The sequence below is a fragment of the Haliotis cracherodii genome, unplaced genomic scaffold (genome assembly GCF_022045235.1).
Source record: "Haliotis cracherodii isolate W230 unplaced genomic scaffold, xgHalCrac1.p SCAF_3, whole genome shotgun sequence".
NCBI classification, from domain to species: domain Eukaryota; kingdom Metazoa; phylum Mollusca; class Gastropoda; order Lepetellida; family Haliotidae; genus Haliotis; species Haliotis cracherodii.
This window is the reverse complement of record NW_027266286.1, coordinates 1,919,506-1,980,453: the sequence shown is the minus strand read 5'-3', so window position 1 is coordinate 1,980,453 and position 60,948 is coordinate 1,919,506. Positions and strand designations below refer to the sequence as shown.

At 40.1% G+C, this 60,948-nt stretch overlaps 2 protein-coding genes across 2 annotated transcripts in view; both read right to left on the bottom strand.

The window, feature by feature from the left end:
- Positions 1–2,705: 2,705 nt before the first annotated feature.
- LOC139474122 (gamma-aminobutyric acid type B receptor subunit 1-like) lies at positions 2,706–18,784 on the bottom strand. The gene is made up of 11 exons (XM_071256998.1): positions 18,725–18,784; positions 17,747–18,095; positions 16,935–17,096; positions 16,021–16,110; positions 13,713–13,769; positions 13,429–13,579; positions 12,689–12,800; positions 6,751–6,873; positions 4,981–5,124; positions 4,230–4,418; positions 2,706–2,921 (listed from the first exon to the last, which is right to left on the bottom strand). Exons 1-11 carry the CDS (start codon positions 18,782–18,784, stop codon positions 2,706–2,708), a joined length of 1,653 nt encoding a protein of 550 aa, XP_071113099.1.
- A 32,035-nt stretch (positions 18,785–50,819) lies between these two features.
- The window catches only part of LOC139474120 (uncharacterized), a 36,986-nt gene continuing 26,857 nt past the window's right edge, over positions 50,820–60,948 (bottom strand). The window contains exons 6-13 of the mRNA XM_071256994.1: positions 60,716–60,759; positions 58,541–58,577; positions 56,534–56,574; positions 55,913–56,178; positions 55,416–55,478; positions 55,179–55,297; positions 54,795–54,931; positions 50,820–52,951 (exon numbers count right to left, since the gene is read on the bottom strand). Coding sequence (XP_071113095.1) covers positions 52,697–52,951; positions 54,795–54,931; positions 55,179–55,297; positions 55,416–55,478; positions 55,913–56,178; positions 56,534–56,574; positions 58,541–58,577; positions 60,716–60,759 — 962 coding nt within the window. The 3' untranslated portion in view covers positions 50,820–52,696. The remainder of the gene's footprint in view (positions 52,952–54,794; positions 54,932–55,178; positions 55,298–55,415; positions 55,479–55,912; positions 56,179–56,533; positions 56,575–58,540; positions 58,578–60,715; positions 60,760–60,948) is intronic.

The window sequence follows — 60,948 nt, the reverse complement described above, 5'->3', positions numbered from 1 at the left end:
GTAGAAATGAACACATCTCTCTATATTAAAGTACATATTAACAGTTTGCATAGTGAGAATAATCATTAGAGTATTACATTCTGTACACTCATTAGATATTCTACTTCTGTATCCAATCCTTGTTGATCCTTTGTTCTCTCAATTCTGAATATAGCATTACCCTGCTGTATAACACATTTGGAGTAAGCGTTGTATGGATTTTCGAATATACATTCAGGTCAGTTCTCAATGACAATTCATATGTCCACACTTCTTATTTCATTGGAAACAATATTTCTCTACTTATACTTCACGGGGAATTCTTCTGTACAAGAGAAGTGAAATACCTAATTAAGTAAGTTACTGTTCTGAAAATACTAGAGTGACAGAGATGCCCAGAAAACAGTTTTACAAATTGAGAGTCATAGATTAGCAATTGTGGCATCAGTGGGAGAGCGTTTATCAAAATCTTGTACAACCCTGGCAAAGAAGTGCTAGGTGCTTTCAGCTTACTGAAGATCTTTCCCATGTGGAGAAGGTTGTAATGCACATTTCTGAGAGGGATATAGTCCCACAATGGGAGTCTTATAAGCGACTAAAAACATTGTCAGTTGCAAACTTGTGTGTCACGAGAACGAAGCCGTGTACCAAAAGAATCCAAAAGTGTTATATATGATGTTGATCGTGATGTTGACACCGAGGACATTCTTGATCAGCGTAACGATTAGAAACGTCTTAATGTCTTACGTATTACATTTGCCTCTCCACAGCTTCCAAAATGAGCCTGAATGTATATCAAGACATTCGTCGTTCGCCTGTATATCCCTCCTGTAATGAGGTGCTATTAGAGAAACTATACCACCCATCTAATAGTCTTAATGCAGTCGACCTTAAAGGATGTCATTGCATTTAATTGTACAACAATATCATATGGTTGTGATGACCAAATAAAAGAAGTTGGCAGTCTTTCTAACCAACGAACTGCCAAACTCAATGTATTGAATCAGCCATTGTCAGTATAAAGCCAAAATTTTACCATTGTTTTGAAAGATGTGTTGCCCTTCCTCCAGGAAACGTTGAGATTGCACAAAGTGAGAAAGAAGACACTATTAGAAATCAAACGACTCCAGCAACATTTGCTGATGGATGGGTCTGCAAACAGAAAGAGCCCACGGTATCGACTTGATATAGTTTAGTTAATATTGTATAGTATAGTTTGTTAATATTGCTTTGAAACGGTTGACCAACCAGAATTTACTCCACTAAATCAGTACATAGATCACATGTCCCTTGAGTTTTGAAGTTTGCAAACAAGGGAATTGATGCCTTGAATTTAAGTAACATTCTCAGACAGACATCAGTTTCCATAAATACGCCACACTATTCCAAATCTCATCAGCAAGTTTCATTCTCCCATACAAACACCATTCCATCCAAGTAGTGGATTTTTTTTTTCAGAGTGCGAACAAGACTTGAACGCAAAGTGAAGTTGTAAAATTCCACTACTTCCGGCTGCCGGCGACTAACTGGACTTGTGGTCAGGTTCGCTGACATGGTCACCATATCCCAACTGCGTACATCGATACTCATGATGTCAATCAATGGATTGTCTGGTCCAGATTATTTACAGAATGCCGTCATAGCTGTAATTTTGCTGATTGCGGCGTTAAACAGCAAGCAAACAAACTTCTGGCCGCCAAGACTCATTATACTGCTACTGTTGACAATTACAACCTTCATCAGTTACTTGTATTCAAATATGGATCAAAATACTATGAGCACCCTTATCACCAATTGGGATAAAACATTATTTTATTATGGACGCTGTGGAAGCACGTGTCAGAAAAATGTGAGAAAAAGAGAGTGTCCGTTCATTATTCTTTTCACCCGTTATATTATATTAATGTACATGACTTGTGAAACAGCTATCGATGTTTACGATGTTTAAAGTTTACTTTTTGAAATGCCTTCCTAAATCGAGAAAAGCATGTTCATTTTATCTGTTTCTTATTATTATTACTTAATGACTGGCTTTGTCCTTCATAGATGATGAATAAATCATATGATGAACAAATCATATACATAGTACTTATGTTTACATACAGAAGCGTTATCAGGGAATACCGGGTTATATTATATTTACAAATTCCTAACAATATTAAAGTAGACCCGTGAAGAGCCGGGGTAGAATAGATCTTCAGCAAACCATGCTTGTTGTGAAAGGCGACTATGCTTGTCATAGGAGGCGACTAACGGGAACGGTTGCTCAGGCTCGCTGACTTGGTTGATGCATGCCATCGTATCCCAATTGCGTGGATAGATGCTCATGATGTCAATTTACAGACCGCCGTCATATAGCTGGAATATTGCTGAGTGTTGCGTGAAATAACAAACAGACAAACAAACAAACAACAATATTAAAGTAATCTTGAATTTGAGAAATTATAAAGCTTCCTAACCCCACGATATAAATCCACATATGAAGATGTACATAGCATTCATAGTTTCGGAAAAAAACATGTTGAGGGATGTATGACTGTGGGAATGTGGGAGATAGAAACCAAACCTGTTTTAATGGAGTTCGAATATCGTCTTTGAATCAAATGATAATCAGTGATGAATGTTGTTTAGAGATTAAAACAAAGTCTCCTGAACAATGAGGTCTCTCCCCCGTGTACAATGCACTGTGCCAAAAATTGTAACGTCACACATGATCGTAACGGGCATCAAATATGCTGTTCGTGGGACTGCATTGCTTGGGTGGCTTCAGTTAATTCGGGATAAGTCCCCTGAATTGAGGGTATGAATTCGGATGAATCTTCATAGCTCCCATGATTGGTTGGTGTTCCGTCAAATGAATCCTGAGAGAGATCCTGCATGGTCTTCACAACCGATGGAGCTCTTTCCTTCTGAAGACGATTCTCATTCCTGTAGGCATTGATCTACAAGTACACATGGTGATCAGGATTTTAATAACATATGCGTTGTCGTAGAAACAGAAAAAAAACCCTTATAAATAATACGAAGGCTGGTCCAAAGATATACCCTTATGAACTGTCAACTATGGGCCATAACAAAGTAAACTAGTCAATGTAGTACATTGTGTGAGTAGTTCATTGCAAGTGTATTTGTATATTGGTGACAGCCGGATGAACTTGGTGAGGGTCCAAATGGACACAGAATGGAAAAGAACGAGTACCGAGCAGTCATCAAGTTTTTGACATTTAGAGAAAAGTACTGACCAAGATATTCATGACCGCATGTCACAAGTGTTAGGAGGATAAGTGCCCTAGCTATTCCACTGTTTTGTTTGGCAGCTTTGTTAAACAAAGGAGGGACAACAAACCTTGATGATGATCCTAGGTCTTGACGTCCCTAAACTTCCATCGATGACGATTCAATCAAGGCGATAGAAAAAACTTATGCTGTCAGATAAAACTTGAGACACAGGTCTAACCCATGGATCCATTGAAACTACTATTCATGAACATTTACAGATAGATAAGATATCTGCTCGTTGAATGCCAACGTTTCTAAATTCCGATCTTAAGGAAAACAGAACTGACATTGCCAGAGAAAAATTAAAAGATTATTTAGGAGGAGAATAAAAAAGAGAATAGTAAGGGGTGATGGAAAATTGGTCCACCAATATGCTGATTTGCTACATCGCCTGGGAGATTCTATCAAAGAAAAGTGGCAAGGAATGCTGACTGCTGGAGTTTTACTACTTCGTGACAATGCCTCTTCTCACACCTCTCGACTCGCAAAGGCTGCTGTGTGAAAATGTGGGTTCGAAGAGCTTCCTTACCCTCAATACTCGCCAGACCTGTCACCAAGTGATTTCAACCTATTTCCTAAACTGAAAGCTCAAAGATTCTGTGAATGGGTTTCACTATCGATATGAGAAGTGAATTGAAAAGCAGGGAGATTTGGTTGAAAAATACAATTAAAAACATTTGTTGGGTTTGTTTGTTAGGCTTAGAACTTTTTGACCAGCCGTCGTATGCACCATTTGGAGTTTGGATGTAGAGATTCCGACATGACTTGAAAAGATAAAAATACAAAATAATTGATCTTTCTGTCTATACGGGGCTTTAAATAAAAAATTGTCAATTGGTTATGATTCTTGAAAAATTCAACGTGTAATTATTGGTCATGTATTTACAACAACGTGCATTGCCATTTTATTACATCTCTCCTCTAGTGCCTACAAGAGTTTTGTATGTTATACCTAGATAGCTCACTGTTACCTTGGGGACAAAGATGAGCGTCTGGGTGACTGCGGTTGCGAGGATGGTGACAGTCGATTCCACTGAATAGTGTATGAGGACCTCCTTCCTGAGGGCGAGAAACGCGAAGACCCCCATCACCCCCAGGACTACGGTGTTGTAGATGCACATCCCGATGTAGCGAGAGTCGTTCAATACCTCCACGTGTACCTAAAATGCATTCGAGTTGCAAGTTAATTGACATAGTCGCTAGACATTTGACATGTGCTATGATACAAAGTGGCAATTGTTTAGAGTGAATCAGTGAGTATGGTTTTACGCCGTTTTTAGCAATATTCCAGCAATATCACGCCGGGGGACACCAGAAATGGGTTTCACACATTGTGCCCATGTGCGGAATCGAACCCGAGTCTTCAGCGTGACGAGCGAACGCTTTAATCACTAGGCTAGCTCACCGCCCCCAATTGTTTAGAAATGTACGTATGTACTATATCGACTTGTGAGAACATTTTAACGATTTTAGGAGACTGAAGGAGGATGCGACTGTATATGCGAAAGAGAGAGAGAGTCGAAGAGGAACGTGTAGTTCATCAGTAAGTATTTGTACAAAGTTGAAGAATACATGATTTATGAGTTGATGTTCCCAGAGCACGTAGCTCATGCGACCGCCTCCGAATAAGAATAGTTCACGTTAATGCTTTAAAAGTACATCTTGTTAAGTCATGTGACTGATACAAAATTTGGCTTGTCAACGTTTCAGCCTCTGCTCTACCTTCCTGGTTTCCCAGGCTAAGAAGACTCCATACAGCAGCAGTGTCCCCAGCACACCGAGGATGGGTCCAATGTAGAACTTGCTGTTCGGTGAGCTACACAGGTGTACCACGGGCTGGATTAGGACATCAGCATCTGTTACTGTCTGGAAATATTAGAATCAAGTGTTAAGATAGCGATTTTCGAAATGTGGGTGTGGGATTGATAATTGTATATCAAACTACGCTACACAATAAATGATTAAGCACTGTTGGAAATTGAATAGTTGCGTTTGTCTTTGGGTTACCTTTAATGTTAAAAAGGCATCTTCCACCATGTTGGTATTAGATTGTTTAGATGTATCAAATCAGCGGTGTGATGGATTAGTATAACTATATCTCACTTCAGGTGTCAGTGTCTGGTGGGTGATAATAACTATATCTCAGTATAGGTGTCCGCGTCGGGTTGGTGATAATAACTATATCTCACTTCACATGTCATTGTGTGATGGGTGATAATAACTATATCTCACGTCACGTGTCAGTGTCTGGTGGGTGATAATAGCTATCTCACTTCAGGTGTCAGTGTGTGATGGATGATTATAACTATATCTCACTTCAGGTGTCAGTGTTTGATGGGTGATAATAACTTTATCTCACTTCAGGTGTCAGTGTGTGATGGGTGATAATAACTATCAAGATCTCACTTCAGGTGTCAGTGTGTGATGGGTGATTATAACTACATCTCACTTCAGGTGTCAGTGTGTGATGGGTGATTATAACTACATCTCACTTCAGGTGTCAGTGTGTGATGGGTGATTATAACTACATCTCACTTCAGGTGTCAGTGTGTGATGGGTGATTATAACTACATCTCACTTCAGGTGTCAGTGTGTGATGGGTGATGGTGATAGAGTCCATGAGTATCCAGGCAAGCAGGATCCCAGAGTTCACCAGAACCAGTATCCCGACCAGCAGAAAAAGACTCCAGTCCTTGTAAACCTATAAATTGATTTATCAAAATATTTGAATGTCATCATGTCTCTGCTGTGATTGAGGATTCAAACTAATTACAGCTGCACGTACGTTTCATGGGGAAAAGATGTACGACATGCTCCCGTAGTTGTTCAGGTAAACATTTGACATGCCTTTGCATGTGTTTGTGAAGGGTTCCACCGGTAAGACAGTATATTCCTTTCTCGAACAGATGGTGTCATCGTATTTTATATTGATTTATAAACACATGCTCATGTTGTGGTCGCAATCGTAAAACTGACTTCCATTCATGGAAAGGGGTGTCTTGAACGTTGATGTCAGCCCATATATTTACCAGAAGTCAGGTTACCAGAAGCCTTAATAGCTCAAGCTGACAGAAATGACATTCTGGAAAGCTTGACAAAGGTAAAAGTGGCAGCTTACATCATCTTCATGACCATCGGAGACAGGCTCCAGGCTCGGTAAGCCCTTATAAATAAAAGTCAAATTGTCCAAAGTTTAAAGTGTCTTATGTACCTTAAGGAGCTATTAGTATATAATCATTCAATCCTTACAAGGAGTACGTTTATACGATGTAACACGAAAACTGGTACCACCAAAGATAGATTGGTCGATGTCGAAACAGGGCTCGAATAGGTCCTAGGGACTCATTGCTGGTCGTCAGAAGCGAGTACATTGGCTCGGTGGTCAGTCGCTGAGACTTGGATGATGTAGCTGGAATACCGACCCCGTGACATAGCTGGGTTAGTACGTACTGCGGCGTTACTGTTACTAACCTACGAAGCTGAATGGATTACCTTGTTAGTTGTGACCTTGAAGTTGGTGGTGAAGATGACGTACACCCTCCAGGTCTTGGCGAACAGGGCACCAAATGTCATCGAGAAACCAATCGTCAAGACAAAGATCCTAGCTTGGAATACCTGCAACAGCCAACCTGCCACTTGAAGTAAATTCTGGCAGCATTGTGTATGCAAGGCAGATGGAGCTGGATTTTAGAAGTACTAGCAGGATGAAACTGTGTACAGAATTTCAGAACTCAGGTTTGTCCTTGGAATTACTTTTTTAGCCAATAAAGCACGGGATTGCCTAAAACTCGGGCCAAGAAAAGTCGGGCCGGGCCGGACCAACGGGTAAGGCTAAAAATGGATTGCAGAATAATTAAACGAAACGTACATATCTCGGCCGATCTCAAATGTCCACAAACGTATTGCTTGTCTCATTTAATTGAGTTTGAATCAAAATGCATCTTTAACAATGTAATAAATTGATAATTATGACTACATACCGTGAGTCCTCTTATAAAAATCAGTGTCTTGAAAGTGTTTTTCTTTGATGAGAAGGTTTCTCACCGACTTTAGCGTGTAGGGGTGTGACGTCCTGGGCAGGAAACGACAGTGTTTTGACTACTCTTCTTTCATTAATTAACGTGTTGGGCATCCCTTATTAACCTTTACTAATTTATGTTAAACCAACACAGGATGTTTTCTGGAAGTGGATATTCGCGAATCTCATAGGGCTGACACGACACGTATTAATAACTGTCCTGACATTTCTAAAGTTACTGAACATTCTTTACACCTAAAGACTTGTATTATATCTACCTATATATCACTTTAGTGTCCCATATTGCAGTAGTTAAAGAAAAACACGGTGCTCAAAGGTAAGCCCATTTCCCTCTACATTCTCAACTTTCTTTATTAGAAGTGATTGGTCTGTGCTCGGTCCGACTTGGTCCGGGCTGTCATAATCAACTTTAAACACACAGATGTATCAAATGTTTTTACATCTATAGACTAGTATTATATCTACCTACATATCACTTTATAATGTCACAGAACACCGCATTTAAAGAAAACGGGTCCGTTAAAGTCAAGCACTTTTACTGAATTTTCTCAAGAACATCTGTCACATGTGTTTGCCCCGATTCGGCCCGGGCTGTCAAAATCAACTTAGACCTCATATATGTATCATGCCATGGATTCAGATCTATAGATTAGTATTATTTCTAACTGTATACCACTTCATAGTGTCTCATATATTTACAGAAAACAAGGTGCTCAAAGTGAAGCCCTTTTCCCTCTACATCCTCAACGTAGTCTCTATCAGAAGTGTTTGGCTTGTGTTGTGCAGACTTGGCCCTGGCTGTCAAAATTAACTTTGAACACACAGATGTATCATCAAATTTGTTTACATGTATAGACAAGTATTATATATACCTAAATACCACTTTATAGTGTCTCAGATCGCGGTATTTAACGAAAACAAGGAGCTCAAAGTGAAGCTTCTGTGTGATTAATTGTACGGTATACATGATAGACAGACAGACAATAATTTATTAGTGCCTCAGTTCTGTACATACATAAAACAGCTTTGTACAAATAAACATTGATAGAATGTACAGAACCATTCAATTGAAGTATGAGAGATTATTAACAGAATATCCCACTGATAAGTATATAAGGTTGAGAATTAATAGTGTTTTTTCAATACAGCTTAGACTGGTGAGTCGTCTGCTCGATGATAACCAGCCTGCTCATATTTTTACCCTGTTCCCCATTGTTGGAAAGTGTGTCGTCTGCTACCCCAGCTGGAGCCATCTGGTAACAATTAATCCAAAACTGTCAATATACAATACAGTATAATACATCAAGATGGCAGTTTCCATGTAACGATTAAGTATTTCCAAGCCACTTAAAGATGTGTACAATATCTAGATATATGTATCTTTAATTTACTTAAAATACTTAATCTGTACATGAAAACTGCCATCTTGATGTATTATTCTGTTTTGTATGTTGACAGCTGGTGACATGCAGAGCCGTGATTGCTACCAAGGGCGGCCACACGAGATACGGAGTTCGGCGCACCCTTGTGGCCTTATGTGACATGACAATGAACAGTTTTCAATGCCTTTGTACAACGACAACATGTGACTATCGGACTCCAAAATTTCATATTTATATATATGGTATTAAATACATCGACTTTATTAGGTACAATAAATTTACTACAAATCTACCTGTGCGTTTCTCTTTTCGAAGAGTGTATATCTCCTTTCGTTAAAGTTGACCGGTCTATATTTTGTAAGAATAAACTATTGCGCATTGAGCGATTATCTCCTCTAACTGTATGCGTAGTATAGAGCTTTAACACGCGTGACCTTGCAATGATGTGCATCGTATCTTATTCAAGCTGTATCCCTTACCCGAATAGCTCTGTTGCGCACTAGCTTTGCAATATATCGTATGTTATTCAGGCAGCCAGCGATAATGGTTCCAGGGAGGAATTCTGGTCTAGCATGTAACGCGCACTCAGTTTTTCTCCTTTCACACTGCTGCAACTTATTGTTCAACACGATTAAATACCAGGCTTCTATGAAGCATGACTTTGTTCAATAAACAACACATGTAAAACAACGGGTTTGATATCAGAAATTTGTAATAAGTTGTCTTCACAATCATATGTATGGTGCTTGCTGTGCAGATTTGAGCACAGTTTCAAGTAGTTCCCTGTATGTAAAGTATGATTCATACCGTTTCATACGGCGGTTTACGGTTCTGCATGGTTTATTATATTGACAGTTGTTTTAACTTCTTTGCTTCTGGATGCATTGGAAATGAACATGTTGGCCCGTAGTTTGCAATTATATTCCTGAAAAATAATTCGGTTGCATGATATATGCACGATGTTTGGTTTGAACATAGTAACATTCTTCTAAACATCCTCGTCACGCCGAAGACTTGGGTTCGATTCCTGACATTTCTGGTGTCCCCCGCCGTGATATTGCTGGAATATTGCTAAAAGCGGCGTAAAACCATACTCACTCACTCTAAACTTACTTCAAATTTAAACCGGAAGTAATCACAACATTAACCCAGTTAACCAAACGAAACCGTACACAAGAGTAGTGAGTGAGTGAGATTGGTTTAACGCCGCTTTGAATAGTATAATTCCAGTTATATCACGGCGTGTAAGGTTGATATGGAAGGAAAGCCCGAAGTGATGCAGGTCTTAGACGTTCACCATTTTGGTGAAACCCATGAGCACGGGTATAGTGCTGACAACACAATCGGGGCGAACCGGGATTCGAACACACTGTCATAGGTTTCTGGTGTGCCCAAGGGACACAACTCTGCATTGCGAATTGCAGAGCACAAGGCGACTTTGCCCAACCGTGCCCCCGTACACAACTGTAACAAACTATCATGCAACAAAGATGTTGAAGATGAGATATGTATTGCGTTACATTCCATGAAGAAACAGTTGCAATATTTCACTATCACAATTACAAAATATATGCACAATAATTGCAAAACACACAAGTACATTCAACATACAGAGAAGGCACATTAAAACAAATGTATTATATTGATGAGGAAACAATATGAGAATTGAGCCAAACACTTCTATGTTCAGAATGTAGAGGGAAAAGGGCTTCACTTTGAGCACCTTACTTTATAAAAAAGTATAAAGGTAGATATAATACTAATCTATAGATTTGATGATACATCTTTGTTTTAAAGTTGATTTTGACAGCCCGGGCCAAGTCGGACCGAACACTTCTGACAAAGATTTTCTTAAGAAAATACAGTAAAAGTGTTTGACTTTAACGGATCAGTTTTCTTTCAATGCGATGTACCGTGACATTATAAAGTGGTATATAGGTAGATATAATACTATTCGATAGATGTAAACACCTTTGTTGATGCATCTGTGCGTTTAAAGTTGATTTTGACAGCCCGGACCAAGTCGGACCCAACACAAGCCAAACAATTTTGATGGAGACTATGTTGAGAATGGAGAGGGAAAAGGGCTTCACTTTGAGCACTTTGTTTTCTTTACATACCGCGATCTGAGATATTAGAAAGTGGTATATAGGTAGATATAATACTAGTCTATAGATGTAAACACATTTGATGATACATCTGTGTGTTTAAAGTTGATTGTGACAGCCCGGGTCAAGTCGGACCGAACACCTGTGAGACTGTTGAGAGTATGGGGAGAAGAGGTCTACTTTAACCAACCTGTCTGCTTTAAACACGATAAACAGTGACATTATTAAGTGGTGTTTACTTAGATATAGTACTGTCCTATAAATGTAAACGCTATGCCGACAGATAGAATTTTGTATCACGATAGCTAGAAGTATTTGATACGTTTCAAATCCTATTTCGTTTAACGATTGCCCGTTTGCATGTTACCTAGCTCCACTTTCTGGTTTTCAAGCGATGTACTCCGAATCACTTAATTATGTTACACGTTCTTAGTTGGTGATTGTTCATTAATAACGTGTGTATGTTGCATCAGTAATATGTAGGTATGGTCGCCGATAATGGAGTAATTAGCCAATACCACTTTGGCCCGTCTTGGCCCGGCCCGGCCCGACTTTTAGGCAATCCCATAAAGCACGTAACTTTTTTGTGAAGGAAATAAACTATGACAGCTATTTATTTAGGACTTGTAAAAAAATGGCGAATAAATCTACTGAACTCTGAGGTATGCATGGTTTATACGGCAATTTTCTAAATTGCATTATGGACAAGAATGCATTATTATGACATGATAGGCTAATGTGGTCTTTTGGATAAGAAAAATTAGAAGAATCCTACAGACATTTAAGCTGATATCAGCTGACCGTGACATAGTCAGTTCCAGGGAGACATAAATGAAAAATCATTTTCCTCTGTAAAACGTGACGAATAGACTCATAGACTAACTCAATAGAGCGTTTCAAGGTCGAAGAAAGTTTTCTATTCAATATTTAACATTCAAAATTCAAAATTCAAACTGCAAATTAGCAACCCTTGTTTTTCGTCAATCTGTATGAATTCCTTTGTAGTACAATGTATATAGGATTTATATTACCGGATATCATGCTGCTACCATATAGCAGTCAACAGTACATAGAGGTTATCACCCTTGTGTGTTTGGGAATGGTAAATATCCTGTGTTAGGAATAAACATTGTATTTAGCGAGCCTTGGCGAGTTAAATACATATTGTTTTTTCCTAATACATCTCTATCCGCATATGACCCCAGCGGATATCGTTTTTATCCGTTGGCTTTATCCTGCAGAGATACCTACCCATTATGTGATAAATACCAGTATTTGTTTTACCAGATATCATGCTGCTGCCACAATTTACCGTAGTCTACTGCATAGCAGTGAACGGTTCATCCCAGTATGTGTATTACCTGACACTGGCTGGTGTCACAAGGTACCGTAGTCTACCGTATAGCAGTGAACGGTACATCCCAGTCTGTGTATTACCTGATACTGGCTGGTGTCACAAGGTACCGTAGTCTACCGCATAGCAGACGATGAAAAAACGGTACATCCCAGTCTGTGTATTACCTGACACTGGCTGGTGTCACAAGGTACCGTAGTCTACCGTATAGCAGTGAACGGTACATCCCAGTCTGTGTATTACCTGACACTAGCTGGTGTCACAAGGTACCGTAGTCTACCGTATAGCAGTGAACGGTACATCCCAGTCTGTGAATTACCTGACACTAGCTGGTGTCACAAGGTACCGTAGTCTACCGTATAGCAGTGAACGGTACATCCCAGTCTGTGAATTACCTGACACTGGCTGGTGTCACAAGGTACCGTAGTCTACCGTATAGCAGTGAACGGTACATCCCAGTCTGTGTATTACCTGACACTGGCTGGTGTCACAAGGTACCGTAGTCTACCGTATAGCAGTGAACGGTACATCACAGTCTGTGTATTACCTGACACTGACTGCTGCCACTGTTGAGGTCGGTCAGGAACACCCCTGTGTAGGTGATGACACAGCCGCTGAGGATGACGTTGTTCAGGTTGGGGGAGGACATCTTAATTATCCTGGAAAGTAAGCATACGACGATTGTTTATGGTAGATGTGCGGAGGCAGTGAGGTCCGATGCAATTCCCAATTTTGACCTCCATGTTTTTTCAGGTGAACCGTTGACTTGCCTTTGGAGCAGGATACAATCACTTTTCGCGAACACCTGGTATCATCACTAGTAGATAGTGATTTATCAACACATGCACATGATACAGCGGGAATTGTACAATGTACTACGGTTTTAGCAGATATGTCTTATGATGATGAAGAGAGTTTTGTTGCTTTTATTAATTATTACACCCTCAGCTATATGTTTATCAATTGCAATCGGTTATTCTCGTCTTTCATATGATCATATACTTCCTCCACTGACATAATTGGTGTTATAGCATTATCAAATAGTCATCTCAACAACGAGCTGACAGTAGCAACATATCTTAAGTGATATGTTCACCTCACTGACAATGTATTTAAATTTTAGTTCCTCCTGAAACAATTCACACGGAAATATACCAGAACTGAAATTGATTCTATAATATGTTTTCCACCTTATGAAGCCTTTTCGTGACAAAACAGTACTCTCGCCCATGTAATGGACAAATATCCAAACTTGTGGTTTATTCAGCTTATCATGACATACTTTACCTTTCATTTCTGCAGACAACGTTGAACACAAGGAAAGCAATGGCCAGCACCATGGCGGCTCCAGCCAGACAACACATGGCGATGTACAACGGCACTGGCAGCGTGATGACCCTCTCCTCCACCCTCACGCCATCCACGGGGACACGCCCATCTACAATAACACACCCATAAATATATATAACGTCATACCAGCAGCGTGATGACCCTCTCCTCCACCCTCACGCTGTCCACGGGGACACGCCCATCTACAAATACCACGCCCATAAATATATATAACGTCATACCAGCAGCGTGAAGACCCTCTCCTCCATCCCTCACGCTGTCCACAGGGACACGCCCATCTACAATAACACACCCATAAATATATATAACGTCATACCAGCAGCGTGATGACCCCCTCCTCCACCCTCACGCCATCCACAGGGACACGCCCATCTACAATAACACACCCATAAATATATATAACGTCATACCAGCAGCGTGATGACCCCCTCCTCCACCCTCACGCCATCCACAGGGACACGCCCATCTACAATAACACACCCATAAATATATATAACGTCATACCAGCAGCGTGATGACCCCCTCCTCCACCCTCACGCCATCCACAGGGACACGCCCATCTACAATAACACACCCATAACTATATATAACGTCATACCAGCAGCGTGATGACCCCCTCCTCCACCCTCACGCCATCCACGGGGACACGCCCATCTACAAATACCACACCCATAAATATATGTGACGTCATATCAGCAGCGTGATGAACCTCTCCTCCACCCTCACGCCATCCACGGGGACACGCCCATCTACAATAACACACCCATAACTATATATAACGTCATACCAGCAGCGTGATGACCCTCTCCTCCACCCTCACGCCATCCACGGGGACACGCCCATCTACAATAACACACCCATAAATATATATAACGTCATACCAGCAGCGTGAAGACCCTCTCCTCCACCCTCATGCCATCCACAGGGACACGCCCATCTACAAATACCACACCCATACATATATATAACGTCATACCAGCAGCGTGATGACCCTCTCCTCCACCCTCACGCCATCCACAGGGACACGCCCATCTACAAATACCACACCCATACATATATATAACGTCATACCAGCAGCGTGAAGACCCTCTCCTCCACCCTCACGCCATCCACGGGGACACGCCGATCTACAAATACCACGCCTATAAATATATGTGACGTCAACTAGCAGCCTGATGACCCTCTCCACCATCCTAACGCGATCCACGGGGACACGCCCATCTACAATAACACACCGATAAATATATGTGACGTCATATCAGCAGCGTGATGACCCTCTCCTTCACCTTCACGCTGTCCACGGGGACACGCCCATCTACAATAACACACCGATAAATATATGCGACGTCATATCAGCACTGTGATGACCCTCTCCGCTACCCTTACGCTGTCCTTGGGGACATGCCCATCTACAAATACCACGCCCATAAATATATGTGACGTCACACTAGCATCGTGATGACCTTCTCTTCCACCCTAAAGCTGTCCTTGGGGACACACCCATCTACAAATACCACGCTCATAAATATATGTGACGTCATGCCAGCAGCGTGATGACCCTCTCCACCATCCTCACGCAATCCACGTCATAAAAGCAGCGAGCGTGTGTTTGTCCGTGTGTGTGTGTGTGTGTGTGTGTGTGTGTGTGTGTGTGTGTGTGTGTGTGTGTGTGTGTGTGTGTGTGTGTGTGTGTGTGTGTGTGTGTGTGTGTGTGTGTGTGTGTGTGTGTGTGCAGGTTCTAAAATGCTAACCCACTGAGATATCATACCGCAATTTAACATGTATACCACATTTGTAGATAAGCGTTTCCCATGTAATCGTGTATTTATATACGAATAAAGAGATATGACAACGCAATTAAGGATGGGTACCAGAATCAGACACAAAAATTTCTGGTACCTATGTGTCATATCTCTATACACGGTTACATAAGAAACGCCCATCTACAAATGCAACAGATATTGATATTGATGTTATGGCGATACATCTGGCATGTTAAAAAGATAGAAATCATACCAAACTAGATCCATGGTTATATTGAATAACACGGGGAACACTGCTCTAAATTTCTAGGACTTGAAAGGCGACACCTTGACATTATCTGAACCTTTCCCAATTGCAGCTGCCGAGGCTCCACGAGAGATTTACGAAACGCTATCAGATCATATATGGCTAGGTCTCAGACTGGTAATTGACACTAAAACTGATCGAGATCAGTAAACAATTGATATTATCTTAACATCATCACGTAACCTATACATCGGATGACGGCAGTGTTATCTGGATGTAGCATCAAAGCAAGACACAGACAGGGATAGGACAAACTAAGATCTTATGAGGAACTAGGCGCATGTTAACATTGTAACACAGTATCAACAACAATTTAGCGCAGACACTCTGTCCTATAATGTCCCTGTAAACAATGATATTTCGATAGTTTAGAGTTCAAATAATAGTTCAGAATATTAATTCTACAAAAGTACTTAAATCGAAACAAACCTGCCACATTTTCGTACATGGTTTACGTACCTCTGAACACAGTGAAATCTGTGGATGGCATCAGCCACTGTATGGCGCGGTCAGTCGTGTCTCCTACTCCCACTCGGATGTGGGTCGAGTCTGCAAGGATGACAATTAGAGTTTACAGAGTCGTATAAATTCTAATATCATAGGAAGAAGTATCGTTATTAACTATTACATCTGAGAAACAGAAATCGTTATTAACTAAAAATCAGATGGACAAGCATCGCCTTAAACTAATACATCAGATAAACAAGAATCGTTATAAACTTATGCATCGGATGAACAAGCTTTGTCATAAATAAGTACATCGGATGATCAATATAAAACGTCATAACCAGAGAATAACCTGCCGAAACAGATACACTTGGGCGTAAAAGCCAAAACAGAGGTGAAATGAATGGACAATTAGTGATGACAACAGGTGTTCTCGATCAGGGGAAGCATGTCCTGCCCCGCCGGAAACACCCGCCACTCACACAATTTGCATCAGAAAGTAATCCATACGTTGTGCATGGTAACACGATCCTCGCCTGTTTAGATCTGTACAAATCACTTTCCATTTCTAAAAAACAAATTCAAATCTAAAAGTCATTTCGACCTAATGGGATACTGGGTTCGAATCGGTCCCCAGAAACCTATCCTGGTCCTAATAGGTGACTAAATGGATCAGGATGTCAGTCCAGATATCTTGGTTGACTGCGTGTCATTATAACCTGTCGGCGTAAATCCATGCTCATAAGATTGATCAGCCTTTGTCAGGACTAGATTCGATTATTTACAGGCCTCAATTATATAGCTGGAATGTCATTGAGCATTAAAACCAAATAAACAAGCTATTTCAACAATGACATACTGACGAATAACGTGTGAGTTGTACATTAATTCCCATCCATTCAAACACCATTCAAGGATTCACTAACCTCGTAACACACGTATGCTGATTAAACTCTTCAGGTCTCCATGGTCATCAAACTGTACATTGCCGGGAATTCCAGTGAAATTAAGTTTGCGGACGTTGTCAAATATCAGCTGTCCCAGTCGTTTGTCCGTGTATGTGAAGTTTTCGATTTTAAGGGAGTCATCTGATGAATAGAGTAAGATAAAAAGATGCATAACATACATGTGATGGTGGAGTTTGAGAGTGGCTGACCCACCTTGAATAGTTTTCAGTCATATCAGGGCTTCTCAGTTTCATGTGGGAGATAGTCCAAAGAGACACCGCTGCAGATCATTTACTACTTTGACAACGCAATAAGAAGTGGGTCGGTGCTAACAAACCAAGCATCATAAGAAGACGAATCTGGGATTTGAACCTTTGATCAGGTGACTCTGGCACGATTAAGGGACGCAACTCTGCACAGCGAATGGTGGCGCTTTATGTCACCGCTGGGTCACCCTTGCCCCGGCATTGATGATACTCATAACTTAAAACACGGGTGAAAGTCGTACAACGTCACTGACCAGTCACGCAATGTAAGATTTGTGCAATATTTGTTGAATTTAGTCACCAAGTAAAAGACCAAATATATGAAACACACATCCATGTTATGAGACGATCATGCAGATGGACGTTTCGCAGCTTTCCGAGAGCTTTGTCGTCTCATTGGGGAAGCAGATACTTTATAGTATAGCGCTCGATTTAAGATTGTGATTTCAGATCTCACTTTGTTTATAGTGAGGGCTATCAACCAGTATAATGTTACATTACAAAAGTCATAAAAATATGACTTACTGGTTTGTATTAGATAGTTGTTGGTTTGATTCAACGCTATGGCTGCTGCCCATATTACGTCATAAGCAGCAGGTGCCCGCTCATACCCGGATGTGAACGTGTTGTTTGTTGTCCGGTTCAAGAGATCCGTGTATCTTGACCGGAACTGCGATGACGTCATGTTAGAGATTGACACGTCGTCGCTCGGATTGTAGTAGACGTTGTCTAGGCTGAAGGCGTTGTCTATCACTTTCAGGATGTCCTGGATGGTACAGTTGGCAGTGTCATTATATCCCGTATACCACTGGAGGTCGAACCAGGCTGGGAGGAGCCACACCACCTTCCTTCCGTACAGACCGACTCTGAATGCCTAAGTTAAAGGAGAAAACAAGAATTCTTGTAACAGTTTACGTTATATCTAAATTTTGTATATCAAAGATACAGATGCGAACATATATATATATATATATATATTCTCTTTAAAAAATAAACGTAAAACGGATATTTTTGGCCATGAAAGCAAAATTAGCGGACCAAGAGGTGTAAAATGAAGGTATAGGTTTAATGTGGTAAAGTGTCGGGAAACACGTACGCTTCGGAAGAAAACGCACCCAGTGCTTTAACGATAGGGCCATGGAGCTGCACATGAACGGTATTAAAGTGATTTCCTGGCACCTGCGTCAGTCGAACAGTGACAGTTCAACAACATGCCAAGATTATCAGAAGTGCAAAGAAACAACGCCATAGAGCGTTTGCAGTAGGGGAATCCCGATCGGCTGTAGCCAGGGTTTTCAGTGTAGCCCCCAGCACCATCACAAGGCTATGGGATAGGTTTCAACAGCATGGGTCAACACGTGATCGGCCAAGGTCGGGACGACCAAGAGTAAACACCTCCGCCCAAGATCGCTACATCCGACTGCGCCACCTACGTTAAAGGACGACCACAGCCACCTCAACCGCATCCCAAATACCCAGACTGCGCAGAATCTCCGACCAGACCGTATGAAACCGTTTAAGAGCAGCAGGTCTACGAGCAAGACGTCCTGTTCGACGCGTCATATTGAGTCATTGTTAACAACGACTACATTGGTGTCGTCAGTACAGGGTATGGCCTCAACTGCGATGGAGAGATGTCTGGTTCAGCGACGAATCAAGATTTCTCCTCCGTCGAGGGGATGGAAGAGCACGGGTCTACAGACGTCGAAGAGAACGTTACGCCGGAAACTGCGTACAGGAAGTGGACAGGTTTGGTTTGGGGTAGCGTTATGATGTGGGCTGCTATCTCTCATCATGGCAGTACAGGTTTGGTCCATATCCAGGGCAATTTTACGGTTCAACGATACATCGACGAAATTCTCTTACCACACGTCCTCCCAATTGCAGCCAACGGCAACGGTGTGTTCCAGAAGGACAACGCTCGACCGCATACAGCACGGATCACAAGAGCCTGTCTACACAACAAAAACGTAGGATGGGTTGGATAGACGGCTACGCCGACGTCAACCACAGCCCCAAACGTTACAGTAGTCGGCTTTTGCGTTGCACGCCGAGTGGGCTACCATTCCCCGGGATCTGATTTGCATTCTCGTCTCTTCCATGGGCAGGAGATGTCAGGCCTCTATCGTTTCCAACGGGGGACATACGTGTTATTAATGGTAGCTGACCTTCAATTTGGACTTCCTATGTACCGATAACTGAGATGACTTCAATCACCAAGCGTTCTCTCCACAACATTTTGCTCAATACCTTGTACGGTTCCTCGAATGAATGTATTTTCCTACCTCACACAAATCTGGCCTTGCGTTTCTTATTTTGAAGAGTATATGTTTAACTTAGTTATGGGAATGAATTGTTTTGACTTGGGTACAATTTTAAGGGCGGTGGGGCAGTGAATGAGGCACATTTCTCTGTCAACCATGACAGTATAAATTTTCTGTAATCCTTTGTTTGATCAATGTGTTCATCTTTCATCCTTCCTTGTTGGTATATTCCATCTATATTTGTCAAACTGCCCACGCCTTATTGAGCAAGACTTATGTTACGTGAATCTCAAGTGAAACATTACACGGGATGAAAATATCTTTCATTTCATTTCAATTCGAACTTACCTGTTATTATGTAAATTCTAATATACAGACATCATATATGCAAATATATATAAATTGTCAGTGTGTACAGCAACATTTCATGTTCAACACCGGAAGCAAGAAACTAACAGTCAAGATATCCACATATTCGTGGAGAGGAAACATCATTCGACAATGGAGTTGGAGCACTCAGCGCTCAGTATGGCATTATTTCCCATGTTGCACCATTGGGCGGCTGGCAAACCAACTTTCCTGCTCAGTTATACAGTCGACGAAGATACTCTGTCATCCATCTCAAACTTGTCTCAATCTCCAAAGGAATCAAGTATGCATTGGAGTCATGTCATGCGCCATGTTTCAATTATACAATGTTCTATTGTCTTCCTTCAGACACCAAGTATAAATACCCAAGTACCTGGCAAATGACTTCCCGTCCTAGCCGGGGATAGAAGTTGCCTACAATGATTCTTGCATCTTGATTCTGAAACATGTAGATTGTCAACATTAGAGATGATGCTAAATTGTGCGATATAATTACACTTTGTGCATCCTTGATTAACCAACGGGTCTCTATTCTGTTATGATAAAAATCCCTTGACACAATCGCTACCACAGATTGGGTCCATGTAGAACGGCACGACTCAAAAAATAGCCGTCCAATCAAACTAGAGATAGGAGCCATGGGTGTGGTGGCGTCACATCCGAAACGAAGCTATGGTTGCAAATGGATCCTGGATATTTAATCAAATAGAATCCACTGGATAAGTAATGATGGGCCTTGGTTCGTCACGCCGAACAACCGGGATCGATTGCCCATATCGGTTCAATGTGTGGAGAATATTCATTGTGTTCATCGACAATGGTAGTGTTGAAAAACACTTTACATACCTGCATATCGCATATGATTGAATTTGATCATGTTTTTTTTCTTCCGTTAAACAAATAATAATAAATAACACCAGAAATAGTATTTATCTGCGAAAACCGGAACTGGAGCAGTTATTGGTCGTCATGGTTACCTTCAGTGCTCTAACGTCAATGGTTGGATCGCTGAAGAACTGATGTGCTAGTACCGTTATATTCTCAGCATTAAGTTTCTGTATAAGGTCCTCCGTTGCCTAAAACATTCCAATGATATTTACCAAGTTAAAAACTAAGGACAAGTTGAAACAGAGACAATGTTTTCTCTTCAACGTTAACTTTCCAATATTAATGTCGAGCCGTCTTCCAACACATACAGCATTGACGTCTGCGTTTACCACTTTTTTAAAATTCTGTTTCTATGAAGATGTCAAAGAGCGTCCGACGGCTGAAAAAAATGTTAGATCAAGGTTACAACATTCAAGGCCTCGTCAAAGCTTTCAAAACGTCGACGCAAATCCCTATTTTGTCTTGTCCCATATGTTCCGTGTTTTTGCTTCTTTTTCAGGTGAACATTAACTTGACCTTGCATGTGTTTGTGACGGGTGCTCACCCTTTCACGAATACCTGGTGCAATTACTCTTGGTAGAGTTTCCTAAACACATGCTCATGATCGTGCAATGAACTCTGCGTTTGGCAGAGATTTCGAATGATTATGGAAATGTTTTTAGTTTCTTGTATTTGCATGTATGAAAATGAAACTGCTGGTGGTTCCTGAGATTTCTTTGATTGTGGAAATGGTTCTGTCGCTCTTTTTCACAGGGGCTTCTAGCACTGTTGCGTCCAGGGAATAAATTACATTACAGATGTCTTTATACTCTCAAGCTTGGTATCCACCATACACAGGCATGTTACTCTATAGCAGTAGTGGAGGGTTTTCACTCGTTCATTTGCAAGGTGTTTTGTTGCACATTTCGGAAAGTGTCATTGACAAGAAATCGTAGAGTGTGAGTATATCCTGAGTCAGTATGACTATGGATAATCCATTGAGATTGGCACGAAAAGATCTTTTTCTAATCTTCAATTACATAATATACCTGTGATTGTTTGTTTGTTTGACACCCCTTTCGTCAAATATTCCAGCTATATGACATCGGCCTTTAAATCAAATCTGGACCAGTCACTCCAGTGGTTGATATTATGAGCAATGCCCCAATCCGCTGAGGTACGATGACATGCAATCACCCAATTCAGACGCCTCTTATGATTAGCATAGGATGCTTGGGTTCTAAATAAAAACCCGGAATCTCGAATTATGAACATTTTTTGTAATAAAAGCAACACAACCCTTTCCATATACATAAGACATGTCTGATTTAATTATATTTTCAGTATAATCATAAGAAATCACTATTAAATAGTTATGATGCCAGCCGTTCTCAAAAAGGTCAGCGTATCTTGCCCAAACGGTGGCACCCGTCACAAACACATGCAAAGACAAATCAGTTATTTACCTGAAAAGATTGGGAATAAATGGCACAAGTTAAAATAGGGAATTGCATCGGAAGTTGTTTTGAAATTTCCCCAGGATAATATTAACCTGAAAATTTCAACATGTCCATGTTAAAATTTAATTTTATTGTGTAAACCTACTGAGGAAAATAGGTCCATGTTCTCAGAGATGATTGCTATCCTATTCCAGCCAAAATGCTTGAAGAGTTTCACACGGACTTTGTTGGTGTTGGCCTCAGGGGAGATAACTCTGAAGAACTTTGGGAACTCCTTCTTGTTTGACAGTGAGGGAGACACAGATCCATAGGAGATCTGAAAACACATCAGATAAGAAATCCCCAACGTCAACGCCAGAGAATAACAAGTCTTGACAGACTCTATTTGGCGTAAAGGGAAAATAGAGGTGAAACTGATCTAACAGGATCACTCAAAAACAGTGAATGACACCAGGGGGTCACGAAATAAACACCAGTAGCATCCGCCACAAAAAAGCTGCATACTCACAACAGGAGCATTATTATTCAAAACACCTTCGTGTTTCATATATCTTTGTAACGTTAGCTCAAACGTCGTAATAAGAGGGTAAATGCCAACTTACAACATATAGAAATGAATTGGAAGTACAGAAAAGTGATTTTCAGAATAACTTACTCATGGGGATTTTAATTCAGGTCATTTATGTTCTTCCTCGTTAACGAAATGGAATATATGAACCAATGTACTCGCTTTTAACGAAACGTGTAATATATCACCGAGTTACTCGCCCTTCAACGAAACGTGTAATATATGTACAGATGTACTCGCTCTTCAGCGAAGCACAAGTGATACTGGTGGCAGTGTACTGCATCTCTGTCGACGCATGTATTATACTAGTAGTGGTGTACTCAGTGGTTTTCAATGAAACAGTTATACCGGTATTCTCGATCTTTAACAAAGCATGGCAATAACGGCACTGTGTACTGTATCTTTGACCAAGTAAATTCGGTACGGTGTACTGTACCTGCACGAGGTTCCACAGATGCGACACCCTGGCTGTTGCCTCAGACACAGCAGAACATGCACCACCTATGACCATCAAACTGGTGCCTTGGGTATACAAGCTGTCGGCCAGAGCCTTCACGCCCACACCTTTGTTGCACTACAACAGTATATCATCATGACTACAAATAATAGTGACTATATTCATAAAGAGGTTTCAGTTTAGACTGTAATTGCATTTCCTGAACTTTCTACATGTTAAAAACAAGCAACCGTGTTCCTACAGTTGATGTTGGAAATATATTTAAATCTGAACATCACCATATAGAAAGCCCACCTTCCGAGGCAAGAGCCTCAACAAGCCTTTTTTCCAAGTCTTGTTTCTACCATTGCCACATGAAGCTCACCATCCTGTGCTAAATATGATTGGACTATCTCACATATAGATAGTCCAATCACAAACTCAACATCCACGACTGGTACATCTTCGTATAGACCGCCTCCGTGGTCTTGTGGCGGAGCATCCGCCCGGGGCCGCGTCATACCAAAAGACGTTAAAAGATGGTACTTGTTGTTACCCTGTCTGGCGCTCGGCATTAAGGGGCTAAAGCAAGGACTGGTCGGCTCGGAGTCAGTATACTGAGTGGGGTATTCATGTAAAACTGCGGCATGGTATCTCAATGGGCTAGCACTATAAATCGGCATCAGTCCGGACTAGTACAAGCAACCACACACACACGTGCATGCACGTCGCTATATAAGTGCAATGATCTTGGACGCGAAGTTAAACCCAATTTCACCCCACCTCACATCTTCGTATAAAAGTGATTTACCGCTGCTGTCTTTGTCTTTTGACATGTCTTTTTCGTCCCCATCGTCCCCATCACCCCCATCACAAGAGTAGAGACACTGACTATAAAAGTGAGTTCATATGAGTTCATTACGAATTTTCTGACGTGAACGGAGATCGAAACACTCCAAGATTAACTGCTGGTGACCGAAATATCGCCATTGGACGTTTGGAAGCAGTTTTGCGCCGAACTGCGTTCGACAGGTGGACCGACTTAGTGGAGGGAGTGTCATGGTGTGGTGAGCCATATCCTACACGGGTAGATCACAGTTAGTGGTGGTCCAGGGCAATCTTACAGCAAACCGATACATTGACCAAATTCTGCGTCCTCACCTCCTCCCAACTTTGGACTGCCTGAGGGAGCTGTTCCAACATGACAACGCTCGGCCCCACACAACACGTGCCACAGTTAATTTCCTTGTTAATGAGAACAGCGATGTCCTTCCATGGCCGTCCATATCGCCTGATCTCAACCCGATTGAACATTTGTGGGACGAACTTGATCGACGCGTCCGTCAACGTCACCAGCGTCCCTACACACTGGCACAACTTGTCAACGCCTTACAGGAGGAATGGCGAAGAACTCCCCACGAAAAAATCCGAAGACTTGTGCAATCTGTGCCAAGGAGGTGTCGAGCAGTGACGGCTGCAAGAGTTGGTGTGACCAGGTACGGACTATGACGCCCCATACACATGTGCAATGAAAAAACTGAATTAATCCTGACAATGACGACAATGCATTTGCTGATCACTGTGTCTAATTTCATTTGATTGTGTTCACGCATATTCTGTGTGGATTCTTTTACATCCGCTTAATAAATATCCTTATTTTCATTAACCGCCAGAGAGAGCTGTTTCAACAGGATAACGCTCCACCGCACACAGCTCGTGTCACGGTAGACTACCTTATAATGCCAACATCAAGCCCTGGCCGTCAAGATCTCAAGATCTCAACCTAATCGAACACCTCTGGGAAGAACTCGATCGACGTGTACGTCAACGTCAGAACACGCCGCAGACACTTCCACAACTGGCAAACGCGTTACAAGCAGAATGGCGCAAAATTCCGCAGGACAGAATTCGTACACTTATCCAGCCACTGCCGATGAGATGCAGAGCCGTGATTGCTGCCCGGGCGGTCACACGAGATACTGAGTATAGCACAACCTTGTGACCTTATGTGACGTGACAATGAACAGTTTTCAATGCCTTTGTACAACGACAACATGTAACTAACGAGTTCCAAAATTTCATATTTGTATCTATGATTTTGAAATAAGTATATCGACTTTATTAGGTACAATAAAAATTTACTAAAAATCTACCTGTGCGTTTCTTTTTTTCAATGAGTGTATTCGCAAAGAGGTGAGCATATTCTGCCCAACCGATGGCATTAGCCACAAACACATGCACAGGCAGGTTTATTGTTCTCTTGCAAAAAAGGGACATGTCTACCATGAAATCTTGGCTGAGGCCTTTTAGTCAAAAGTCGTAATCTTCCTAGAATGAGCACGCTCCAAACATCTTGCAGCCAAACATACTAACGTATATGATTGGGATAACATCAGTTAGTGATGACAAAAGAAGGATAATACTGTCACAACACGATGGACGGTGGAAGCCAATGGGACATGAAGCAGGATAAGTGATCATTGCTTAATGAGTTCATAGTAGGCGGATGGGATGAAATAGCCTTGATCTCTCTTGATTGATGGCTTGTGGCGGCGAATGTGGACTGCTCCTGCCGGTTTTCTTTTAGTGACATCATGGAGGTTGTCCAAGTTGATGTTGTGTAAAAAGGTTGGTGTTAGTGACGTACCAGCTCTCTTCACGGAGGAGGGACTCTGACAAAATCACGAATCAGTACAATGGCTTGCACTTAAAACCTGAATGCATGTCCATTACCCTTTCGTTCTTGATTTCAAAGTTCCATAAGTATATGTACAAAGAGAAAAAATAGTATTTGAGACATGTAGAATTAACACCATGTGGGTTTACGAAATCTGACCTGAGTCCGTCAGGGGTGTATCATAAGCCCGTTTCCTTTTGGATTATTTATTGATGCTCTACCAAGGGAAATAGGAGAGTAAGTGAGTTAGATTTACGCAGTTTGTAGCAATATTCCAGCAATATCACGGCGGGCGACACCATAAATGGGCTTCTCACATTTTACCCATGTCGGGAATCGAATCCGAGTCTTCGGCGTGACGTTTAACCATTAGGCTACCCGACCGCCCCGGGAAATAGATGGGAATTCAGGACTGGGTACGCAGTTGCATCCGGATGTCGTGCAGTTCTTTTCTTTTGATGTATGGTCCTAATCCAATTTATGTATGTTTTGAAAGGAAATTATCATGGTCAAAATATTGTAATATACATGTTCCCAGACCATCGTGAATTCATCAATTCCTTAATACACTATTTTTCACCATCTTTAAAGCAAAGATTGAATGGCACTGGAATTGGGGTGTGGATAATGTACAAGAAATGCAGCTCTACACACAATTGCTTGTATAGGATTCCCAGAGGTCAAATCCTTCAATGTCGCTTGAAGTAAATGTGTTAGATATCCACTTTAAAAGTTGTATCAAATATAGGGGGAAATGTTTAAAATGCCAGATTCGCAGTCTTCAAAATATGCTATGAAATGTTATTTCAGGCATGTAATAATGATACAAACTACTGAGCATTAAAGCAAAGTTTCTTCTTTATGAAAATGGTTTTGAGTTTATTTTGGAAAAAACCAATTGATAGTGAATATTTTATTATATCAGAATATATTTGTAGATTAAATATCACCAATCAACATGTTAGGCACGCTGAAATGTGAGGTTGTTCACACATGTTACATTATTCAATGTTCAATAATTAAATTGCCTTTGAGCCATATAAATGCAGTAAGACACGCGTACCTGGAGAACAGAGACTATATGAACAGTTTGTAATCTTGGCTATGTAGAGACTCAGTACTGTTTTGCTAATCTTTAGAAACCTAGGGTAAATTATGTCTATTGTTTCATTGGTGCATTGCTATCGTGGAATGAACGCCAGTCTGCATGTACCGCTCACTACTGATTATCCAACAAGTATACTTGCTGATCAGAGGGAGGTCCATACTGAAGATTTATTAACTTGTCCCTTTCTGGTAGAGTTGTTCAGGATGTTTATTGACCTGTCCGTCACTGGAGAGGTTTTACCTAGAGGTTTATTGACCTGTCCCGCCAGTCTGCATGTACCGCTCACTACTGATTATCCAACAAGTATACTTGCTGATCAGAGGGAGGTCCATACTGAAGATTTATTAACTTGTCCCTTTCTGGTAGAGTTGTTCAGGATGTTTATTGACCTGTCCGTCACTGGAGAGGTTTTACCTAGAGGTTTATTGACCTGTCCCTCACTTGAGGTTTTACCAACAGATTTATTAACCTGACCCATGGCGCAAACCAGGCGTTGGGTAGCGGATTAGTTCTTTAAAATAAATCAACACACACATGTTTCAACATTTATTCTGAGATGCCATAAACCATGCCATTTACAGTTCAGCTGAAGTTGAATGTGACACAAATGTTCCGCGAAGCGTCTTTTTTGGTTTTCTCTCGCAAGTCGTGATCGGAGACAATTTCACTGGAAACGGCTGGTGTCGGTGCTGCAGATGACGGAATAGCAGTAGCAGTAGCAGATGTTGCCCTGAGAGAGTGATTTGTTCGCTTTCCCTCGATTCCTGCATTCCGACACAGTCGCTTGATTATGCCTTGGAGCGTGTTGTGTCCTATCGGGAAATTGCTGAACCATCTGTCTGCCTTGGGTTTCGCTAATGGTGAGTAGTAGAAAGCGTCCATTTTCTGAGCATGGGTTAAATAGATGTCCTCGTCGCTCATCGTGTTCACGGTAAAAGTGTGTGGTTACTGTGGGAATGCGCACGTTTAAAAAGAAGCTAGTCACGTGACATGATAATTGTTAAACCTCTCACAAGTATCGGCAATCTGCACGTGCAGTACGTGATAATCCGTTCAGCTAGGATGTGTTTGGTTACGTCCTAGTCACGTGACATGACAATTGTAAAACCTCTCCCAAGTACCAGCAATCTGCACGTGCAGCGCGTAGTAATCGGCACATGCATGATCTGATCAACTTTCTATAACTTACGTCAGTGCAGCGAATCAAAACATAGTTCTCATACACTCGAATTTTTCAGGACAATATAAAGCAAATTTTGGCATTTTATTGCAAAAAACGAGTTTCCCCACGGTTTCTAAGCTAGATAAAACACTCCTCCTCGGTTATGCTTGGGGATGTAAAACACTCGGCGATCGGGGATCGGAAATGTAAGACCTCGGGCCTTCCCCCTCGGTCTTACATTTCCTCTCCCCTGTAGCCTCGGGTTTTACATCCCCAAGCATAACCTCGGAGTCGTGCTTTATCCTATACGTAATGTGTATAAAGATCCCGCTAAATGTACTTACTCCAGGAATATAATGTCATCACATCCCTAGGAAGATTTAATATACTCATGTCTACTTCAAATGTGAAAAGTTTAGGAAATGTTGCTGTCTTAATGTACCATGCAATTGATGTTAGAAAGCATAATTCGTTATGATCTGCAAGCTCCACGCAGTGTTATAATGCATAACCGGATTGAGCTGTATACTGCTAAAGATAATATGCCATGAGCCGATGGCCTATGTCTATACTGAATAAAAAATGATTAATCAAATATCAAAGGATGTGCTTGACTGTACAACACTCTCCCACATGACAAACTTAAGTGAAGACGTCATTCCTTGTACCACGGGGCATTTGCCCCTTAACGTACACGTTCTAAGGTTCAGAACATTTCGTCACAAATGGAAGAAAATGGGCTCTGAAGTCTACTGAGAAAACAATATATGAATTGCTGGATTTCCTGATCGATAATACTATGTTGAATTTGTGGACAGGACATTTAGCCAAGCAGGCATCCACATGTGCAACAGTTGTGTTGCCCCTCTTGCTGTTGAGTTTCTATATGAATATCAATCGGATATTCTGCTCGGATTGGCAAATCAAAAGCTTAAGCTCTAAGCATATCGATGAGCCGATATCGTAGCATCTGCCACTCACGCATTTTGCATGTTTGTTTGAGTGACTGATTGTGTTGAAACGTCTATTTTGAATTACCTGTCCTGTGTCCTGGTGCAGAGATTCTGCAGAAATGACTGATTGTGTTGAAGGAACTATTTTGAATTACGTCTCCTGTGTCTAGGTGCAGAGATTCTGCCGAAATGACTGATTGTGTTGAAGTAACAATTTTCAGTTACATGTCTTGTGTCCTGGTGCAGAGAATCAGCCGAAATGACTGATTGTGTTGAAGTAACAATTTTCAATTACATGTCTTGTGTCCAGGTGCAGAGAATCTGCCGAAATGACTGATTGTGTTGAAGCAACTATTCTGAATTATGTCTCCAGTGTCCAGGTGCAGAGATTCTGCCGAAACAAATTTCAGTGGGCTCAGAAGGAAAAATAGTAGAGAATAGTGGTGAATGGTCTAGTTTTCATAGCGACTGAAATTATGCCAGAATAAGCAATATTTTTCAGAAACAATCAATCGGTGAGTTTGAACAGTATTTCAATATATATAACAGCGTTTCCGCTTAATATGGAAGGCAATCCCAAATGCAGGTCTCAAAAGGTTAAACTCATGAAAACTACGAAAACATAACCTAGACGATTCGGGATCTGAACCCACGATCATAGATGTTTGGGATGCCGCCGGGGAACGCTTCTGTTAGCGAATATCGGCGCCTAAGACGACTAAGCTAAATATAAATTGTCAATGCAGGAGAATAACCAATCATTTGGCGCTAAGGGCAATAGCTGTGAAAAATCATTCATGACACCAGGTGTTCGCGAAAATGATAAACAAGTCCTGCCCTACGGTATCACACACCATTCATAAAATTTGCGTAATAAGTAAGAAAGAAACTATATTAAATAGATATTATTACTTAATATTGCAGAAGAAATGTTTTTGCATCAAGACGTAGTGAGAAACAACCCATAACACGTTTCTGAATGTCCCTAGATAGTGACACACCACCAAACATTCCTTTCCCAACATGAATGTAAAACATTGGAGACTGGGCTAAGGAAATCAGTTGTTGATATGATGATCTCCAACCGACGCCATGAGATGATAGACAATCAGAACAAGCCACAGAACCTGATCCAACTCCAGACGTTTGCTCGAATCTACACAAATATGTAACTGAATTGATGTCAGCCTTAATAAATCTTGACCTATAAAGTAGCCCATCATATTTAAAAAAATATTCTCCGAGAATATATATTAGGATGTATAGCAAGTTCCTGACAGGTATAGACTGAATTGTGGCGGTCAAATTCAGACCAGATCTAGTACATTACAAACTTTGTGACAAGAAGGCCTCAAGTCCCCAACAGTTCTATCTATGAAATGTTACCTACCTTTGAATTATTCCACTTCATATGCAGCCTGTAGCCAGGTAGAATGTCCTGGCGTTTGTTGATGTCGTCCACGGCCATCATGGCTGCCGGCAGTTGGGCCAGCCCGCCAGTGTACTGCCCTTCCATTGGGAACAGTCCGAAAAGATGGATGTCGATCGTGCAATGAACGCGTATTGCCATGGGAACAACGACAAACATGATCTTCATCATGACTGACGTTGACGTTGATTTCAATTGTCCAGAGTAAGAATGATCCACTCCTTTGGTGGTGTTCGTGAAGCTTTGCTCTGTTTCTGTGAGAACGAACATTGTTGTCAAGCTATTGGTTTAACACGGAAACCCAGCAAACAACAACGGATGCAAAACATTGGTCTCCGCGGTAGGAATTATTGATTGTGGAAGTACTGATATCATACAGTGAACGGTTGTGCATTGTCACGCGGGTTGGCAAAACTGACCTTAAGAAACCCCAACCTTTGGGAAAAAAAACCCATGAAAATCCCCACAGCCTACTGAGGTTATGTTTTGATATGCAAATGCAAACACCACTGACGTTAGGAATTATACATTCCGTGATATATTTCTAAATTGTTTGCCTGAAAATCATTGAAACAATGTTCTAGCTATATCACAGCGGGTTGTAACTAACCGAGCTTGGACCAGATAAACCGATGACTGAAAACAACGCAATCGGGGCACAATGGCAAGCAATCAGCAAAGCCACCGAGTCTCACCACCCGATGATGTATGGTCCCCTCTCGTGAGTCGAGGTGAAGTGGGGTTTAACGTCGCGGGCAAGATTGTTGCACTTCAATAGCGATGTGCATGGTCGTGTCTGTGGCTGCTTGTACTAGTCCGGACTAATGCCGATTTCATAGTGCTAGCCCACTGAGATACCATGCCGCACTCAGATACAGTATACTGACTCCGAGACGACCAGTCCTTTGTCAACCCCCGACCTTCCGCTGTCCGGAAGGACGCTCTACCACTAGACCAAACATTCGAAACAATATCTTATTGAGCTTTGACACTATCATATAGACTCCTGAATTAATAAAAACGACACATCACTTAACAATATAGTGAAGGCTTAAACTTAAACTTATGATTCTGCATACAGAGACGATAGAGTCAAGACACTACAGAAAAAAACGTCTGCTGAAAATATACACTTTTTCTGCCACAAATAGAAATAAATATTAAACGTATGTAGGTAACCAAAAAAATGCATCAACAAAGATAATGACAAGGGAAAGTCATCTGCCCAAAAATCATCATCTTTGTATTGAAGAAGGGAACGGAGAAATATATCTTTTGGTCCCATCTGTAATATTAATAAGTGGTCTCAAGCTGACTCCGGGCAAGGGTACTCAGCATTAGCATTTACTCTCAATGGAGCACTTGTCAGAGGGGTAGACATAGTACGTGATCTAGACTACCAGTTGTCGGACTTTCATCTTTGTTGAAGCCTCGGTTGCTGAGTGAGTTAAATCGCTGACTTTGTGTGCTGGTGGTTAGGTACCTCACTCTGAGAGACTCATCACAAAAAAAGTACTTGTATTTGTTACATTTGTCCACTTTCTGAATGACATTGTGTAGTCATCCAAAAGGAATTAAATTAATGAAACATGTTTTCTAACAATACAAAGGAGTTGTTTGTGTCTTTTGCAGATTTGATGAATGAAGATTTATGTGGATGTGTCATTAGTTCAAAATATTATCACTTCAGTGGGAATATCAAAGCATGGGAAGTGCAGTGTCGACTGTTTGTTTCCCTATTTGTTAGAAATGTTAATATTGATGTTTGGAGATCATTTTTGAATCAGACATGGTAACTGGACACACAGGTAAATTAGACAAGACAAGTGTTATGTTTAGAATGGGAGGGCGTTTAGGCAGACAAGAAATATTGTTTAATGAAGACAAACCAACGTCGACCAGTAAACCAGAATACACATATACATATTTAGGAATCTTATTTCCCTCTAATTTCAAAATGATTAATTGTGTTTTATCACTTGTCACTAAAAGGTAAAAGAGCCATGGTGGAAAAACAACCTTATAAATCGTAATAGATCCGTATGATTGACAGTTTTCTACAAAATACCTGTCACTCAAATACGACCTTTATTGTTACATGGTGGTGAAAGTATTGTATGCATAGGATTGATGACCTAGAAAGTGTACATTTCATCACCTGTAAGATATGTTTGTTTATAGGTCTGTCCCCGGACACCAAATGCTTTTGTCTAGAATGCGTATGATATCCTCCTTATGTTGATGGTATGTGTAAGACATTTGGATACTGGCTAACACATGCTTGAAGATCGTATGCCCTTGAAAGTTAATAATATGCAATTATATTTTGATAACTGTGGCTACAAAATAACACCTCAAATATACGTCATATACTGTAGGCTTTAGTTATGTATGAATATATTTTAAGCAGATGAGATGTATCAATTCATATAAGACAGTTGAAATTTAACCAAAATGAGTTCTTTCAATCTTGGACTTACATAATGTTGAAGATATAGTGCTTATATAAAATATATAATCAAGTTGGAAAAGGGAAATATCTTTCATGTATGACAGAGGAATGTTGATTAGGTTAAGGTTTCGCTTATTAAGATCAAAACAAAACGAAGTTAAGATAGTTGGATATTGATGTATCCCAAGTGTATGTCCACCGTGTTATGTTTCTACAATAGAAAGTGAATACCTTCTCCTTTATAATTTACCAATTTTATTTATTAATTCTTTCAATCTATGATAATTTATGACTGAAATATTTACACAATTATATTGCCAAAAGCAAGTATCTAAACATAAACATATTTTATTTGTTCAAGTTTTGCTCCACTGCGACTTTTTTGAATAAATAAGGCATGCACAAGGAGAACATTACGTAAAGCATGATATCAATAACCACGTTTGATGGTGGTGCAATGTGTTTAACATATATATATATATCATCACGCAATAGTCTTCTCCCGACATTCTGAATAAAACACTCGACACGACAGATCTTTCCCTTGCTATTGGATAGCATATGCACGCATGCACACAGACACGCACACACCTGCATGCATAGTTCTTAGACCCGAGGATAGAACAGGTACATGTACCTAGCAACAAATGCTGGGGGTCAAATGGTCAGGTTCGTCGACTCTGACAGCGTATTACCCTACCCCGACGGCGTGATAAGTTGCTTGTAATATCAATCACTGAATTGTCTGATCAAGACTCCATAATATACAGGCCACCATAATATTGCTGGAATATTACCGAATGCGCTGTTAAACAATAAACAAACTAATAGTACTTAAATTAAGCAAAAACTATTTCCTGGTTGAATAATTTCAAAGCTTCATACTGCCCGTATCTACAGATCGGTCGCTGTCAGATCGATAACTGGTTTTAACAGAAATAGAACATATTCAGTACTTTAATCTAGTGATATCATATATCTCTCTAATGCATTTGCATTATTTCCCATTTCCCCATGACCTGTTTTGAAACAGCAGTTCTAATGTATCTCCTTATGCTAGCAGAATTATGAACAGTTGGTTTTACTGTGCATTTCTACATCCCTTCTACAAATTACAAACATGGCTAAAACTTTGGACAATGGTTTAAGGTTTCGTTAAGACACCACCCACCATGGATTTCACTGCGCTTCAATTAAACGAATAAACAGAAAGTAAAAATGATGATGTGAAATACATACTGATCGCCACCTTGTCGATGTATACAATGTCATCATCCAGATGTCATATTGAACATCAGACTTGCATTTACGACAGCTTGTATGAAAGCTACATATTAACTCACCCGACTGCACTGTGTCGTTGGAAATGTTATGATGTTTGTATCGTACTAAATGAAGTTTGTTTATATACTGAACCGCAAAGAGAAACGTCACCATGGATAGATATATAAGAAACCTTATTTGTCCAAACACTGTAAACATACTTTGAGAAATATTAAAAAGATAAAACTTGGCAAAACTGATCATCAAGATTGAAATTAAAGTGTCAACTGTTCTGAAAGTGAAACACAGCACTCGTCTCTGAGAAAATGGCATCACAAGTCAGTATCTCGTGTGTCCGCCATGTGCATTGATGGCTGCCGTGCAACGTCGATACATGGAATGGATGAAGCAGTTGATGAAGACCATAGGCACTTGAGCCCACACAGGTGTTCAATGGGATTTAAATCGGGACTGAGGGCACTGCACGGTTCTGATGCCATTCTGCTGGAGGAAGTCTCTTGTGGTTCTCGCAGTGTTGGCACGGGCGTTATTATGCTGAAACTCGTGGTTGCGGCGACGTGCCAAATGAGGTATGACGTTTGGTCTCAAGACTTGATCAATGTACCGAGGCGCTGTGACAACATTGCCTCTCCCAGGACCGATGTCCTTGAAGACCACAGGGCCGACCCTCTGTGCAAGAACAATTCCACCCCACACAGGATGCTCTGATGCCCCACGAGTACCTCGCAGCAACACACGCATCCGAATAACGTTCCCCACGTCGTCGCCAGACTCTCTCTATTATCTGTTATTGAGATAATTGTCGGCCCTCGTCTGAGGAGCGGACCCTTCACCACTGCTGGTGGCGCCAATGCTGGTGCTGTGTTGCCCTCTGAAGACGGTCCCGGCGATGACGTGGTGTCAGAAGGGGTCCTCGGTGTGGCCTGTGACAGTGGAGGTGTCTGCTCGTCGACGCATGGTGTCCGCACTGATGTGTCGCTTGTGTGTCCCAATGGTCTGTCGAGCAGTTTCCGCGGCAGTAACAACGCGATCTTGAAGATGCTGTCTTCCTCTACGCTGTCGGTCATCTGTAGTGTTGGTGGTCTGGTACCGTTGCTGAAGTCTGTATATGGTCCTTCCGTGGAATTGAATTGCATTGACTACTTGCCGGGCGGTTTGTCCAGTTTGCAATCGTTCAATGGCTTGGTGTCGCCGATTTCTTGTCAATCTTGGCATGTGGTAGCAATTCAATAATGAATAAATGTTGTCCGATTTGGGTGGATTTTTATAGAGCAAGAATTCGGGGAATGCATGTGCATTTCAATTTGCACGGAACTTACGTGCATCGGGTTACCATGGCCGTTCCCGTGATGCGTTTGGGCGATCGGTTTTTTTTGTCATCTGCTTTTTTTTATCATCAAATTTCATTTTTCCGGACAAGGTTATGTTAAATTTTAGAAAATTACCACGATATGACAACTTTTCATGGAATGTGACTTGGGGTGACGTTTCTTTTGCGGGTCAGTATATTTGCAGAGAAAGGAAACAGAATGGTAATCCGATAAACATATTTTGTCATTTAATTGAAGTACTGGGGACAGCAATACCGGGTAAGGAAGTGTCGCTCAGTATGTTTCGACAGCCTTGACCGAAATCTTGTTGTGAGCTTATATCGAAGATTTATCAGTGAATCCATTTGCAAAAGAGCTGAAGGTTCACATAATCTACCAACTATCAAACATTGATATTACGCTGGTGGGAGACAGCTGCACTGTATGCGCCTGTATCACTGAATAAACCTTTCCAACAGGGAGCAAATTGTATGCATATATGCAGCCTACTCATTAAAGATTCGTGTGTAATACAACACTCAATGAAAAAATCGATACATCAAATAAGGTCCCGATCATCAAAGGGCTTTTGTCACGGTCAGACTGATGTTTAGAATGAATGAGTATTTAGTCAGCTGCATAGTCTGAGCACCATCCGCGTTTTTTTAATTTCAGTGTTTGACACATTACCGTAATACGAGGGATGACTGAAAGGTTCTGAGTCTGACTATGATGGACAGCGTTGTTGAGTTCATACACTTCTGCCAACGATCCTTTCTGTCAACGATCCTTTCTGCCAACGATCCTTCAAGGATTTAATCTGATGGTGGAAATAGTCCTCCTCAGCAGAAATGACGTCAACATCATTTGCATAATACTTGACTTGCAGTTCTTTTATGCAAATTGTACGAAGGGCGGGTGCTACCGGTAGGGCAGGCCATACTGAGTGAGTGAGTGAGTGAGTGAGTATGGTTTTACGCCGCTTTTAGCAATATTCCAGCAATATCACGGCGGGGGACACCAGAAATGGGCTTCACACATTGTACCCATGTCGGGAATCGAACCCGGGTCTTCGGCGTGACGAGCGACCAGGCTACCCGACCACCCCGCAGGACATACTGATCCTTCTCGGCAACACCTGGTGTCATCACTGATTTTCAGTGGTCCATTCATATAATTTCCACAGCTATTTGCCATTTATCCCAAGTGGAATCTGTTTGGGCAGAAAATCTTCTCTTGCATCTGGTGGATACTGAAGTCCCTTCCACAGACAGGCATTATATCCATTGTGACAACAGGACTGTACACAGGTGAAATGCATTGGTGGAAAGCACACGTTTAGTAAGGTTCAAACGACATTCGATATTCTCACGCAATTGCCTCAGCAGATTAGCATAATATTGGTTTTAAATGGCCTGATCATTCGGAGGTCCACCAGCAGGATTCCTTTGGAATCCCAGAGAAGCGAAGCCATCCCCTTGTCAGCTCACAGAACCGTCATTTCCTCCCCCCTCGTAGAAGGCGGTATATGTTTTCACTCCTGCGATTGTTGTTTCGTAACATGAGGTGAACCCAAAGATTAACCCGTAAAATGTTAAATCAGAAATTGAGAAATTAAAAATGATATTGAAACACACAATTTTGGGTTTACTGTGAGAGGGTGAGTGAGTATTGTTTACGCCGCTGTTCTTAGCAATATTCCTAAACTTTCACGGCGATGAAATCCAGAAATGGGTTTCAGGTTTACAATTACAACATTACAATGGCATCGGCAATACGTAACAGGCCCTGCGAAATGCACTCACGAATGTCAGATATTTGTCAATGTCCAATGTTTTGAAACAGGCCTGTCTCTATTCTTAATTACGGAACAGTGTAAGGAGCTGACAGGAATTCTGTGTTTTCAGATAGCTATACCATCCCATCCGCACTTGGCAACTATATAAAACGAAAATCACGTGGATGTCAGGTGTTCGCGAACACCTTTGCGTATTCTGCCCCATCGGTGGCAGCCGTTAAAAACCCATGCAAATGAAAGTCAACCTGTTCACCTGAAATAAACACCATAGACTATATGCATATGGTACAAGTCAAAAATAGAGAAGTGGATCAGACATCCTTTTTGTCACTGACTCTTCAAATTTGGAAATGTTGCCCATATGTCCACCATACAACATTTTGAAAGCTTTTAACAGCTGTTAAATGTTTGGGCTATATCATATACTCCAGCTATGTGACGGCGGTTTGTAAATAATCAAGTCTGGACCTGACATTCCAGCGATTGCCATCATGAGCATCGAGCCACGCAAATGGGATAGATGTTATTCTGAGTTGTCTATTATGTTAAGTGTCGTGGACACTTACACACTTCAATGTCTTTATATAGTTTCACACAACATTGTTCACCAATGGGGTCACTATCAAAGCACATCAATTTCCTTTCATTCCTGTTATACCAATTACATGATAGTTGTAATGAAACAGATACTCAAACTTACAAACAAAGAAAATAATTTAGCAGGGGTAAGAGTATTCGGTGTCATGCCAGTCGTCACTTGTTTGTTAACTTAACGGTCAGCTGCAGTCGGTTGCGAGTTCAACTCCAAGCATGGTTGCAGCCACCTATCTCAGTGGGGAGCTTTCACTGGTAGCCGAGATAGTATAGTGAGTGAGTTATTGAGTTGATTTTAACGCCGCTTTTAACATTATTCCAGTTATATCACGGCGTGTCAGCTTAATGTGACAGGAAAGCCCGAAATGATGCAGGTCTCAGGCGTTTATCACTTCGGTGAAACCCACGAGCACGGGTATGGTGCTGATAAACCTAGAAACATAATCGGGGCGAACCGGGATTCGAACCCATAATCATAGGTTTCTGGCTGTCCAAGGGACGCAACACTGCACAGCGAATCGCGGCGCCTGAGACGACTGGGCCTCCCGTGCCCCCCGAGATAGCACAGAGAACTCCGCGAACTGACTTTCACAGTGATGAGCTTGCGAGCACATAGTGGAAGGGAGATAACTCCCATGTTGGTACCTCACAATGTTCGCTAATATAGGATCAAGGAACGTTTTGGAAAGTTATCCTTCTTGACATATCTCCCCATTCAACAGCGTGATTCCAATTGATGTGTATAGTCACCCTTCTAGCCCTAGCTCGCCCTTAATCTAATTGGGCGGGCGGTAGCCTAGTGGTTAAAGCGTTCGCTCGTCACGCCGTAGACCCGGGTTCGATTCCCGACATGGGTACAATGTGTGAAGCCCATTTTGGTGTCCCCGACGTGATAGTGCCGGAATATTGCCAAAAGCGGCCTAAAAACGTACTCACTCACGTAATCAAATTACGACGACGTTCAACTGAATTGTGGGTTCCGATGATCTAAGGCGCAGCAAGTTGATACTTTTGATCCGACATTATCTTCAGTCACTCTTGTCGATACCCGTGTGCGTTGTATTATGCAAAGTTATAGTTCTATAACCCGTCGCCTTTGACATTCCTAGACACAAGCAGTCGGTTATATAGCTTACGTCATATTTTTCAAAGCGGCGTTCACTGCCGTTCAGTCCATTTCATTGAACTGTGCTGAAGATGGAAATATGCCCCAATCATCAGATATATCTTTTATCGTCTTCACTACTGATAGAGACTTTCCCATGTGATCGTGTTTTTGTCTCCACTGGGCAAGGACCTACAAATACGTAATGAAAAAAAATGAAGTGGGGAAAAACAATTCGAGTCTTACGAAGTCTGGTATGAATAATAACGATTAACCAGAACGTGGTGAATTTATAAAAGGATTGGTATTTCGTTCGAGTTGTGTCTTCAATGTTATGCTAAATTAGACAGTAAACTCTTTTGTACATGAATTAAGCTACGGGAACTGTCATTTGGTGAGAAGGATGTCTATATACGAATTAAATGCTGTTCAATGTTTCAACTCAGCGGAACAGACATAGTAAACATACAAAGACATGACTGTTGTCTGTTTAATTTCGTTTTACCTTGGGAGCAAATGTCAGCGACTGTGTGATGATGGTTGTGAGAATGGAGATGGCTGATTCGAAGGAGTATTCTATCAGAATATCATGCCTGGGAGAGAAGCACACAAGGACCACCATCCCCCCAGGACGACGGTGTTGTAGATGCACATCCCGATGTAGAGAGAGCCGTTCAAGACCTTCACGTGTACCTGGAATCACCAGGCAACTTGTAGTCTTTAATCACGAGTCCCAGAGTATTTCAGAGGTTGGCTTGAGACGTGTGTTTTATGTGTGTCTATCATCCAATTTTATCTGTGTATTTTCGCGAACACCTGGTGCCAACAGTGATCCCTGCCTATAAGTGTGACCACTATTTTACAGTTTACGACCAATGAAATCTGTTTCAACCGATAATCGAGACTAGTTTTACACTTGCATTGACGCTCGAGTGAATTAGCAATTACTTCCAGAGTTAATTCACTCTGTCTCAACATTGTGACTTTTAGTGTAAAGTGTAAGAAAAGGAAGATGACATTTGTCATTTCTTCTTCGTTTATCTCATCGATTAAACAATAAAATTTGATAGTTTCATGATTGTCACAGAGACGCGTGTTATTTGACAAGATACTATTGACATCTTCTGTCCACTTATCATCTGGACCATGGCGTCGTGTTCAAATGAAATGTCCGTACGTCCATTCAGCACAGCATCTTACAAAAGGCCACGCGTTACAGTGTTATCATGTTAATGGTGTAAGGGAGGTAACTCTCACTAATGTTGATCGAATCTGCGTTGGAACTTCAGACTTGTGTTTATGTATATTCTTTATTTTCCATTGTCATGTATTTAAATAGTTTAACTCCCCATGTGGTATTGCGCTTGGTAGATTTTGAGGGGTTCCGATCCACAATATCCTGCACAGCTTCAAGGGAGGGAAGCCATTATTTGGCGCTTTGACGTCGGGCGCTGGCTGTACTTCCGTGTTCAGGGGGCGCCTCGGAACACTTTTCAGCTTCAGCAGCAGTTGCGAGTAATAGATATAAAAATATTAGGTGGGTGTATGAAAATCGTAACTATTATAGACAAAGTAAAGGTTTCAACAAAAACAAAATTCTCTGCGGATATTCATGCTTTCGTCAAGCCCAAGCAAGTTACTTCATTCATGTTTATGATTGCGTTATTAATGGCAAAAACTTTTCATTTACCTTCATGAATCATCGCTCCAATGCTAAATATGTCATCGACGTCGGGAGAAATTCCATCTGTTCCTCTATGTGGATGATTTAAAACATAGTTTCACTGATGGATGTATTCATACACGGTGATGAGAAAACACTGTTGGTGATGTTATACTCATTCAATAACACATTATAACCAATCGGATCAGAGAGCATACCTACGTTTATGTAACAACTGTTCATGTTCTTTAATACAAAAGCAGATTTTAGAATAGGTTTGGAAATCAATATTGTCCATGGTATATTATAAAACTCAAACACCATCGTCCAACGAAATATATTCCTTTGGGCGTCAACGGCAAAATATCCTTGAAAATTATATGAATGGATTACTGAAAATGTATGATGACACCAGGTGTTCGCGACAACAAATGCAAATATAAACCTGTTCTTTGAAAGGAAAAATAAGGTCCCAGTATGTAGCGAACCTTCCTGGTTTCCCAGGCTAGGAAGACTCCATACAGCAGCAGCGTCCCCAGCACACCGAGGATGGGTCCAAGGTAGAACTTGCTGTTCGGTGAGCTACACAGGTGTACAACGGGGTGGATGAGGACATCAGCATCTGGTACTGCCCGGAAGGAGTGTCACCCCTTGTAGTAGAGTCAACATGATGGTGTAACATTTTCTCTTCAAAAGAAGTAGAGAGTATTGGAATATAACAGATGAGTACAAAGAGGTATCGAGTGATAGTAAAAAGGGTCTAGTCGTAACATGACACTCGAGAGAACGGTGTATTATAAGGGTGCAGACAGTAAAGAAAAACGACAGGGGTGCTAAGTAAAAACATGAACGTTTGAAATGACTCGATCTGTAATAGGTCAGGTATGAAATACTGTAAGGGACATTCTCGCGATCTCGACGAAGTAAATATGCCCAAAACACGTGAATGCGAGATCGCGAGAACGCGAGATTTGGCCAAAATCTCGCGGTCTCGCGATCTCGCATTCTCGTGTTTTTGGTACATAGCACTTTTTGTCAAAAGTCGACAACGCGAGAATGCGACATTTGCACATGATGCAAAATCTCGCAATCTCGCAATATCGACTTGTCAAATTAGGCCACAAAAACACGAAATCGCGAGAACGCGAGAATGCGACATTTCATTTTCTCGCGATCTCGCGATCTCGCGTTCTCGTGTTCTCGCATTTTAGACACTGTCCGTGCGCATGCGTAATATCATAAGGTCAAGCGCATGCGCACGTTAGTAATCCTTTGGTCATGCTTCTTTCATGCTCTTCATTCTCCAAGTAGCATTTAGCAAACTTATGACTTGAGCTTTGAAATGCTATGTAATTTACATACACAAATTCTGAGTCATCTCCCGTTGTTACAGTTTCCTATGTACTTTATAATAAAACCCTCAACATGCTCAATATAATTCCACAAAAGAAATTGTGTGCATGAATCTCCAATGATGGTGAAAACATTAATGTGTCCGAAATCTGGAAACAAAACTATCACCGTCAGTGAGTGAGTGAGTAATATTGCTTAAAGCCCCATCAGCAGTATTGCAGCTATTCGCGGCTACACTGTCAGTTACAGAAATAATCACAAGCCAGTGAATTTCTCAATGAGGCAATTTTATACACGGTCTAGAATATTTATTAAAATAAAATTCTCACAGACCAATTTGTAGCATTCGGATAAAATGATATTGCCCAATGGTTGTTTTTTTTGTTTTTTTTATACGATTCCATATTTGCTACTTTAATTAATTGATTTTCATCCGCTCCCGCCTGACAACAAAACATCCTGCCTTACATTATTCTAATGCCCTCAAATTCCTAGAAATAGAATTATCGTTAATATGAGTGTTCCTACTTTCTTTACCTGATAAAATACTCCGTACACCTAGCCCTACTGAACACACATGATGCATGTGAATCGCATCCGTAGACAGCAATTGTACACATATGCCTAAAGTAGGTCGAGAAGAACAAAATAAAACGTTAAATTTAAATGTCTCCTGTCTCCCATGTTTTTTTAAAAAATCAATCAAACTGTAACTATCAATTTATTGCGGCCTTAACATCCAAATGACAGGCATGCTTATACTGGAAAAGTACCCCCAATATCAAGCCTGGGGGACCGGCATGGCTCTGAATAAGTGAGTGAGTGAGTGTAGCCTGTTTGAAATGACTCGATCTGTAATGGGTCAGGCCCCTACGAGTAGCCTGTTTGAAATGACTCGATCTGTAATGGGTCAGGCCCCTACGCGTAGCCTACTCCTATTTAATCTCCCCATGACAATTTGAGGGAGTTATTTTTCTTGCAGCGCTTGGCCCTATTCGTCTTACATCTATATTTCTCACTTCAAAGTTCCAGTGGGTAATGGTGATAGAAACTATATCTCACTTCAGCTGTCATTGTGTGATGTTTGTGATAATTATCTCTAATTTCAGGTGTCATTGTGTGAAGTTTGTGATAATAATATCTCACTTCAGCTGTCATTGTGTGATGTTTGTGATAATTATATCTCACTTCAGCTGTCATTGTTTGATGTTTGTGATAATTATATCTCACTTCAGGTGTCCGTGTATATGATGCCAAGTCTTGTAAGTCGTACATGATCGTATAGTTTAACCTTCCGAAACACATTGTAATATTACAGATTTGAGGCGGTGTCACTTACCATTTTCAAGTTCCCATATACCTTGTCAAAGTCACACCATCAGCCTCTGAGCGATAGTGTGTGAGAACCCATTTCAAAACCTGTGTGTATATTATTTGCTTAAGCCTCGCCTAAAGCGTAGATATTTGCATTGATTTGCATATCTCATTATCCTTCATTCGCAGTTAGAAATCGTGACATTTGTTCTGTTTTCATCTATTATTCCCGTGGCTAAAATAATTTTGTCGTTCGGGTATATATCCGAGCGATACCGATATGTCAATGTCGTGTGATTGCCAGTCAGCACTTTGCTCGTAAGCAGTAGAAGTAGTATCCAAATAGTATCGCCACTTCTACCACAGACAAAATGACCAGTTCAATATTTTCAACAAAGCCCGTTCAATATAATGGGTTTGATGACTTGGGACCGTTCAACAAAATCAGTTTTATCTGGAGTGTTGTCAGTATGAAATTGTTGTGTTCTCACTGGTGTGTGTTAGTCAATCGAACCAACCTCTGCCTTGCGGAAAACCCCTCGGGTGAATAGGCCACTGCAGTACATTTTAGAATCACTGTCACCTTGGATGAAAATTATTAGAATTAGTCACGGCACGTTTCAATTGTTTTATTTATATACATGTATGGCAGTCATTAAGTCAACTAAATATTCAATACCTTCAATCTGTAACTATTAATAGTCATTCAACAACACCACACACACACTACATGCACACACATACACACCCTACACACGCACCCACCACACATACCACACACACATACACCACACACACACACACCACACATAACACACACCACACACACATATACCACGCACACACACTACATACACACTTACACACACATACACCCACCCACCACGGACACATATACCACATACACCACACATATACACACATACCCAGCCACCACACACACATACACACACCACACTCACGCTACATACACACACATACACACCCTACACACGCACCCACCACACACACACACACCACATACACACACATACCCAGCCACCACACACACAAACACCATGCACACACCACACACAAACAAACAAACACCACATACACACACAACACATACACACAACAGATACACATATACGCATCACACACATACCCACCCACCTACAAACAAATACACCACACTACACAAACACACCGCAAAAACACACATACACACACACCCCACATACATACACTTCACCCACCCACCACACATACACACCACAAACACCACACACACATACACCACACATACATACACCACACATATACACACACCACACATACACACACATACCCACCCACCACACACACAACACACACACATACACCCACCACAACCACCCACTACATACACACACATACCCACCCACCACACGCACATACACCATATATACACCACATACACAAACACCACACACACATACACTACAGATCGCGTCATCAAGCGAAACTCGGAAACAGCCAAATTGTGCACAATAAAACGTTTTTCACTTGTGTGTTTGAAACCACGTGGCAACTATTATGTCTCTTTTTAATCTGCACGTCTAATAGCTGACAGGGCTCCCTCACAGAAATACACTGAAGTACACTGAGTTGGAACAAATTAAAAAGAATACAAGTATGAATGTTGGGGTTTGAGTGGAGGGAGATTGGAGTGGTGGTGAAGGTTAGGGTATGTGTGTGTGTCAAGGGGTAGGGTATGTGTGTGTGTGTGAGGGTTGGGGTGTTATTATATTTGCCATGAATCAAATCACCAACAATATCGTTTGGTTTGAACCATATCCCACATATCCACAAGGCATGTGTCAACTGTTGAGATAAATAAGAAAGCATTCAGGAATATTTTACACATACAAAGTTCTATAAAACAGATAATCTGTCATCAACTATTAACTATTAAGAGGGGGCTCTCCATGTCGGCGGGGGTAGGAGGGTCGCTCACTGTATCAGGGAGGAGTAGCAGGAGAGATATCTGTGTGTGTTGGGGTGGGGGGGAGGAGGAGGAGGAACACTGTGTCCAGAAGGAGAAGGAGGGGCACTCTATGTCCAGAGTAAAACGTACCTTTTATGTTGGAGCAATAGTTTTAGCACCGAATGATCATTCATCATTACAGAACTTATCACTCTTTTCATAAGATCCTATAATATAGGCACCAAGTGTCTGCAAATAGCGTCTGGGGAAGGCTTCAAGAACATTGCCTTCCCAGCTCTTCGCCCCGGCTTTCACCGATTCCCTGGAAGTCGGTCGGCTGACATTATGATTACAGCAGCTTAAGTTTTCTTTAAAACTGCTTCTTCTATTACGTTTACGTCAATCACAGTTGTCCTCCATCCATCAAACAATATATTAAGAAAGGTGAGAAGAAGGGTTTGTACATGTTAATACCTGGTGCATAGAACAAGTGTGAGTGCGGCTGGTCTCTGGCCTTGATGCAGACAAAATCAAGGATCATAGTCAGGAAGAGCTAATTTTGATACAATCATATTTAAGAAATATATTAAGAAATGTATCAAGCGAGCCTTTGGCAATTTCTAATTGTTATATTTACGAAACAGAAACAGGTAATAATGTTTTTATCATGTAATGTTATTCGCAAAATAATCGAAGTTTAAGACATATTGTTATTCACGATGGTGACTTAGTTGGAATACAAAGCCTGAGCGAACCGACACATGTATCATATAGTATCATATGATTGGCAGCCATGTTTCATTGACACATGTACACTATCTAATCATTTAGTGAATGTTATGGCGTTGAAAAAATTCTCATTTGGACCTTCTTTCGTTGATCTCATATACTTAAGTACTTACAAATTCTTACTTGGTTATTCAAATAAACAATATTCGGCTTGAACATACATTGAACCAGATACATTATTTTGTTTGAAAAATCGGTGCACCAAGAGAAATCTAAAACACAGTATTAAGATTATTACGAAAATAGAATTGTAATATTTTCAGAAATTATGTAAGATTTGAATTTGAGGGTGAAATAGAGTAATATAATAAAACGTATGGCATATCACAATACAAATTGACAACAGTTAAACGCTGAACACTTTACTTGGGGATGAACTTGCTGAAGTTTTACCTCCAGCTGCATCAGATATCCGGTCATCGTTCTGACAAACAGTTCTTAAACAAGCGTGACGTTAACAATTGGAAATGTAAGCGACAAGGCCGTTTCCATATTCAAAAGAAATATTTGCGGAAAGCAGAGTCTAGTGTACGATTCCGACTATAATATTATCATGCATGTGTCTGTAAACGAAACAAAATGGCGGACGTCTCTCCACTATGACGTCGAAGTCCTCGAGCTTGGATTGCAATATGCATGAGCGTTGGCCGTGGGATCAGGACACTTGTTTGTTGCCTTTTAAACAACAACGAAACTTAATAGTATTTTTTGGGTCTAAATATGTACTCTGTATGACTATTTAACGTGTTTAATTTATGTTTTTTTAACCACTGTGGCTCACGGCAACTATGCAAACCAACCTGTATACTGACTTCCATTGGGAACAGTCCGAAAAGATGGATGTCGATCGTGCAATTAACAATGCGTGTCGGTCCGACGTTGATTAATGAACGATTTGCACACTCGTATATGCAAGGGGCCGACGTATGGTTCTCAGTAGGAAGTGACAACTTGGAGACAATGGCTTGCGGTATATACAGTTTTACTTCATACATGTAGATATATACATACAAATGACACTATGTGCAGGGTCAGCACATAGTGGTAGTGGTTGTTGTCTTCGTGCCCCGGAGCACCCAGCCTAACCCTAGCTAGGCTAAGGGTAAGACCTTTCTTTCTCCTTTTCTCTCTGGACCAAGGCTTATATAGCTAAGGTCACCTGACATTTAGTAAGTAATAAATATAAATGTAAACAGTAAATCATCAGTGACATACTTGCACATCCTGTTCAGGATGGCAGACGGTCGATGTACACAAAAATGGGGATTAACAAATAGGATTAGCATCTTATAAATAACAGCAATTAAATGTTTCAAGGCATATAGATGTCATGGCTCAAGGGTAATGAGCCTTTGCAATCAAATGTTCTTTAGACAATGGGTGTCGTAAATCAGTCACCATGACACAATGAACACGTATTGCCATGAAAACAACGACAAACATGAATTCGATCACTATCTTCATGACTGTATGCTATCTTGAAAGCGGATGGTCTGTAAATGTTAAAAAACACAGGTCTGAGTTGTGTATCTGGTTCGAATATGGACATGTTGTTTTGGTGTAAATACAGATATTGTAAGAATCTGTCTTGAGTTACACACTTCTTTCATACTAATAATTACTTAAGACTTTATTCTTATTTTTCAGTGTTATAACGGGAAAATGTGATCATTATAATATATTATATACTTACATTAACTTCAGAAAGCTTCACTAAAAGGTTGTGTTATATATAGAATATTTTTGTACTTCAATACATAAATGAGTGCAATACCCTCTAATACTGAGTGTAAAACTATCCTCAAAAGAACGAATTCCAGGAAATATGAGTGATACAAAATTTAAGCTGGAAAATGATTATGTATTTGGTGTAACTATTTCCTATTTATCGTAGTATTTAGCACTGAGTAGTTACTTCTAATATCTACTAGGTACATATTTCATATTTTGAAATCAATACTTGTCAGCATGATTGCATTGTTTTACCTCCAAAAACACATTGTAATATTACAGACTTGTGTCCGTGTCACTTACCCTTGTCAAGTTCCCAGATGCCTCGTCAAAGTAAACCTTTCAGCGATAAAGTATGGTAATTAACATTTTTTGGCCTATTTCATGACGTGTTTGCATATAAATCTCCTAAGAGCGTAGATGTTTGTATTGATTTGTATAACTCATTTTCTTCATTTGCAGTGAGAACGCGTGACATTGTTATGTTTTTATCGATTATTCCAGTGTCACCAGTTATGATATACCAGTAAGTATTTTGTCTTTCGGACATGTAGCTACGTAATACTGATATACCAAAGTCGTGTGATTGTCAGTTAGTAGTTTGCTCATATGAAGCAGGAGAAGTATCCAAATGGAATAGCCACTTCTACCATCTACACAATGCCCAAATTAACATTACAAAAATAAACGTTAAATGGTAATGTATCTGCTTACGTGTGACCGTTCATCACGTCAGTTTGATCTACAGTGTATTGAAAATACAACATTGTTGTGTTGTTACTCGTAGTGTACAACCAACCTGGAGCAGCAAGTTTACATGCCAGCTGAACCCAATTGTCCGTTTCATGTATTGCTTTTTAATGGTGTTGAAAGTAGCCGCACCATTGATATGGAATCTGTAACTGCTTTAATCAGCAAAGCAGTCGAGTGCAAAGGTAATGAAACAATTTTCTCCTAAAGCAATTACAAACAACCCTGTAGGTCGTGTTTGGTCTTTGTGCACATTTCAACACACCAGCTTGATAAGGCGCAAGAATCTACATAGAAACGTTGCTAAATGCAATAAACCAGAAGTTGTTTATCCAAAAAGTTGTATGATTTTATATTTATTCACCAACTTATAGCTTGCCAATCGTGCATGGATGGGTTAAGACTAATATATAGAGGATAATACCATGCATATTTAATTCAACACGCTACTGCTTTCACAACAGACGTGACAGCGGTCATGACATTCTCTTCTTCAGCAAATTGCACAACCTTGTAATCATAGCAGTTCATATGCATGATGTAAATTCCTGTTGGTCATTTACTCACTGGTATCTTCTCCATTGCTGACAGTAACCTTCGACATTTATTCAAATATATACAAAATATCACAATCAGCCTGCTACTAACTGGCATCACAACCTTCAAATCAGTATGGATGTTGTCGCACACATGGGCCGCAATAGGGAAGATGAACCTGTTGAATGTCTCTCAGAGTGGGTTACGCTAGTGCGTAATGACACGCCCATTCCTCTTTCGTACTGGATTCCAACGCTCCTTAAAGTTTATCGATGATCTGATATTTTTCAATAATGGCCAATATTCCAGTGGTTGACTTCATGACCATCGATCTACGCATCTAGGAATGCGAACTGGTTAGCTGATCCTGTATGTCATCTCTAACAAGAATATGTCTTTCAGCTTGACATGGCAGTAAGACTTACACCTGTAGCACTAGGTGTAAGGACACCATCATTAAAACAGTGTATATTAAGGTGATACACACACTGATGCCAGACCTTGCTTGGGGGTTATACTTCCATAATGTTCACGTTGAAGTAAAAGCTGGATAAGGAAAGTTTTCACGATCTCGTCTGTCATGATGCCGTAAAGACTGCCGTTGAGTTATCATGACATTAACACAAGTTAAAGACAGATTTCTAGATGTTTATTTACGGCAGAGATAATGCACATAGTAATAGAAGTGCACCACAAGTCATTGTAATACAACTATATATTCTCACAATAATTAATAATAGAGAAATCGAAGTAAAGTCATTATAATTGAATCATTAAAGGCTTCAGAACAAACACAAGTTTTGACAGTTAGTGTGCTAGCCAAAAAACAGTGAAGGCATTTCCCGCGGCTTTTGCACTTACATTTAATCAAACAAAAAGAGTAACTAGATTAAAGACATACATGTACATATTTATCAACATGAGTGTTACTTTAAATTACTGAATAGATTAGAACATACATGCAATGGATATTTCCGATCATTTTGAGGTGCCTAAGTGTTCAAACACATGTGTCGATGTTTGTAGTGAATTGATATACCTTGAGAATTGACTGGAACAGAAGCGCCATTATTTATTGTTATCACATATCTACACCTTAAAGGAGATTTACAGTAAACTATAAATATGGAATTAAATCATTTATAAAGCATATTAAAAGAAGTGCCTTCAAGGAAATAATTCTCAAGGCAATATTTGTGACAAAAAAACGTTGAAACCTACTCGTATTCCGGAAACAACCGAGAGTTAATGAGCTGAGTTGTCATCACGTGACATGACGTCATAGAGGAGGGATGACGTGCAGTTTCTGTATTGAGTTTGATAGATTACTAACGTTCGGTATGACATCACCTGGCAATGCCGTCGTTGAAAACGTTTAATGTTACACATATCCATCCATATCCATACGAACAAATGGTTAGACAAAATAGTCTTGACAGCGACGAAAGCGAGAAAGATCTACATGTACAGATCAGTCTGATGTCAACAGGGGAAGACCAGGAAACACAATCTGGTTAAAACGCTAAGTACCCTCTCTCACAATAAGGCAAATGAAGCTCCATAAAACAGGGGCAGTAACTCTGTCAAAATTAGTCGAAACGTAACGGGACTGCGATATGCGTATCATCAACATGTCGACATCTTGTGTGTAGAGTGTCAGGGATATTCTCTGGAATCTGTAGGAGGAGTTGATTTCACAAGCTTAGTACCCTCTGTGGGACGGACAGACGGACGGACGGACGGACCGCGCCACGACAAAATCCCCCTTTCCCCCTTTGGCCATTCTGGTCCGGCGGGGGATAATAAAAAGGATGTTTAAGATCAGTCTGATGTCAACACGGGGAGACCAGGAAACACAATCTGGTTAAAACGCTATCCTGACATTTCTAAATAAAAAGGATGTTTAACAATAAAACATGATTCGTGAGACAATTATTTTTGTGTAAAATGTACCAGGTGTAGATTTAATCATAGCACTGATCAAACAGTGTACATTGTGTTGCCTTTATGCCAAACAATTAGCAGCTATTTCAGCTAAATATGATTTCTATACAAATGAATGTTATGTATTACAAATGTAATATCTAGTGATGTTTGGTTCAGTTAACACTGCGATGTAAACAGTAACTGTTATAATAATATGAACTCCATTGATCTATAGAGGGATATAGTGGTAGGCATTAGCATACTACTTGATATTTTTTATAATTTTCATTTTTCATGACTCAGAAATCTTTATACATATCATCTATCCTGTTTTATAAAAAAAGTGTATATAATGTACGTGGTGATGAGTATTAACATGTTAAATATTCTTTTTTTTAAATTGAAGACTCAGTTAAGTTTTTTACCTTTTGGTACGCGGGATTCAGGTGCCTATTTAGAGGGTATTCGGGACTTGGGGATGTGGTACGCGGGAAAATCGTATTTGGTATGGAGTTTAGCAAAATTAAATGGTGTTCGGAAAAGTTAGCTTTATATATTTAGTTCTTTCACAGTTGTTCAGTAATTTTATTTGAAATCGCACCCTTTTCTCAAAGCTTTTTGGGATTTGTGTTGAGTTGTATTCTGGTTAAAGGATGAGAAAATGAGACGTAGGGTGAAACGTTTGATAGTAAATGTAGAAATGTTTATCTTATTTTGTGATTTGCGCTGATTGCGAGATCAGGGCAGTTGTTCCCATGCTTTTCAGAATGAACAATATAAACACATATGACTCTTTTTAGGTGTAAATACGTACTTTGTAAGATTCTTTTTCATGTTTTCCAAAGGTTTTTTTAATAGATTTCCTTGAATTGGTAAATCAGTTTCTATTGCTTAACACAATGATGGATGTCTTTTGTTTTCAGATAATAGTTCAACTTAAACAGTTTCTTAACATTGCCAAAATTCATAAATCTGTGGAAACCATAACAGTATTATCAGTAAATACTTAAAAGAGTTTAACAAACAACGGATTGCCACATGTCCATCTTCGTTTGTATTACACGCAATCTCATCTTTGTACTCATAGAAAGGAGAAAGGAGGCAGGCCACACTTTAAGTTGAGAGTTAGGACCATTATTTAGTGTATAAGCAATCGCGAACACTTGCTATATATACATATATATATCATCACTATCTGATAATGATTCAGAGACACATGATAATGATACAGTGCAATGACAATTCGTCGCTTATCATAGCGAACACATTCCAAAGGGTAATGTTTGATTAATATTTTTGGAGTGACAATAAAATCTATCATGAAATTTCGAAGAACAAATAAGATCAAATTGTGAATTGACAAGCGAGTGTGGTCACATCATACATCTTGACGTCATGATGTCCGTAAAGGCCGGCCAGCTGACTTGTATGAGATTTTAACGAGACGGTCATCTGGCCAATCTGAAAGCTCGTTTCTTTAACGAGTAATGATAAGTATGTAACATATGACACAAAATGCGCATGGGAATAGCTTGAAATAAGGAGGACACGAGTATGCTATGCTATGCTTTTTGTGCAAGGTTGTGGTCAACTTGACGGATGTCTCCATCTACATGATGGATAGGCATTCAGAATCCTGGAAACTTTTCTCCTTTATGCATGCCCATTTCTTTCATATACTGACTAAGAGTGTGGTCATCATCATGTGGCGATGCCCCATCGTCTGGAAATTTAAACCTCCCTGAGATGTCGAAGTGCACAATGTAGCAGGGGAGGATGCAGTCTTTCTCATAGATGACAATTTCTTTGTTGAACGGGTCAACGTGGGAGTCGTATCCTGGCTCCTTAGGCGCGCCCAATTTCATTTTCTCACATTTGAAGATCTGGAACACCATGCATGCTGAATAGAATATGTAACAATGCATGCTCAGTACGTTTCCTTTGCAGTGGCTTGAATGTGGGACTGGTCTATGCACATAATAGAAAACCATGTATTTGAAAAACACATATCTGCCATGGTTGCTGATATTAAGGTTAGATGAGGGTAGCCAGAAAACAGCGTTATCACTATCTCCCGCCAGTTAAGCTAACATCATTAGTTTCTTGGAAAACTTATACCAACTGCAGATACTATGCAATTGGTTAAATAACATGTATGCACAAAATCTAAAATTATAGCAAGGGAAGTAACTCTGGAAAAATATAATTTACTTGACCAATTGTCGAACACTGTCATGACAAGTACCTCATAGATAAGCCTGCAAAGTTTCATACATGTAACGTCAATAGTTTCTGAGAAAACTTGTCCCCTCGCAGACATTATGCACTTAGTTATAAAGCATGAAACAAGGGCTTTAACTCTGTAACACAATACTTTACGGCAACAATTTTCGAACTCTGTCTTGACAAGTATCTCTTAGATAAGTATGCAACTTTCATTAATGTAACTTCAATAGTTTCTGAGAAAACCTTGTCCCCATTGCATACAATATGCACTAAGATGAAAAGCACGGAGCAAGGGCCATAACTCTGTAGAAATGAATATAAGGTATCAATTTTCGAACTCATTTAAGATCATGACCAGTAATATAAGCGTGTATAAAAATATAAAAATTTCACTAACTTAAATAGTTTTTTGAGAATATATGTTTCCTTTGAGAAGCGGACGGACGGACGAAAGACGAACTCCATTCCTATATTCTCCAGTCCGTGGCGGAGGATAATAACCCAGGTGAACATGGTCTCGACCAAAATTTAGCCCAAGTAATTCTTGGATCATCACTTGTTAACGGATTAATGTGATGCTTTGGTTCACCTTAATTAACAGTTTCGAATTAATGTCAACTTTGACGATGATTTTGATCTCTGTTTGATCTTCTACGCAATATTTTGAAATTTCGTGTCATTTTACATGCATGAAATCATAAAATTTACAAAGGCAGCTTTGTCAAGCAATGAAACACTTGTTAACTTCTAGCTGTGTCCTATAGCTACACACATGATTGTTGTGATTTTCCTTCTGGAGGACATTTTGTATTATTTCTAAGATTCGAATTTGTGCTGGGTTTTTTCGCCACTGCCTTATGTTATCCTTGTATACTAACTAAAGTAAAGTTTCTTTTTGAGGTTGACATTTCATACGTTTACTTTCATTTCCCTTCTTCTGAATATTGATAGGGTTTTGTCACTTTTATTGTCATTATTATTTAAATGACATAAGTAAAACCAAGTAACCTACTCAAAACTCGGAATTACAGATTATTAGTTCCTCGATAAGGAATGTTGTCAAAACAGCGACGAAACACTTTCCATAACTTGTTTGGGTAAACACCATTTGCTCACTATGGAGAGAGAATGAGAGAAATGTGTTTAACGCCGCTTTTAACAGTAGTACAGTTATATCACGGCGTGACAGCTTAATGTGAGAGGAAAGCCTGAAGTGATGCAGGTCTCAGACGTTTACCACTTCAGTGAAACCCACGAGCACGGGTATGGTGCTGACAAACCTAGAAACATAATCAGAGCGAACCGGGTTTCGAACCCACAATCTGGTTTGCCCAAGGGACGCAACGCTGCGTAATTCGTCGTAGCATTCGTTATTTTCTGATTGATTTGTCATAAACACGCTTACTATTGTTAATTAGATAACATGTGTGGTCGTGTTTTTGTAGCAAATCATGAAATAATCATTTTGTTTATAAAATATTTCCATACTTGGAAGCTAACCTTTCCTTGAAGAACTTTGCAAAGTAACAGCTTGCAAGACCTCTTCATATAATTCATGGAAAATCTTGGGTATTTACTGAAGTAGATGCCATTACCGTACCATCCAACGTCAGTGACTTCTTCGAAGTCGGGGTGGTCTGAAAGCGAATAGTATCTGCAAATGTGTCTTACGTAGAAGGTACGCAAATCTTTCAATTGATTTAATTAATCTCCTACGGCGTCTTTAGACATCAAATTGTGGTTTTTAACTTCCACACGCAAAAACTCCAAGCGTTCGCTAAGATTATATGTCTATATATTCTAACTTCGTGATTTCAACTACATAACTATTTAATATCTTAATATATTGAGTTTCACAACTGAGCATGATCTCTATGAACAGACCTGGTTGCCGAAATCCTTCATTGCAGATACTTATAATGCTGTCTTCTTCAGTTCCGTGGAAACCAAGAACGGGTTTTTCAAATCCAGATTGCTTTTTAGCCATTTGTCTTTGTGCTGCTCTGAAAAAAGGTACACCGTCCTGCTGCTGACTACCAATCTTATGATGTATTTTATATAAACATTAATAAATTCCACAGGTGACAGTAGATTATATGGTATAAATCTATGTATGCTTACCTGAATCTCTTGAAAAGTATAGGATTCACCACATATTCCACTTTTGTCAAACTGAACGTGTGTCTGCAAATGAAAATATGTAAACCTATACACAGACACAGACACACACAGACACATATATATCTTCCCAAGTTATGGCGTTAGTCAACAAACGAACGCATATTGTGTGAATGTTTGTGAGCAAACTGAATGTCCAGGACCTCTTTTGATCGATTCAGCTACTGTAATTAGGAGATAAACCTACTGTGTTTATAAAATTCATGCAGTAGATACCTCTTGTGTTAATTTGTAACCGAGCCACTTTTCGATCTGCGTGCTATATAGAGATATTCATAAGCACATTTTATGACAAAATGCTAGTAAGGGGATACCTCTTTTGAACCAATCAAACTCAAGCATTCTTCAATGACATAGTAGAATTCCATATTAATACAGCTGTTGCTGTACATGTGTCAATAGGGTATTTATTAGCATGCCTAGTGTTACCACATTGTCACCTGTTGACATTGTCTTTAGATAAGAAACTGAAGAACTGAGACTCGACCTCTCTGTAGTGGTTGTACTCTGGCGTCTTGCCATTGATGGGACTGTTTGTCAGATCAAAATACTTGACCTCACTTCCTTCCAAAGCTTCCTTTTCTCCAGTGACAAGTGTGGACGTTTCGACTGGATATCCAGCAAAGAGCGATCCGCTGTGTGAGTGTGACATTGTGAAGGAGATGGCGGGCATAAATGCACTCCAGAGAAATGAGCAGACAAACGTCTGTTTTTGGACATGAAAATAAATAGGTTGATACAGGTGCACTGATATTATTACTTATTGCATTATGAGTGATATCAAATATTGTTTTAACAGTGCATGCTCAACTTTGATGAATCTCACTATCTTTGAAAACATCTTGAAGTAAACGTTGTCTATTGTTGACTCATTTTGTTTGGTATGTTAAAAGAATGATTTTCATTGTGTATCACTTATAGATATACAAAGCCCAAACAAACTTATTTTTTGCCGACATATAATGTTTTGTGCCCGGGTTAGTGAAACGAAATGATACCATAGAAATAGTAAATGTAAATGCTAAGAATAAACTATTTTTGTAATGAAAGGCAATACTTACTCTTATTAAGCTATCGATCACTGCATTCGTTGATGAATCACCTATAAACAGATAAAAGTAAAAACTGTCACAACCTGAATGTTTCACAACACAGCACTAATATGTAATTCCATCTACATTATCTGCTTCGTCTTCTTCCAAGGAGAAAGAGACTGCTTGACCAGTCTTGGCAGTATTGGATTATATTCTATTAGTTAAATTCGGCTAGGAAGTTTATCTAAGGGTTCAGGTATATCAATGATCTGATATCTTTCAATATTGGTCAAGCAGCCAAATCCCTACTACCGTTTTACCCACATGAATTAGGAATAAAAAGGACCCGTGAAAGCGACCATTATTGTTCATATTAATATCTATGCATAAAGATCCAGTGACAAAAACTATCCTCAAGAATGTATGAAAAATTGATTATTTCCACTTTCCAACAGTCAACTTTCTATTCATGTCCAGCAATATTCCAGCAAAATCCAAATATTTGAACTATAATCTATCATGCTCGTTCTTCGATGATTTCAAAGAGCGTCATACGATTCTTGTTCAAAAGTTGTTAGATCAGGTTTACGGAATTCAGGGCATATGTGGGGGACATTTAAAACATCAGTGAGTTAAATGCTATTATTCCTTTACGTGTCTTTTCAGGTGAACTGACTCTTGTATGTTGTTGTGGTGAGTGCCATCGAGAGCGCAGGATACAACTGTGTGTGGTATGCATGAATGCAGGCAGGCTTTACAGTTTTATGTGTGGTATGCATGAAGGCAGATGGGCTACACGTATGTTTGGTATGCATGTGGCCAGGCATTCTATAACTATAAGTGACTGAGAGTTTGGTTTAACGCCGCTTTTAACAGTAGTACAGTTATATCACGACGTGTCAGCTTAATGTGGGAGGAAGGCCCGAAGTGATGCAGGTCTCAGACGTTTACCACTTCGGTGAAACCCATGAGTACGGGTATGGTGCTGACAAACCTAGAAACATAATCGGGGAGAACCGGGATTTGAACCCACAATCATGAATATTCTGCTATAATGTTCAGTTAAATCTTTCCAACAATAACATGGCTACAATGGACCTCTTTTTCACCACGCCTAATTGTGACATCATGCTTTGTTAATAGTTTAGCAACTGATCCCATAAACTCGCGTCCGGGATCTACTCGAAAAAACTTATGCGGCTCACATTTATTTATGTAGCCCAGTGCATTAGGTTAATGGTTCAGCCTATTTGTACCGACTAGCTACATCTTACCTTACCTTATCATGCAGAAGAAACAAGAGGTCAGCCTGATGAATTTCATCAGTTGTGAAAATATCAAACATTTTCCTCAGTATATATCTTGGTGGTGGCAAGTGTATTTGTTATATTGCTTGCTTCTTCAATCAATCCTTAGCAACATCTTCAGATATCTTAGCCGCTGCAACTAGGTTTTGTATTTCCCCTTTACCTTCCAACATCCTTTCAGGCTATAGTAAATGTTAGCCATTATTAATTAATATTGGTGTTCCGTTACCAAAAACAAATCCGTTCAGATAATTGTACACATAAGTGTATAACAATGGACAATAACACGCTAACACAGGGACTTGGGAAAGCTGCCGGGCCACTTATGTGCCACACCAAAATTATCAATGGCAAAAATTACCGCAAGGCGTATATCTTATCACGGATGCAAAACTATCCAAATATGGTAATCAATTGTGTATTGGTAAAAATAATTGAGAATATTTTCATTATTATTTTGTTTAAAGGTTTCCTCGATATAGAGTTGTATATTGATATATGACGATCATTGGATGGTCATCACAAAACTTAAGAACCCATGTAAGCATTTGCAGGAGCTGGTCCCAGTCCAGATGGGGTGGTCCAGTATCCCCATCATCTATACTTCTCAAGCAAACCATGTGACTCCATTTTAACAATATTCAAATAGATGCTTTCGATGTATTGGATCACTGGATGAATATGAATATGAGGATGAGAATAATGTTAAGAGACAGGGAATACTTACTTTGTTCTTCGATCTTGCTAACGTGTGCTTCTACAATCTACACAAAAAACTCAAGGTGTCAGTCACTGGATTGTCTGGTTTGAACTCGATTAGTTTCAGACCGCTTGCGTTAAACAACAAACTAACAACACACATGCGTTGCTATCAGCATTGATATATGAATATTTTGTACATTCATTTTGAAACTACGAGCTGATAAATATTAAACCAGCAACTTGATTTTAACATTGTTTCTGAATCTGAAACAATGGATGTAATATGTACATGTACTGTTCAACAACATTGTATCAATGCACAACAGTTAAATTATTTTTATGAAGAACTCTCGGCCCAGTGTGCACTATATGGAAATTAGTTTCTTATGCCATATAGGTTTCACAAAAACTAACTTTTAAATGTGCAGATTCAGGTGTTAAAGAGGAGGTGACGTTTGCAGGTCGAGTCAGTGAAAAAGCGATCATAATATTCAGTTTAACATTTAAAATATTGCAACCAAAAAACCGGAACATAACGAGCCCCACTATAAACAACACATCAACATTTCATTCCATTTCTTAAATAGAGAAAAGTAAAAAAGTAAAGGCCATGTTTTCAAAGTTTACAATGGAGAACCAGACCATAAAACAAAGTCAGGTGAGTTTACAATCGTAAAATAATTCTGAAATTATGTATTACGTATTTCTTTTAAATATATGCATATATGTTTGCAATTTGAATGAAGTTAACCTGCATGTTATATAATAATGCGTATAATACATTATGTGTCACTGTCCAAATATATGCACCTTTCTTAGGCTTTCGTCCTTCGGATGAACAACAACAGATACGGTTTCCAGGGAGGTTTTTAGATGGCTGTCTATGAAATTCTTGAATGCTGACATCATGACTGTGGCTGACGTTTCAGGGGGATATCCAGCATAACCAGTTCCCAGGATTGGAAAGCCGATTGATTTGAAGCTCTGCTTTGATGCCTCTTCTAAACATTTTGTTACTATTGATGCAAGGTTCTGTCGACCATTAACAAATACATTGAATTATACATTTTTTTCGAGTTAAAAAGACAGAAATATATTACAGTGTAAATCGGACGTAAAAAATGCAGCCACTGTCGAGAGCTGATTGAAGTAGTAGCAGATTGTGTTCATATTATCTCATTATCATGGACCATCTTTGATAAATCCTTCGACTTGGTAACCAATATATTAGGATAAGTGCAAGAATATCAACCTTCACACTATAAATTCATGTCTAACTAAAAATATTCAATATTTTACAGTAACCGCGACACATGCATATCAGTTTAATACATCTGAAAATCCGGGGTAGAATCGGACTTCAGCAACCCATACTTGTCGTAAAAGACGACTATGCTTGTCGTAAGAGGCGACCAACGGAATCGTGTGGTCAGGCTCGCTGACTTGGTTTCATACATGTCATCCATCCCAACTGCGTGGATCGACGTTCATGATGACAGTCACTGGATTGTCTGGTCTATACTCGATTATTTACAGACCGCCGTCATATAGCTGAAATAATGCTGAGTGCGGCGTTAAACAACAAAGAAACAAACAAACTAATACATCTGTTTGTGTCTTTGTATTCACATTAATATTCACAGCTTTAATATTCGTAGCATCTCACCATTACATCAGGTATATTTACATTTGGTAGTCCACACCGGTTATGCTGCTTTACATAAGATGTACGTCATTGTCAGTCAGTGTTTTGTACCAAGTGTTGTATATGATGGACAGTTATTACTTACCTCCAGTGTTTTCTTGTTCGTCTGTGCCCACTCTTCTAGAACGACATGGAATACTTTCTTGCATGCAAGCTTCCCACCTCGTGTCAGTATCACTGTCCCTGCCTTTACACCCGATGGGTACTGCTGTCTGCACTCGACTTGAAGAACCTGACCTCCAGTTTCAAGCAAAGATACAGACACGGCACCAACGGACAGATTCAGGTCAGCCTGGGTTGTGTTGACCAGGGCATCAGCCTAAACGTTTGACGTTATGTCATAAGAATGCATATTATGGACCTTTTTCTCTCATGTTACCTACTAATTACTTTCAGTTGTTGATTATTTATCATTTTCAGTAGTTTGTATGTAGATCAAGATTATAAATGGTAACATATTGTGTTTATTATAACTAAATACTTTTCTGAACATACCTTGGTCTGAGCAGGGAACCCAAGAATAAACCTGATCGTCAGACCTGCAGTCAATGAAACAGTAACAGTGTGTAATTAACATCTTAGTGCCTGGGTTATGTTGTTGTTTATGTGTAGCCAGCAATATGTCAAATATATCTGTTATAAATATGTTATCTTGTATGGACTGTCTGAAAAAACCCGCGAAACTACCAACGCATGTAAGAATTATGTGTGTGATGTGTCAAATGCCT

Coding starts and splice junctions, on each gene's coding strand:
- LOC139474122 (XM_071256998.1), bottom strand. CDS start 18,784: ATGACGCGTCGAACAGGACGTCTTGCTCGTAGACCTGCTGCTCTTAAA. Junction 17,097..17,746: donor CAACTATCTAATACAAACCA/GTAAGTCATATT, acceptor TCTATTCATCAG/ATGACTCCCTTAAAATCGAA. Junction 16,111..16,934: donor CAGCATACGTGTGTTACGAG/GTTAGTGAATCC, acceptor TCATCCTTGCAG/ACTCGACCCACATCCGAGTG.